This window comes from Lactuca serriola, chromosome 4 (genome assembly GCF_051521515.1).
Source record: "Lactuca serriola cultivar US96UC23 chromosome 4, Lser_US96UC23_V15, whole genome shotgun sequence".
NCBI lineage: Eukaryota > Viridiplantae > Streptophyta > Magnoliopsida > Asterales > Asteraceae > Lactuca > Lactuca serriola.
Window position 1 is genome coordinate 228767825 of NC_136411.1, and position 72089 is coordinate 228839913.

General features: G+C 40.0%; 2 pseudogenes; both read right to left on the reverse strand.

Moving 5' to 3' along the window:
- Window positions 1–19123: 19123 nt before the first annotated feature.
- LOC145096801 (fatty acid elongase 3-like pseudogene) lies at window positions 19124–20519 on the reverse strand (annotated as a pseudogene).
- A 2723-nt stretch (window positions 20520–23242) lies between these two features.
- On the reverse strand, window positions 23243–43475 carry LOC145099215 (fatty acid elongase 3-like pseudogene; annotated as a pseudogene).
- Between the last annotated feature and the right edge of the window lie 28614 nt (window positions 43476–72089).

The window sequence follows — 72089 nt, forward strand, 5'->3', positions numbered from 1 at the left end:
CGAAACCACAGAAAAGATCATCCAGATCAGAGCTCGATTAGAAGCATCGCGTGACCGACAAAAGAGCTACGCCGATAAACGGAAAAAGCCCTTAGAATTCCAGGTCGGTGATCGAGTACTGTTGAAAGTCTCACCCTGGAAAGGGGTTATACGTTTCGGAAAACGGGGAAAGCTGAACCCGCGATACATTGGACCTTTCGAAATCGTCGCTCGAATAGGTCCGGTAGCATACAGACTACAACTACCCGCGGAGCTAAACGGTGTACACCCCGTGTTTCATGTCTCTAACCTGAAGAAGTGCCTATCAGACGAAACCCTTGTCATTCCTCTTGCCGAAATCGAAATCAATGAGAATCTCCTATTCGTCGAAGAACCAATCGAAATCATGGACAGGGAGGTGAAGCGTACTAAGCAAAGTCGCATCCCGATCGTGAAGGTACGGTGGAACGCAAAGCGTGGGCCAGAATTCACGTGGGAACTCGAAGATCAAATGAAGCAAAAGTACCCTCACCTATTCTAGCATTCTCAAATCTAGCTTTCAAACAGAATTTCGGGATGAAATTCCCTCTAACGGGGGGATGATGTCACAACTGAAAATTTTGTGTCATGTAATCTATACACTCAAGCTAATGTGAATCAAAAAACTTAAGAACATGATTGACACCTACTATTATGACATCATAAACTTCAATCAAATACATCATACAAGTACTACAAATAGTCATCAAACAATTGGAGACCCTAGAAGTCCTTGTTTAAGACCATTTTGGACTAGGACTTCCTTATTGGATCCAAATGGACCAATAAGCTTCCAATTAGACTATCATGGGCTTAGAACCCTAATTGGGCTCTAATTGGACCCACACTAATTTATTTCAACATTTTGGGCCATGTTGGGCCTAGAATGGAATGAAGTAAAAGCTTTGACCCATGAATACCCTAAACTAGTCCAACAAAAATGGAAAAAAATCATACTATATTCTTTTATGTTGAAACTCACCCAAACTAACTCTAATATTGGGCTTAGGAGCAAAAAGCCCAAATTTTCCTTTTTCCTTCCATGTTTTCGGCCCAAAACAAGCCCAAGAGAAAGGTTTGACTTTCTCATGCCACCTCACTATTAACCAAAGGACTTCCATGCAAGAAACTCATATCTCCATGCAAACATCACCTCAAATATCATTTCTTCTTCCTCTCTCTCTCACTCTCGGCCACATGTAAACACACACACACCACAAAAATCTCTTCCAAACTCTCTAAGTCTAGAATAACAATCCTCCCTCCTTCTTCAAAATTTTCGTGAATCTAAGAAGCTTTCAAGAGGATCTTGCAAGTTAATCATCATCTTAGGTAAGTTTTTACTTATATCCATGATCTAGCTACTTCATTCCATCAAAAACCTCTTCTAAATCTATTCCAACTTGTGATCATGCCCCTTAGAAGTCACCAAACTCGAGATCTACCAAGGAAAGGTGCTAAGGCCGAAAAATCACTTCATTTTCTTCCATCTTTTCTTCAAAAACCGAAAGCTTCAAACAAGGTGAGCTTCATACCCCCTATTTTCTGTTTTTATGAGTTTTGTGGGGGGGGGGGGGGGAATACAAGTGAAAGTGTAGATCTATATGTGTTTGTATGCTTTGTATGATTTCCATGCTTATATGTGTGCTTTTCTGTGTTATAATGTTGGATCTAGCCATAAAACCCCTCTAAACCGAGATATACCTTATGTTAAATGATTTTAGCATCAAATATATTTCTACATACAAAGTGTTTCTAGAAAAATAGCTAAATGGCTTAGTAACAATTTCTTTGGGCTAAAAACATAATTTTTGGACCTAAAATGTGAAAAATACAAAATTAAGGGCCCAAATTGACATATCACGAATTCTGATGGATGAGGTGTGTCAAAACAGTTTCAATAAAACAATTTCTGGAAATATACTCATTTAGAGGATTAAAAACATAAATTGCAAGCTTAATGGGCTAAAAATGACATTTTCGGCCCAATGAGGCCCATTATGCGAGATTTTCTGTTTTGGAGGGCCAAAACTGTGTTTTTCTGTAAAACTGTGTTTTTCTGTAAAACAGTGGACTATAAGTGTTCCAAGTCCTTTTTAAAGGTTTAAAATGCTTTTTAAATTTAAAAAGGACCAAAGTTGCAAAAATTTTACAATTTGGGCCAAAATTGTCAAAATTGCAAAAAAGAAGGGTTATAACCGAGAAAACTGAAATTTCAGGGACTTCAACTGTTTTCTATGAAAAATATGCTGAAAAATATTAATTTCAATAATTTTTGGTGTTAAAATGTCAAGAAAATTGATTTAAGGACCAAACCGGAAAGTATTTAATTAAAGGGTTGAAAAAGTAAATTTTACAAACAATGAGGGGCTGAAAACAGAAAACTTCCAAGGCTTATTCAATACATGCAATTTGATCAAATAATGGCACCGCGACTATCGACGAAATACAATACACTACAATACCAAAAGTCGTTAAACGAATTGGTTCGGTCTCGAACAAATAAAATCTGAAACTACTAACACTACGACACTACGACACTACGACACCACGACACTACGATTCATACAAGTAACGTTTGGGAATTCAATATACATGCGAGTGTGCACAGACGTCTACGCACCATCTTTGGGCCCCAAAAGTGTAAAATCTTGTTTGTTGGGCCTAGCTAGCCCAATGACCTGATCTTAAGGCCCGAAGACCTCTATCTTACGAAGTGTTGGGTTTTACCGATCTAACACAACGTAAAAGGACTTTCAATGGCTTGTATACTACTGGTCCCCAAGGGTCCTTTGGTATTGCTAGTAAAGTCTACATTTCATGCGAGGCGGGTCTGGGACCCCTCGTACATTTTTTTTATCCCCAACCGGTTAATGGAGTCATCGAGGTCTTCGTGCCCTCTTTCTCTTCGGATGTGAGACTACACATAGTCAGGGCGGTTGGATAACGTGATTAGTACGGACGACGCCTACGGGATCGTTAGTATAGCTATAAACTGGTCGTTTGTGTAATGCGTGTTTGTAGCAATTAATCATGCTCAAAAATAATCCAACGTCGCCTGGGACTGACACTACACGCTATGCAATGATTTCAATGTAACTTCATGGAATTCAAGGAATTAGGAAAACATCGGGTTTTCCTAGGGTTTTCAATACATACGGATTCGAAATGCATACAATTTTAATGAACAATTTTTACAAGTATAGAAACAAACAAGCATACCTATGGATCTTCACTAACGTTTTCAAAAGCTTTTCTTTGCAGAAAATATCGGATTTTCTGGTGGTTTTCAAACGATACGAAACATTGTTTTTCTTCAAATGCAGCTTATGAACTCACCAACATTTCACATGTTGACGTTTTTCAAAATACTTGTATTCTCAGGGAACCAGTGAATCAAAGGAAATCATATTCAGTGATGGCTTGCAGTTTATTTATGTACGAATCGAACAATTTATTTTTGGGAATGTAATGTTTAAACAATGTATTTCATGTAAACTCTACTGGTTGTACTATATTAATGCATGGTGACGAATGTTGTTACGTTTCATATATATTCAATGTTATGGTACTCAATTGAGTCACGACAGCCCCCGAACGTTTCCGCCGCCTGGTTCGGGGGTGTGACACTCATGATCAATCCCTTGAGTTTGAGTATAACCCTTTGTAACCAACCTAGCTTTAAACATGTGCACATTCCCATCAATGATGATCTTCTTCTTGAAGATCCATTTTCACCCTACAGCTTTTATTCTACGGGTGGGATCAACCAAATTCCAGACTTCGTTATCGTACATGGACTGAATCTCGCTCTCCACGCTTTCTTTCCACTTGACAGCCTTAGGGCCTGCCATTGCTTCCTTATAGTTGGATGGCTCATCCATATTAACCAGTGTACGATCACTGATCAATATGTCTCCTTTTGTGGTCATATGAAAACCATAGAACTCAAGAGGAAGACAAACTTTATTGGATCTGTGAAGGGGAGGTAGAGATATATGATATTGTTCAACAAGTTCCTTTGCCTCGGGTTGAGGTCCCTTAATAGGTTGTTGAACCTCAAGTTAAGTGCTTGTATCCACTAAAGGTTCTTCTTTAATTGACTCTTGAAGCTCTTCAAGATCGATACAGATCCTATTATCCTCTTTAGAAATAAGATTCCTCTCTAGGAAGAATCCCCTTCGAGCAACAAACACTTTGTTCTCAGAAGACTTGTAGAAAAAGTATCCAAAAGACTTTTGTGGATAACTAATGAAGTAACACATCTCTGATATGGGCTCAAGCTTATCATTTACCTTGCGATGAACAAAAGCCTCGCGCCCCCAACTTTTATATGTTCTAGAGAAGGACGTGTCCCACTCCACATCTCAGAAGGAGTTTTAGCAACCTTATTAGTAGGTATGAGGTTTAGGATGGGACAAAATTTCATCTAACGGGGATATAATGTGACAACCTGATATTTCTATCATGTACATTCATTTGAATCAATCAAAGTCAGAATTGTTTTTGACCAGCTTTTAGCCCTGTTTAAGGTCTGTTTGAGGGGTTTAAGCCTAGTACCTTTAAAGTGAAATGAAGTAGCATAGAGTTCGGTATGCATCAAATAAGCCGGAAACTCCATACATAAGGAGTTTACGGCTGTAAACTAGAGTTCTTGGCCTTAAACACCTCTTTAACCGTAAACTCTTGGCCTTATGAATGTGATTCCTTCACTTTTCCTCATTATTCACCCTTTCAAGTCCAGAAAACCCAAATTCTCTCTCAAGTATCACAAGGATCTTCTTTTTGATCTTCAAAAATGTAAGTGTTTCATCCTTTGATTTGTTGATACACCTCCTTAACTAGTATCACCCTTTGATTTCATCCATAAACTTCATCTTTTGGGTTAGATCTTCAAGAAAACCAAGAACACACTAGTTCTTTGGGCCGAAATCAAACCTTTTTGCTTCCATATCATAAATATCCTTTCCCTATACTTGTTATCTAGTAGAAACTCTTGATTTACATCCTTGAAATCAACCAAATCCCAAGAACAATGAGATTTTACAGCTAGGAGCATCTCCCTTGGCCATAAACCCTTGTTAAGGCTACTAGTTTGGCCATAAACTCTTCTTAAGGCTAGGAATGGGTCTAGAACACTTCCTTGTTGCTAGAAAGACCTTAAAACACCCTTTTGACTCAAATGATTTTACGACCGTAAACACATAGGGCCGTAAACCCTATGGCCGAAATCACATAGGACCATAAACCCTGTGGCCGTAAACACCTAGGGCCGAAAACCATTGGCCGTAAACACCATTATGCGGACATACTCCTCTTATATGCAATCATATGTGCTTTTAACACTTCCATTCAAGTGTTTCCTAGTCCCTAAGGTGTTTCCTTTCGTGATTAAGTTGTATAAACACTAATTATATACATATATGTGTCATTATATGCTTATTAGGACCCGTTTGTGCTCAAGACTTCACTTGAGACATAGCATACTACAATCAGTTTTACAGTCAACCAATCACTATAGGTGAGTTCATACCCCTAATTAACCTTTTAAATGATTTCAAATGCTTTTATGGGGGGATACAAGTAGAAAACATTGTAGTTATTTTATCAATCATATGTGATTAATAACTGACAAACCAATAGATTTCTTATACTTCAAACTGTGTTATAAAAACAAACTATTTCAAAACCGTTTTATCAAACTCTTTTTAAATGCTAAATTCTTTATCAAACTCTTTTTAACTTATATATTGTCAAAATCATATCTATTCAAATATAGTTATATAAATAAGGTTGAAAGGACTTAGGACTGATAACTCGCTTTATTTCCTGTTCCTTGTTTGGTTGTGGGCTTAGGGCATCAATTATTTGTCTGAAGTTCGTTGGAATTTTAGATATATATTATGTATATTTGTATAGATATAAAGGTTTCTTACATCATTTCAATACCTTTGAGCATTCAAAGGTGTACACACATACTCAGTTATTCACTCTATATTACTAGTAAACTATAATAGGTATAGTTTAGGAGAATTACTATTCACTATTTGTAGAACAATGTAACATACAAGAGTTAGTTCATACATGAGTCAGTTCAAACATACTATAACGAGAAACAGATAAAACATACTATAATGAGAAACAAGGAGGAACATACTATATACTATACAAAGAGAACATACTATACACCATACAGTCAGAGCATACTTTACATATACAAGAATACTATAACATTAATGTGAGCAACCACTCTATGGCATGGCAACATTGTGTCACGTTTTGTAATCAGAGCCTCCTGGAGAGAGAGCATGAGTTTGTTTATAGATCTATACTGGATTGACCATCTACACCTTGCTACTAGCTACAGTAGGACCTGTAGGTCTATGGGTGACAAATGTCATAAGTTTTTCAATGTATTAAAGCATCGTGTTTATCATTAGTCGATCAAGTATGGTTACAACTATATCACATTATGCCTTAATTTACAATTGGTTTAAGGTAGTTAGTACAACAGTAGTTACTATATACAATACTACAATACTTTATTATTTTCCCATTGCATTCACATTGTGATCTTCTCACATAAACGGTAATGTAAAACTATATTTTGGTAATGATAGTCACATTGGAAAAACACTCACTTTTACAAAGAAACACACATTCAGAACATTCGAGCCTTGGTAGAAGGCTGCATTTTTGTAGAAAATATAGGATTTTCTAGGAGATACAAACATTTACAAACATTTATAAACATTTACAAACATTTACAACATTTGCAAACACTTTTTCAAACTTATACATCACTAACACTAAATACTTATGAACTCACCATCTTAAATGTTGATCCTCTCATTCAAAATAACTTGTATTCTTAGGTCACTAGTAGACAGGTACAGATGGCAGGTTTTGAGAAGATGGAGCACTCTCAAGCTTGTCTTTAAATTTTGATCATTCATTTTTGGTGTCTTACTATTTGTTGCACAGAACACGCTTGTATTAAAATTATATTATTAATGCAATGGATGATGTTGTTGCTTGTTTACTATTGTGTACTGTTATGATACCGTACATGACGTCCTCCGCCCCTGACTATTTTCGCCAATTCGGTTTGGGGGAGTGACAACCACCACCAAGCATGAGCTCATAGTTCCCAATCTTTGTAACAACTACCTTATGCCTATTTCCCATGATTAGGTCGAGCTCACCACGCCTCAACTTCCTACTTTATCTTAGTCCCTACATATGTGATCAAATGTGAGTACCACATACTGTATCAATAATCAAAGAGTTATAAGTAGATGTGCTATAGAGTTCTATCATAAACATACTTGGGGTGCCAGCTACCTTGACTTTTCCCTTTTTTAGGTCCTCCAGGTATTTAGGGAATCTACGCTTCCAGTGTTCCTTTGACTGGAAGTAAAAGCAAATTGCCTCATTTGGATCAGTAGAGGGAGCTATTTCAGCTTGGACCTTTCTCTTAAGACCTCAATTAGACTATCCTGGCTTGGCCTTTCCTTTTCTTTTGGCATTTAGAAACCCTTTTTCATTTAGAATCTCCATGATTAAGGGTCAATGTGGGGTTGACGCGCTGCAATACCACATAAGACAATCCCAATCGAACCCAACCATTATTCCAAGACCGCAACGCATGCATTTGTGTCTAAAATTTTTCCTAAGGACCCCCCTCAATTCTAAATACTTACAATCCTCATAAACACTCGCCCACTTCTTTTGAACAACGCTTATTTTATGCATCCCTCCGAATCCATCCCCAGAAAACTTTCTTAACCTCAAGGTATTTTTGGAAAAGCAACCCAAGCATACATAATCTAGAAATTACAACTTTTCGATACCAATATGGAGCTATTGGAATTCTTCACTTCTTTGATATTTGATCTTGATTTGTTTGAACTCACCACCTTTTTTAATTTTTGGTATCTTCAGCTATTTGAATCTTCAGAATTTTGATCTCTTGATCTTCACTTTGATTGCTCCAGAATTCTTACTACTTTTCTTGTAACTCTCTCTCTCTCTCTCTCTCTCTCTCTCTCTCTCTTTAACATGTATCTCACTTTTTTCTCACTCAAAACCTACATGCTTAATCAGGGGCGCACAACTTCAACCTTTATTGGTTAAAGATATTAGTTTTCTTGGATAAATTTCAAGTACACGATGCTAAACATATTGCGTCCCTCAAACTAAGCGAGGTTGTCTTTTTGTCCCATGATTTCACTAGAATAAAGGGGGCCACAAATGCACTATAACGTATGTAGGCTCAACTAAACATTTGGGTTTTCATAAAATCATCAAACATAATACTAGTATGATTCCTAATTGCTTTTACCAAAATTTTATAATTTAATCCTAGCAATTTTTATGCAAAAATTTCAAATTTTAACTAAAATTTCAACTAATGTAACCAACCCCCTACCCCACACTTAATTCATGCAATGTCCCCAATGCATGTTATGCATGATAAAAAAAACATAAAAGTAAAGAGATAATTGGAACAAACTCCCCTGGGATAGTAGTTGTGAGATTGATATTCTTCTTTTTAAGCTCCAACTTCAGCTGAGTTTGGCATGAGAACAGCACATCCATGCCTTAGGTGTCATTCATCTCGTGTTGTATAACTCCAAAATATCGAGTAAAAGGTCTTGGAAATTCTCTGAAATTGATCTTTAATAGTATAGCCAATTGACCTTGTCAAATGTAATCAAATCACCAACTTGAAGGTAAGATAAAGAGTAACTCATCGAGTCCAGAGTGAACTCGCCAAGTTAAGTCAATAAAAGTGGTAACAGTCAGGTTTTTCCAAATGGACTCGTCGAGTATCTGAATGGAACTCGACGAGTTTTCTTCACTGAGTGAATAAAATTAACTCCTGCTTTAGGTTTGTTTCTGGGGTTTGAGGAGATTATTATAGCAATATTCCCCCTCATTTTTCTTCAGTAAAAGCACATCCCTTCAGTTGTTTAATTACCGGAGTCATAATTAGACTCAATTCTCCCATTCTTCTCATTTTAGACTCGATCTCACATTTTATTCCACACACTTTATTCATTCATTCTATCCCCCATCCTATATTCTGAAAAGATCAAAAACAAATACCAAGTAATAAAAAACAACATAAAAAACCTAAATTATCCCTAAATACTAGAAGTTTAGAAAGAAAAATAAAAGCAAACTCTAATGATGGGTTGCCTCCCGCAAGCGCTTCTTTTTGTGCGAGTCTTGAGCTAGACTCCCAACTTAATAAATTTCCAATAAACTCAATGCTAATCCATCCATTGCATTAAATATTTTCTTTGGACCAATTTGTAAAATTTGGCTCTTTTCTTCTAAAATTAGCCAAACAAGCTTGAATACATAAAACACAAGAATTCTGACAAGGGTTGGGATTGCTTGGGTACTAATCAGAAACGTATCGCGCTTCAGAACTTTCTTCAAAGTTGGAATTTTCACCCCATGCTTCAAAACACAAACTAGAAATACAGGGGGCCATGTTGTGGTAATGGTCAAACCACAGCTTGGTTCCTGCAATTCAGCTTGTTCTTGTTCTTCATCTGACCTCTCTGCTAGCAACCTTTCTAGCTCCTCCAAATATCTTTCTGGATTAAATTCATCATCTTGGAACTTTGCCTCTTGTTACTCAGATTGCTATTGTTCGTTGGGCAAGATGTTATCTTACCATCTTCCAATTTTCTTCAAATCATCATTTGAGTCATACTCCTCATCTTCTTGCTCAATTTCCTGTACTGCTTCCTCAAGAAAAGCATCAAAAGCATCAAGATTTGAAAAATACATAATAAATAAAAATAAATCAATAAAATAAAAACAATAACAATTAGCAAATAAAATTAACTATTTGAACCGTGCCCCGGCAATGGCGCCAAAAACTTGATGTTGATGAAGCTTAATTACTTAATAACTAACAGAAAATAGTTATGGTTAATGTATAAGGTTCTTTAACAAGCTTAATAAAACAAAGTTCACCAAATTAAAGTTATCCAACCACAAAATCAAACCATAATCACAAAGTCATCTATCCTAAACAGAAGGTATGAGTTTTAGCTCGTGATTACAACAGAAACAAGCTCAAAAACAAAATCAATTGGTAAAAACATAGTTCAAACAATAGATTAGGTAAAGAGTAAACTTGACTTTTCCTTGATTCTCCTTAAAATCGAACGTAGGGTTGATTCCTTAGCTTCCCACGCACTAGCAACACCTTTAGTCGACAATTGGCCTCCAAGGGTTCATCTATATGCTATGGTATCAGGCAAGAATGCCCTTTATATAGATTTTCACAAAACAGAGGTGACTCGTTGAGTCCAGTGACCTACTTGGTGAGTCCGTCACTTCAAATCCGTGTACGGCAAGTCAGTGTCCAGAATCGCGAATGTTCTACGTGATGTGTCGAGTTGAGGCCCAACTCGTCGATTCCGTTTGGAATCAGCATTTTCTCAAAACACGAAAGTCATCCAAAATTGTGTCTAGTTTTATGAACATTTTGAATCTCATCAATCGGAATTACAGTTCATGAGATACGTCCAAAACACTGATGAGGGGTCAAGCTGTCCAGCAACATCCTTCTTTCTTCAAAATCCAGGATCCAAGCTTCCAATCGCTAGTTCCGCTTCCTTTTCCTTCCGAGCATGTCATTGTTGCTGAAAAATGAAATTATAAACTAATTAAGCACATTTTGTTCATTAAATGAGATAAAATCAACATAAAGTATTAAGATAATGCATGAATTTTGTAACTAAATATGCCCATATCACGCTGAACAATCTCTTGTATAATAGCTTCAACTACTATTAACAAATCATGAAGCTCCATGAGGTTCATATTGGGATCAACCATTTTGTGCATCAGTAACTTAATGAATGAAGTGGGAAGAGAGCACAAGATCTAATCCATGATATGCTCATTTGTAATCCCAACACCCAGTTCAATCGGTTTATCAAAGTATGCTTTCATCTTATGAAAACGCACACTTATAGATTCCCCATATTTATACTTGTAGTCTAGAAGAGATTTAGTGGTCTTAAACTTTTCAATTCTCATATTGAGAGGATTGGAGGGAATTTCAGTGTTTTGAGGTGGAGGAAGAAGACGAAGAAGGGGATTGTTGTTGTTGTTGACTAGGATCAACATCTACAAAAGATAATATTCCAATTAGTTCAATATATAAAATCCTTAATAAACAATCACCCTAAATCAAATTATTAAATTAAGTCTAGGATCTATATTTGGCTTCATGATGCGTAAATGGATGCAGCAAACACACCACAAAGTTATTTAGGTAGACAAAACTCTTTGTCAATTTCGATCACTACGAAATTCCTAGATCTTTGAGATTCATTGACTATCAATGGCATGTTAATTTCAGATAATTCTCATCTCAAATTCAATGACAGGGATGCTACAGATCATTGAACAGATGGTGAATCACCCATACAAAATTATGTGGTCCTCGGATGAAGTTACGCTTGAGATTCTTGAGTCTCACATCATTCCCTACTTATGCTGTCAAATTGATGTGTCGGTTAACCACACGAGCTCCATCAACAAGTTAAAAAGAGAATGTGTAATTTTTTGGATAACATAAGATTAACTTTTAATTAAACAAAACAGGATTTTTTTAATTTTATTTAGAATACCTTTAGATTGACTATTATCACCATCAAACCCTTTCGGTAACTCCATTCTCAAAATGCAATAGGGCGGTGAGGGTGGTAAGCGTAAAGCATATTAAAAACCAATCTCATTAGAAATCATAGAGACCTTCTTAAACCCCTACATCAGAATGATGAGCCTAGTCATGGTAAAACTGACAATGTCAATATTTAAAACATGCGAGGATACATGTTACTTTCTGATACATACAGTAAATACAATTCATATATATATATATATATATATATATATATATATATATATAGGGATAATTTTAAAACTTTTAAATTTAGTTGTATAATATTAATTCTAATTAATTACGAGGACGCAATGTAATGATTAGTAAATCATGAGGGATTAATAATCAAATTCATAAATCTCTAGTATAAACAATATTCAACATTTAAACTCACTCTTTTGAATAACAAATAAATATTCAAATTCAAATAATCATATTAAAATAATATTTATCAATTTTCTAGATTTAAAACATTTTAAATTTGGTATTTATCTATATTTAATAAATCTTCAATTCCAAACAGGAATTTACAGAAAATATGGATATAGGGTGAATGTAATCATGAACCCATGTCTCTGATACCGCTGTTAGGTTTTATACGCATCAAATACACTCTAAACTAGGCAATGGAAAAATGGAAACTACGGTATACCTAAGTGTACATGCAACCTATGGATCTATGGTTTCATACTAATTACATCTACCCTAGAAAACGAAAATACAAAGGAAGATTCACATACCTCTTTTGCAACCAAAGACCTTCGCGCTTGACTCTTCGTGCGTGTCACCTTGTTTGGATGATGAGGACCCACACCAAAATCCCTCTCTTGGTTCATACCCAATGAACTCAAAAGAGTATAATCGGAATAACTAGGAGGGGATAAGGAGGGTTCTTCCACAAGGAAGGAGAAAGAAGTGGCAAAAATTCAAGCTAAAGAATGAGCAAGGACAAATGAATCCTTAAGGCCCTATTTATAGCCTCGGATCCCTTCCAGGGTTTTATCCTCAAGCCTATGTGGGATGGACAACTCTATGAACAAAATTCCCTTTAGCCAAATGGAATTTTTGTCCACCACCCTTCTTCCCAGGTTTCTGGAATATTCATGATTAATTAACTATTGATTAATTGATATTCAACCCTTCTTATTAATTAATCTATTAACTAATTCCCAAATTGTTTTCTAATTTGTTATTAAACCATAATAATTAATAAACTAATTCTTCCTTTATTAATTCTACTTAATTTGAGTCTTGAGGCCAACCCAAGATGACTGTTATTATTAGAAATATTACTAATAGTTAATGACCTTGGACACACTATCCAACATGGTCACAATTCTTTAATGTTTTTCTTAGTCTCATGCATGAATCTAACTTTGAATAAATCAAACTTAACTGGTGTTGGACCTCCAGTCAATGAAGTCCATGATCTATCTATAATCACAGGTGGTGGTGCTACTTCCATCCCGTTTAGTTATATTGGTTTTCCGGTTGGGTCTTAGATATCTAGCATGGAAAAATGGAAAGTTAATATCCAATGGTTCAAGAAAAAAAATAGTTTGAAGTTTAGTCTTTTCTATATTGGTAGTCTATTAATTATCACTAAATTTGTGATTGGAAGTCTTGGCATTTAATTTATGTCTCTTTTCAAACTTTTGGAAGTGGTATATCGCTATCTAGAGTTTATTAGGGCCAAATTCTTTTAGGGTGTCGAGGAGGGGGTCGTAAGGTATATGGATCAAATAGGATAATGTTTTGACAGAAAAAAGGGGATTTGAATATTGGAATTTTTTCTTTTAATAAGGAGCTTCTTTAAAAGTGGTGGTGAAGATTCTATGATAAAGACAATGCTCTTTGGGTGAAAGTAACTAACGCTATTCATGGTCGTTGTAGTGGCTTAGGCTAGTTCCATGAGTACACAGTATATAATGGGGTTTGGGCTGCTATGGTTCAATCTTTTAATAAAATACACATATTATTATTCCTCGTTATATGGTAAGGAAGATTGTGGGTAATGGTAAAAATAAATTATTTTTGTCATAGGTTTGGATAGGTAACACAAAGTTTATGGACCAGTTTCCTAAATTATATGCGCTAGAGATATATAAGGACTCTTTAGTTACAAACATGTGATCCTAGTCGACTTCGAAGTGGTATTGGCGTCAAAATATTAGAGCTGGTGTAGAAATTGAACAATTGTGAGACATCCCCAATTTTCCAGAACCGAAAAAACTTTTCTTTATGCTTTCAAAACCATGTTATCTTTGTTTGTGGAAAATATTAGTATATTAAAACATTTTGAGTAAAAATGATTGTTTCAAAATAATAAAATCCAAAGGATGTCATAATCAATAGATACACAAGTTACAACGTAAAGATCTAATGGTCCTGAACACTATTACGAGTATTCTCTTTAGTCAATCAGCATCCTATTCAAGTCCTAATAGACTTATCACCGCTACCTGTGATATATATAAAATGAGTGGTCAGGCTAGAAAACCTGGTAAGATACATAGTGTTTTCAATCCCACGGTGTTATTATGATAATAATCCATAATCTATGAACCTGCAAAAACCCATTGTTACCAAACTATATATATATATATATATACACACACACACACACACACACACAAACACACACACTCCAACGAAGATATCTATAAGACAATATGCATGTACATATCTCGCCCAGTTGATTCTCATGAATCCTAATCACAATCATCTGAAAGAATCACCTTACCTGACGAATCATTTAAAGAAAATGTTTGACTACACAGTTAAGGGATTCCTTTGTCGGTGTAAGTCACAAAATGAAACCATGAGGGGTGGAGTCAGGGGCGAATCCACAATAGATCCCAGGGTATCCCGGGATGCCCCTCAAAAAAAATTCAGTATTGTAACTTTTTTAGAAATATTTCATTTTATATATAGTGTATATATACATAATATTAATACGTTTAGCGAGATAATAACATAAGTTGTAGTTGGTTCAGATGGTTAAGGCGTTAGGGAGTGTTTCTGGAGGTTGCAAGTTCAAATCTTCTTTCAAACATTTATTTTCTTTTATTTTCGCAGCTTCTTATATATAGATGTTGTGAAATTTAAACACAAGTAGTGAGTTGTTGAAGTGGTAAAGTGTTGAACTTTAACTGGTCCCTATTTTGAATTTTGGCCCTTACACAGGTGCACTTTCTTTTGTTTATCATTTTTTCAACTTGATTTTTAAAATTCTAAAATTGTCCCACATCGGCCATAACATGAAACATAGTTCCTGTATATTTGTTATATAAGCAACACCGGGAAATCGAACCCATCGATTTGAGATACCCCTTTACTTTAACTTGACTCCACCACTAATAGAGTACAACAAATAAACACACAATTTTTTTCCTCGGATAGTATGATTCATTAACACCTACATGTAATGAGCTTGCCAGTGTTTCAACAGACTGTATAGAATGGTAAGTGGTCATCATCTTACTCTAGAAGATGACTTGTACAGAACCCGCACCCGAGCTCAAGATAGTGGCATGGAAACATAACTCTCCTCTCCATTCAAATTTCACAGACACACCATAATTGAGACTACCCAATATCCAACTTATCAAATAACTCTAGTACATAACCTATACTCTAACACGCTTTAGTATCATAGAACAAAGCTCTACTCTTCGTTTCAATGTCGCATACATACCTTGTATGATTACCACCCATTTATTCAATTTACTGTGAATTCAAGATCCCTTGTAAGTCTTAGCTTATAGCTAGTCCAGACTATAATATAAATAGTCAGTTCTCAATGTAATATCATGCGACACAAGGTATAACGTAACACTTATTCAACTTGCTTCGAACTGAGCATCATTTATAAGTCTTATTTTATCACTAGACAAGACTATGATGCATGTAATTAACTTCAAAATCTTTTTCATGTTTTATGAAATACTTTTCAACACATAATTCAACCAATAAGTATTCGCTATACCTTGAATATTTTTAAGTAATAATACTTGTAATAAGATTGTCACGTGGTATAACCAAAAATAGTTTTAGCACTTATATAGTAATATCTGGCTCACACAGAGCATTATGTAGTATTATCAAATATATAGTTAACACATATTCCAAATAATAGGCATTTAATTCACATATAAAGTATACTATCAGCATAAAATACAAATAACAAACTATCAACATATATTTAATCCTTTCAGTATTCAATACTTATGTTAAATCGTGCTCATGAAAGTAACTATACACTCACTTTATTATATGTTGAAGATTCACGGGAATGTTAGCTCCTCGATCAACACTTCGGTTTTCCCTTTAAAATGACCAAATACGAATATTACTACGTTCAGTATTTGTTCGTCTTTAAGACTATAATTAACCATTTATGGATTCTTCAATAATATCAAAGAAATATTGAGCTCTATCAAATAAGGAAGAAAATGGCAAGATCACTCTGGAGGTAGGATCAGTTTAGTATGCAGAGTATACTATTTGGAAAATCCACTTTAAACACATCACGGTTCTAGCTTAGACATCACTACCGTAAGTAGATTGATCGCTAATATATTGTAATTATTGATAAATCTTATTTATATATTCATAATAACAACTATGAATATAAATATAAGTTATAATTAAAATCGTAGCAAGGGAAACTCACCTTATGGTTTTCTAGAAGAAAACTCGCAAAGTTCGCAGGAAGAACTTCGACATTGAATACTTATTTTTGTTGGGCTTTCTATTGCTGCAGCACCTCGTTGCGAATACTTCGAAACTCAAAAAGTCATAAATCTAGAGAACGAAGGGGGTTTCTAGAGAGAGAAACTCGAGAATGAAAATGTGCAAGGAAAAATGGAGAAATTGCATGCTATTTATAGGAGCCTGATGGGAGGGCACGTCGCGCCTTGGCGTAGGCAGAAAGGTTCGCTCCTAGTTGCGACACGTTATCCTCGACGTGTATTTTTTGCAATCTTTGAAAATTTATGTCTTTTGCATACAAACTCCCATTTCGACGTTCTTTATATCCCCGGTTTCGTATCGACGAGCAATACAACGTTTTAGAGCTCAACAACTAATTCACATTCCATTTTTAATTTAAAGTCAATTAGAAGTGCATTGTAAAAGACTTTGCAAAAATCATAATTCTTTCATACGAACTCCGTTCTCGATGTTCTTTATATCGAAAGATTTGTATTTTTTAAGTACATCAACTCCCTTTTACATTGTTTTGGCTAAAAATCAATCGATCCCCATTTTGCTTTTTACTACACATATTGTGGTGTTAGGTTGAAGACGAAACTATGAAAAATCGTAACTTTTTCATACAAAGTCTGATTTAAGCATTCTTTATATCCACTAGTTTGTGATCACAACTACTACAATTTTCGTCATACTATTTATCCTAAATAATCTTTTATTTTTAAACGTTTATTTAACATAATTCGTTAACTTTATAATAAGGATTTATCCAAATATTATAAGCCCATAATATTTGTTCATAAAACATGTATGCAATATATATATATATATATATATATATATATATATATATATATATATATATATATATATATATATATATATATATATATATATCATTTATATAATCACGTATCGCGTACGAATGATTTTTATTTATTTACGATTATCATATTCGAGAATTTAATTATTCGATAAGATAAATATTTATAACTTATAATCTTTAAAACGTTTAGCCTAAATTCGCTGATGTTATAAAAGCATCCGCAATGGTGAGTTTAATAGGAGAGTTGAATGAGGTGACAAGTCCATGTGTCATTTAATGGATGAAACTCAACAATTGTGAGAAACCACCTTGGAATTCAATGGATTTTGAGTTCAATGGTCATTGAACTCTCCAATAGGAAAAAAAAAGTTTTAATCCTTAAATTTTTACTATAAATTACATTTTGTAACATTCTATTAAACTTTATAGAGTTCATTGCATTGTAGAGAAAACAATAATAGAGTTGTATGGATTTTAAAATGATGATGTGGCAATCCATTAAACTCTATGAAGTTCAATGCATTGTGGATGTCCTAAGTTGTCAAGATTACTTTATTTTTATGGTAATGTTCGATTGAGTCTAGAGTCAGATTGTTGGGAATGGGATCTAGCAGTGAATGGTATGTTCTCAATTGGAGCCACCATATGTCATATTTATGCTTTTGTTCCAATTAAGATTAATGTTTTGATGTGGAGGATCCTTTTGGATGGTATTTCGATCCGTGTTAATTTAGTGAATAAAGGAATTGATCTTTCTACTTCATTGTGTCCTTTGTGTGATTAAACTTAGGAGGATATAAATCATGTTTTCATTTTTTGTGAGGTGGCAACGCAAGTTTGATGGGCGATTGAAAAAGGTAAGTCGATCTTCTTTTTCCGACTCAAATAAACGTTACAAAGCACTTGACTTGGGTGGATACAATGCCTCTTACCATCATGAGAAGAAGAGTGTTGGAGGTTATTATTTTGACTGTCATATGGATGTTGTGGCTTTACAAAAACTATGTCCATTTCCAACACATCAAGTTCCCAAAGAGTAGCATTGTAGAGAAGATTAATTTGACGGCTTTTGAGTGGTTGGCTAATAGGAACAAGAGGATTAAGGTTTCATGGTTAATTACTTTGGCTACAAACCCTTTATGTTTATTTCTATGTAATTTGTTTTTTTTTTTGTTCTAGCTCTTTGCTAGTGTGTTTAATAAAATCATTAAGCTATTAAAAAAACACTTTCAAATCTTTTTTCGTCCATCTCTTCCATATATAATTTTTTTGATCGAAACTTTATTTTTATACTTTTGTAGTCCGTTTGATATAATATAATTGTGATCGTCATATATGTAGACTGTTGACATTTGTAATCACATTAAATATACGAATTGCAAAAGGGTTGCTCCGCATATTAAAGTTGCGTTTTGGTCATTTATATTTATATTTTTATAGTTTTCATTTTTATTAATTTCAAACGAGATGAGTTAAATAGTAGTTATTGTTAAATTATAATCTAATTTTATATCGTTCTATGTAGTTATGTCAAACTTTTTGCTAAATATTTAACCATTCGATTTTTATTTTTTGTGCCAAGGTTTTCAAATTTTGTAACTCTTTAACTGTTTACTGATTCGAGAATCCATCATGCATGATTAAATATAACGATGGAATCGGATGAAATACATACTTAACATAGAAAAGAAATACAAAAGAATAAACGTAACAATATCGAAATGCCATGTATATAATGGAATAAAATTTTATAAACCCACCAAGTGTTCAATGGAAAAACAATTAACAAAAGATAATACATGTACTGTTTTTAAAAGAGTTAGAATCAATTATAGAAATTAAATAAGAAAGTTGTATGCCATAATTATTGTTACAAAATAATATTAGTAAATCAACATTGTCATGCTCTTAGTTTGACGTAAAAAAAGATGCAAACAATAAATTAAGTTCCTACCTGTCAACTATACAAATTACAAAAGATTAATTTTTCCACATGTGTCATCATATAATAATCTATACATTAATAAATCATACAAATGTTAGATCATACGGGTCGAATTAAACCGCGATAATTAACAATCGGGTCAACTGGATCAGCTCCAATCTCAAGAAACCGACGCTTGAATTGAAGCCATTTGATCGTAGTTAATTACTTTATTCAAGTTTACCATTAGTGGCCGATGATTCCATAGCTTTCCTACGAATCCAACGCATTTTGACGAAGGAATTCAAGAACATGAATAGGAATGCACCATTGAGGATGGAATTGAAAACCCACGCCCCAATTCCATTGCACCCACCTTTCCATACTTGCAAGAACAAAACCCCACAATGGCAAATCAAATTCAAACCCAACAAGATTATCTGAATGTTGGCCACTAGCGGAAACGACGCCGTTGGTAATCCTAATTCCGTCCATAATCTGTACCCGTAAACTATGGAATACGTGAATGTGGTGAACACGATTTCCAGTACTTGAAACGATTGCGAGAATTCCAACCATAGGAACGACATAACCATTGGAATGGAATTAGTGAAGAGTTGGAATAACGAGAGTCTACGACGTCGTAAGATGGTGAAGAACGTCCGGATCACGTGAAGGTAACGTGACAGGTAGAAGACGTATGACCAGAAGAATACGCGCCCTGATGGGCGCGTGCCGAGTGGGAAGCAAAGAAGCCATTGGAGTGGGGTTTTTGAGCGGCCCCAGAACCACCGCGTGTCTCGGATCTCGGCTGCGGCGGAGGTCAATGTACCGGCGAGTATGGTAGCGGAGATGATTGACATGACGAGGCTGTGGAGAGCAGGGATGGGACCGAGGGGTACTGGGCGGGTGCGGTGGCGGAAGAGGAGGAGGAGGAGGTGGAGGACGACTGAGACTGCGAAGTAGACGGCGATGGAGGAGAAGAGGAAGACCCATGTGGCTCCCCAAGATTGGGCGTGGCTCCATCGGAATCCGACAACCGTGGGGTGCTCCGATAGAAGGTATAACAAGAAGGATGATGTTGATGGGTTAGATTGCATTTTTACGATGGAGAATTTGAGGAAGATGAAAATGGAGAAATGAGAATTTTATATACAGGTGGGTAATCGCATTGAAGTTGATTGGGTCTTGGTAATCGTGGAAAAGGGTGTTTGACTTTTTGAATATGAATTCATAGGGTGAATATGAATTGAATCAGCCATGGCATGCTGATGTTTAAGCTTACTTCATTATGGAATGTTCTTCTGTATTTCTTCTTCTTTTAGCAGCCCTTTCACGAAATTTGATTCTGTTAAATAGTAATGTTTCTCTTTTAAAAGTAAATTATAGGATTCCGAACTAGTAATTATAGTTTGGTTAAATCATTCTTGTGATATGATTTTGTTGTCTTTTGTGTCTATGATATATATTGTCCTCACCTAGGTGTTTGTTTTTTGACCTAATAACAGATAATGTCTGATTGGGTCGGATTTTTTGCAAAAACTTATAAACCTTAATATTTTTTGGTTAATGACCTAGAAAGGTAACGAACTTTTGTCTTTGTTCATATTTAGGTAATCATGTTTTTTTCGTTCATATTTGACTATTGAACTTGTTTGATCTGTTCAAAATAGGGTAATATGACCGGTAATTACGGTAATATTACCCTATTATAAACAGGTCAAACAAATTTATTAGTCAAATGTGTACCAAAAAAACATGGATACATAAATATTGACAAAAATCAAAGTTTCTTACCCGTTTTGGTAATACTGGACAAGAACCGTCTTAGGAACTGTATGCCTTAGGATCAGGCCCCGACAGTCAATGAACAATTAGGTTAGGCTTGGTCTAACCCAATTTAGTCCCGGCTAGTCATGTGCTAAGTTGTGTTGCTTGGTCTTTAAAACACATACAACCTAGCCCCTTAAGCATATTCAACCTAACCCCTAACTAGTTGGGCCTATATTAGGTTGGCCCTAGACTTAACCATCTCCTCATACACAAGACCGGACAACCCAATTTCATTTCACATCAATGGATCTTATGACTACTTGCACTTAACATAAAGAACCCAATATTACCAAAATAGGTAAGGAACTTTGGTTTTTGTTCAAATTTAGGTAACCATGTTTTTTTCGTACACATTTGACCAGTAAACTTGTTTGACTTGTTCATAATAGGGTAATGTTACCGCTAATTACCGGTCATATTACCCTATTTTGAATAGGCCAAACAAGTTCAATGGTCAAATGTGAACGAAAAAAACATAGTTACCTAAATGTAGACAAAGACCAAAGTTCGTTATCTTTTTAGGTCATTAACCCAAATTTTTTTGATGAATAAGCAATTTGTAAAGTAACAATTTCACGTCCAATGATAATATTTATTTAAGAAAAATATCATCAAATACAACCTTCATTAAGGTAATGATGTTAATATTTAATTATATAGTATAAGTACTCTTAATAGCTACTGAATTTTCGGATTAAAAAAAGTAAGTAACGGATTCAACCTTCATTATGAATTGGAATAATTCATAATTAACCTAGGACTATTTGCCCCTTTGTGACCTCAAGTCTCTTCTTACTTTACATCTCCGGCTTCCAACGCCCCTATCCACTTCTGTCTCTAGTCGATCCAGCCACTCGAGCTTCATCCACCTAACGTTGATGTCTAACAATTCGCTGATTTCCATTGTCGACATCCGACGACTTCCATTGCCACCATAGGTAGCAGCACCGTCAGATAAGGTTCGCCGACCACAGTAGTGTTGTTGATCATCAACTTCTTCTGCCATTCCTCTGCTATCGCCGACCACCTGCTTCCTGCCACTCAATCTCTCACGATGTACTCAAGCACTATTTCTTCTCTTAAAAAAACAAAACAAGCAAACAGAATGAAATATGAATGTTGAAATCTTTTCTACTTGTCACATATTTTTCTGCTATGTTGCTTAAATTAGATAGATATACAAATACATAAAGTAGAAACTGAAACTAGATACATATATAATCTTGATTTTTTTTTCTGATTTCTCTAATAGCATGATTGTTTCTTTTTTTATATCTGGTAGATAATACCTGAGTTTATGAACTTTGTATGTTACTATGAACTTATATGTTGAATTTTGTTTTATTTTTTGAAATTGTAGGGGATTATGTTAGAAATAATGTTCACAACAATTCTTAATAATATTAATAATGGTAAGGTCCTTTTGGGTTACACACAATGACAAAATTAATCAATTAATGACACAAAAGAATTATAAAGTTCTAGTTTGTTAATTAATTAAATATATAATTAGTTAATGAAAACTCGTATATTATCAGAGGCTTAAGTTTAACGATTTGAAAGTCAAATCTTTCAATTAATTGCCTTATAGATAATTACTAGATAATAAAGTTATTATCTAATAAGGAACACAAATCCCACCCTATCATTCCAAGTGGAAAAAACCCTCTAGAAATCTACATCCCTAGTCTCTCTCTAAATCTTGAAGAAGCCCAAAGAGCACAACACAACTCAAGAACATATCCGTTTTTGTTTGTTGGTTTGATTCCAAAAGTGTCGGATTGCTATTCTGATTTCCTTGGTATTGGATCTATATGCTAAAGAACATTTTTAGAATGATATTGTTTATAACATATGATCCTATAGAATCACACATTTATCAAGTAGTCACTTATTGAATATTAATTATAATTTGATTATTAATAAATATTATTAGTTCTTGTAGTTAATTGGGGATTATTATTTTATGAAAATAATATTTGAAGAGATAATAAATAAGTATTAACTCAAATGGTGTGATTTAATAAGTTATGTACATTATTTTGGACCTTTACATGTTCACTACATAAATACATGTTAATATAAGTAAATAAGATTCTCTCATATCTCCTATGCGGCCTAACCCATCAAGACATGGGTTGTGGTTGCTTATTTGGCTATCTCTTACACATATCAGGCATCTTTGATGTCATGCCTTTGACTTTTGTGAAGCTATAACCCTTAGATCTTATGTGTAGCCGTAAACAATAGAATACGTGAATGTGGTGAACACAATTTCCAATACTTGAAGCGATTGTGAGAATTCCAGCAATAGAAATGATATAACCATTGGAATGCATTAGTAAAGAGTTGGTATAATGAGAGTCTAGGACGTCGTAAGATAGCGAAGAACGTCCGGATCACGGAAGGTAACGCGACAGGTAGAAGATGTATAACCAGAAGAATATGCGCCCTGATGGGCACGTGTCGAGTGGAAAACAAAAATGCCATTGGGGTGGGGTTTTTGAGCGACCCTAAAACCACCTTGTGTCTCGAATCTTGGTGGTGGCGGAGGTCAATGTACTGACGAGTATGGTAGCGGCGATGATTGACATGGTGAGGCTGTAGAGAGCAGGGATGGGGTTGAGGGGTACTGGGCGGATGTGGTGGCAGAAGAGGAGGATGAGGAGGTGGAAGACGACGGAGACTGCGAAGTAGAAGACGATGGAGGAGATGAGGAAACCCATGTAGCTCCCCAAGATTGGGTGTGGCTCCAACGAAATCAGACAACCATGGGGTGCTCCAATAGAAGGTATAACAAGAAGGGTGATGTTTATGGGTTAGATTGCACTTTTAAGATGGAGAATTTGGGGAAGATGAAAATGGAGAAATGACAATTTTATATATAGGTGGGTAATCGCATTGCATTTGATTGGGTCTTGGTAATCGTGGAAAAGGGTGTTTGACTTTATGAATATGAATTCATAGGGTCAATATGAATTGAATCAATGATGGCATGTTGATGTTTAAGCTTACTACATTATGGAATGTTCTTATTGATGGGTTTTAGCCATAAGAACTTTCCTATGTGCGCATGCAAAACCCTACTGCTCGGATCTAGGCTTTCTAATAAACATGCTTTGAATCCAAGACTTCTAATTACTAATTAGGTTAAATAACAACATTGAAACAGATCTAGAATCATACCTTTGAATTCCTTGTTGACCTTGTTGTCTTGGAGCTTCTAGAGTCACAAATGTCACTCCTCTAATGGCTTACAAACACCAATAGCAAGGAAGATGATTTAGGAGAGAGGAGAGGGGAGGAATTCGACCAAAGGTTCCTTTCTTTAGGTCAAGTGTCGAATTCCATCAGCCATAGGGTCTATTTATACTTGTAGACTCCTTAAGGATTACAGATAAGTCCCTATCAGATAATCTTCTCTTAAGGCTATCCAAATCCATTCCTAAGATAATCATATGGACGATTTTAGCTCTCCTAAATCTTTTAGAATTCGTCCATACCATATCCAAATGGATTTACAGTCCAAAGTTTAACTATCAAACAATTGACAGTTTATACCCCTTTATTTAATTAATCTCTTTAAGTCACCAAATTAATTCTAATTAATTCTATGACTTATATTAATCAAATAACAATATATTATTCATTATATTATTCCCATAATATATTAATAATATTTATTCTCTCTTATTAAATCATCCTATCAAGTTGCTATGGTGAAGGCAACCCAAAAGGACTATGCACAACCGGATCAAATACTTGACTAATATAGTTACAGCCTTAGACACTATTCCAACAGTCTCCCACTTGGATAAGTCTAGTAACTATACAAGTACAATTCGGTTTGCAATCGTAGCTCTCAAAGACGCTGTCAAACTCTGATCTAATCAATCTTGTCCTTTAGATAAGGGAACGTACAGTCCTCTGTTAGATATCATGCTGACAATCCTATGGAATGGTTAGTCAAGCATTTAGGTTTCTCGATCTCTGATTTATTTGACATAGAACTTAATCGAACACATCAATTCAGTTCTGACCGGGCCCGGCACATAAGTCAAATCAAATCATCGAGCGGCCGAGATATCGCTTTTACCTTCTTAGATAAAAGTTACAGATAAACTTCGACTTATATGCATTTACTTATTCATTAACCAACTATACACAACAATGCGTTTTATAACACCGAGTTACTGATGCGTTTTCGCATTATCAATGTACAACCAATTAACAAATAACAAACCATATATCTAGGTTTTAAGACTATATGATATTATCGTCTTGCGATCACCCTTTTATATCTTATTCCATAAGGTGATTCCAGCAAGCGCGGGTTTGTTCCAATGCTCAAAACTAGTTCATAAGCACTCATGAACGTTGCAGCAACCCTTTGCTATGTCTAACACCATTTAGACAATCTACACACCAATGCATGACAATCTTCTTTCATATCTATTTCCAACATATGAACGACTGTGGACAATTTGAACAATTCTATTATTCCTAATAATTTCAATTATTCTGGAAGTCAAAACATGCAAAGTGAAACAATAGTTAAACAATTAACATAAGACAGTAACATTACTTATAAATAAAACTCCTTTATTTAATCATCAAATGTTAATTACATTTATCTATTACACGTTTCTAATACTATCTAATCTATGCTAATATCATCCTTCAGCCCAATACTCCTAGCATGCTGTAAGTGCTTAACCCTACTCAGTCCCTTCGTAAGCGGATCTACTGGGTTATCTTCTGATGATATCCTCTTCACTACGAGTTGTCCTTCTTCTACACGATGTCTGATGAAGTGATATTTTCTGTCGATATGTCTTGATCTACCATGATCCCTCGGTTCCTTGGTTAAGGCAACCGCACCTTCGTTATCACAGAAAATCTCCATTGGCTCCTTTATGGCAGGTACGACTCCAAGATCACCGATGAAGTTCTTTAGCCATATCGCCTCCTTCGACGCTTCGCTCGCTGCAATGTACTCTGATTCGCACGTTGAGTCAGCTACGGTTTCCTGCTTGGAACTCTTCCATGTCACTGCTCCTCCATTTAGGGTAAAGACCCAGCCCGACTGCGAACGGTAGTTGTCCCTGTCGGTCTGAAAATTGGCGTCACTATACCCTCGCACCTTCAAGTCATCACTCCCTCCGAGGACTAAGAACCATTCCTTCGTCCTCCGAAGGTACTTAAGGATATTCTTCACCGCAATCCAATGTGCTTTGCCAGGATTCCCTTTATATCTGCTAACCATGCTCAAAGTGAAGGCTACATCAGGGCGAGTACAAGTCATAGCGTACATGATTGATCCAACTGCGGAAGCGTATGGTACTCGGCTCATTTCTGCTATCTCAGCTTCGGTACTCGGACTTTGAGTCTTACTCAACTTGGCATTGCTTTGTATCGGTAATTCTCCCTTCTTTGAGTTTTCCATACTAAAACGTTTTAGTACCTTCTCTAAGTAAGTGTTCTGACTAAGTCCAATTAGTCTCTTACTTCTTTCTCTCACTATCCTTATTCCCAAAATGTAAGAAGCTTCTCCGAGGTCTTTCATAGCGAAGCACTTCCCGAGCCAGGACTTAACTTCCTGCAGAATCGGGATGTCGTTTCCTATGAGTAATATGTCATCGACATATAGAACGAGGAAGCTTACTATACTCCCACTGGCTTTGACATATACAAAAGACTCGTCTTCGCTTCGTACAAATCCAAACTCTTTGACTTTCTCATCGAAGCAAAGATTCCATCTGCGAGATGCTTGCTTAAGTCCATAAATGGACTTCTCAAGCTTACACACTCTATTCGGATGCTTCGGATCCACAAACCCCTCGGGTTGAGCCATGTAAACATCCTCAGCCAACTTCCCGTTAAGGAAAGCGGTCTTGACATCCATTTGCCAAATCTCATAATCATGAAATGCGGCAATAGCTAGCATCACTCTAATAGATTTAATCTTCGCAACTGGTGAGAAGGTCTCATCATAGTCAACTCCAGGAGTTTGAGTAAAGCCCTTCGCAACCAATCGCGCTTTATATGTGTGCATGTTTCCATCCACGTCGGTCTTCTTCTTGAAGATCCATTTGCACCCAACGGTCTTACGTCCGGGCACATAATCAACCAAATTCCAAACTTGGTTATCATACATGGATTGGATCTCGCTATCCATTGCCTCTTTCCATTTTGCAGACTCCGGGCCTGCCATGGCTTCCTTATAGCTATTAGGTTCATTAAGATTTATTAGTGTACCATCACTAATATACGTGTCCCCTTCGGTAGTAATATGAAAACCATAAAACTGGGGTAGAACTCTAACTCTATCGGAACGTCTAAGAGGTAAGGATTTGTCAATCGGTTCAACCGGAGTTTCCTCCTCGGGTTGAGTGCCAGCGGTAGAGGTTCCTTCATCTATCGACTCTTGAATCTCTTCAAGCTCGATTTGCCTCCCACTGTCTCCTTGGCTTATGAGTTCTCGCTCTCGGAAAACTCCTCTCCTCGCAATGAAGACCACATTGTCCTTCGGTCTATAGAAGAGATATCCAAAGGATGTCTGCGGGTAGCCGATGAAAATACATCGCTCACTTCGAGGTTCAAGCTTGTCGTGAGTATCTCGTCTTACGAAAGCCTCGCAACCCCAAACCTTGATATGTGCCAACGAGGGAACTTTCCCTGTCCACATCTCGTGAGGTGTTTTGGCAACCTTCTTGGTAGGGACTCGGTTAAGGATATGGGCGGCAGTCTCTAAGGCATACCCCCAAAAAGAGATAGGTAGTGAAGCACGACTCATCATAGAGCGAACCATATCCAATAAGGTTCGATTACGCCTTTCTGCCACACCATTCAACTGTGGTGTCCTAGGAGGCGTCAATTGCGAAACTATTCCACACTCCTTGAGATAATCGTGGAATTCAAGACTTAGGTACTCTCCTCCTCGATCGGATTGAAGCATCTTGATTTTCCTGCCCAATTGATTCTCCACTTCATTCTTGAACTCTTTGAACTTTTCAAAGGTTTCTGACTTTTGCTTGATTAAGTAGATATACCCATATCTACTATAGTCATCGGTAAAAGTCACGTAGAAGCGGTTCCCATCCTTCGTGGTTGATCTAAACGGTCCACATACATCGGTATGTATTAGGTCCAATAGACCTTCGCCCCTTTCACATGTACTCGTGAAGGGTGATTTGGTCATCTTCCCAAGTAAACAAGACTCGCATGTGTCATCTTCCCTAAGGTCGAATGATTCCAACACTCCATCCTTTTGGAGTTTGGCTATGCATTTCTTGTTGACATGTCCAAGACGACAATGCCACAAGGATGCTTTATCCATACTAGTGGAAGAATCAATATTCAAAACATCATTTCCTAAGTTATCAACAATCATAACAGTTTCATATATTCCATTACATGGTATAGCTTCAAAGTAAAAGACACCATTTAGATAAGCCAAAATAGAACCATTCTCATTATTAAAAGAAAATCTAAATCCTTGTCTATATAAACCATGAAATGAAATGATGTTTCTTGCCATTTCTGGCGAATAGCAACAATTGTTCAAATCTAAAACCAAACTATTCCTAAGCACTAAAGAATACACTCCAATCTTGGTTACAGGCGACGATCTTCTGTTCCCCATGATTAGATTGATCCTTCCTTGCTCCACATCCCTACTTCTTCTTAGTCCCTGCACATTAGAACAAATGTGATAACCACAACCGGTATCAAGGACCCAAGAAATAGCATGATTAGAATCGTTAGATTTAATTGCGTATATACCTGCGAAAGATGGCTTGATCTTTCCTTCTTTGATTGCTTGCAGGTACTCTGGGCAGCTTCTCTTCCAATGTCCTATCTTGTGGCAGTGGTGGCACTCTGCCTCCTTCGGGTTAGGACAGGGCTTAGCGGGATCAACTTTGGTCCCACTAGAAGAGGCACCATCTCGGGCCTTCACCTTGCGATGGTTCTTCGATGAAGCTTTCCACTTCTTTCCCTTTCCTTGACCAATAGCCAAGACAGGAGCAGCGGGCGGATTGGGAGTAGGTGCAACAGACTTGTCCTTGAAGTTGCTCTCAGCGACTCTCAAGAGCCTTGGAGTTTGCTTAGGGTGACCTCCTCTTTGTTCATGTGGTAGGTCATCCTGAACTGGTTGTACATCGGAGGCAAAGAGTGAAGCACCATGTCGATCGCCAAGTCTTCCCCGAAGTCAACATTTAACTTGCGAAGGCGGTCGACATACCTTTGCATCTTTTGCAAGTGCACGGTAAGAGATTCTCCATGACCCATCTTTGCGGAAATCATGTTAGTGAAAATCTCATACCGCTCTTGTCTCGCGTTTTGGTGGTACCTCTCCAATAAGTCTTGGTGCATCTCGTACGGGTACATGTCCTCGTAGGACTTTTGGAATTCGGAGTTCATGGTAGCAATCATGATGCAATGTACCTTCGTTGCATCTCGCTCATGAGTTTCAAAGGCGGTGATTTCGGCTGGAGTAGCAATTTCGGTGTTGATTTTCTCGAGCTTCTCATCAAGGACATACTCCTTGTCCTCATAGCGAGCAATGGTGCGAATGTATCTTATCCATTCGCTAAAGTTCGTTCCATCGAAAGTGACCTTTTGGCAAAGGCTCATCAACGTGAAAGAACTAGCAGCAGCGTTGTTAGCGTTCGACATCTATAATTAGAAAAGGACAAAGATAGATTAGAATATAAATCCCTAATTATCACCCAATAAGAAAAATTAGGGCTAGGATCCAACAATGACATTTACATATTAGAAAAGGGATGCCGTAATCTAACATGCAAATCAATTGAAGGTAAGTGAATGACGATTCACTAATTCTCCATCACAAAAACCTAAACTATTAGCCCTAAGTGTTTTTGAGAATTCCTAGGTTCGGATGAGATTCATTGAAACTATTCAATGGCATGTTTAAATCTCGATATGCCCCTCTTGTTTGTGACTGGGATACCGAGGATCACAAAGCGGGTGTGAATAACCATGCAAATTCACATGGTGCCTTCATTGTAACGATCACCTATTCGATGTGCCGGTAAACCACACACGCTCCATCGAACTATGATATACAATGAATCACCCTTTGCCACCTTCGCTTAGAACCAATTAGTGTGCCGGTAAACCACACACGCTCCACTAACTTCTTAGCAAGGTGCAAAGTGTAATTTCATGGGATTGCATCAATTCACTTTTCCTAAAGTAACTAAGATTGGGAAATTTTAAAATATGTGTAGTTACTTTATATTTCTTATTATACTTTTAATGAGAGGATGAGGTTGCCCTATCCTACCCGTTCGGCTAACGACCCTCCACCAATCAAGCAAGCGGTGGGTGTGAGTGTACACCCATTAAGCGCCATTTTATAGGCCGCAACCTTATACCCACCTTATAGATCGGCTTCGTGAATGAGGCCTACTAACGGTAAGACTAGCATTTAGTTATACATATATATATTATACTAGTAATATCATATTAGTATAGGGTTGTATTTTAAACCTTTTAAAATCTAGGGTTTTGAAATTTAAGTTGTCTAAATTAAAACTTTTAATCATAAATATAAATTTCAAAACTTGAGGGCAAGTTTTAAACATTTAAAACATGGAGGATCAAATAACAAATAATTCCAATTAACAATTAATATCCTAATTATCTATATTTGATTTATTCAAGATTTCTTTTAAGATAATTATCAAAATAATCAAAATAATTAATTAATTATCATATAAGGAAATCAAATATTTTATTATATGATAAATATCTTTAATTAGATCAAGATTGCAGTTATATTTATCAGAAAAACGAATTAACATTGATCTAATTAGTTTATGGAAAGTTTAGATAAGATAATTACAAAGAAATCCCGAATCTGGCCATTCCTGACGCCTGGACTCGCCGAGTGCACAAGGGGACTCGCCGAGTCAGGCCTACTCGCCGAGTCCACCTTGGAACTCGCCGAGTCCATGACTCAGAAACCTAAAAATCGAATTTTGCAGGTTTGTTTCAGTTAATCAAGCAACAATTTAAAGAAAACCAAGCTAGGCTCTTATACCACTGATGGGTTTTAGTCATAAGAACTTTCCTATGTGCGCATGCAAAACCCTACTGCTCGGATCTAGGCTTTCAAATAAACATGCTTTGAATCCAAGACTTCTAATTACTAATTAGGTTAAATAACAGCATTGAAACAGATCTAGAATCATACCTTTGAATTCCTTGTTGACCTTGTTGTCTTGGAGCTTCTAGAGTCACAAATGTCACTCCTCTAATGGCTTACAAACACCAATAGCAAGGAAGATGATTTAGGAGAGAGGAGAGGGGAGGAATTCGACCAGAGGTTCCTTTCTTTAGGTCAAGTGTCGAATTCCATCAGCCATAGGGTCTATTTATACTTGTAGACTCCTTAAGGATTACAGATAAGTCCTTATCAGATAATCTTCTCTTAAGGATATCCAAATCCATTCCTAAGATAATCATATGGACGATTTTAGCTATCCTAAATCTTTTAGAATTCGTCCATACCATATCCAAATGGATTTACAGTCCAAAGTTTAACTATCAAACAATTGACAGTTTATACCCCTTTATTTAATTAATCTCTTTAAGTCACCAAATTAATTCTAATTAATTCTATGACTTATATTAATCAAATAACAATATATTATTCATTATATTATTCCCATAATATATTAATAATATTTATTCTCTCTTATTAAATCATCCTATCAAGTTGCTATGGTGAAGGCAACCCAAAAGGACTATGCACAACCGGATCAAATACTTGACTAATATAGTTACAGCCTTAGACACTATTCCAACAGTCTCCCACTTGGATAAGTCTAGTAACTATACAAGTACAATTCGGTTTGCAATCGTAGCTCTCAAAGACGCTGTCAAACTCTGATCTAATCAATCTTGTCCTTTAGATAAGGGAACGTACAGTCCTCTGTTAGATATCATGCTGACAATCCTATGGAATGGTTAGTCAAGCATTTAGGTTTCTCGATCTCTGATTTATTTGACATAGAACTTAATCGAACACATCAATTCAGTTCTGACCGGGCCCGGCACATAAGTCAAATCAAACCAATTCAGTAATAATCAATCAATCAATAAATCAATCAACATGCATACAAGGCCATCGGCCTGGATGGACCGCTGTATTGGGCCTACAGTCTATCTGGGTCTATCCCGAGCCTTCGGCATGACTGGTCCACCACGTGGGCCTACAGTCTCCCTAGACTGCTCATAAGGTATGTTGGCCTTCAACACAAAGCATGACCGCCTCAACCCAACCAACAAGCAAATAACCATGTGCGCATAACTATCATGTACTGGCATATACAGACATCAAACATATCTATTTCACTGATCATCAATCATAGAATTCTCTTGTAACTAGAGCACTGACCTAGCATGCCACTAACATACCAATCCCTACGGATCATAAAAGCATAACATACTATCTACTCTAATTCCAATCAAGCAGATCATAATCACATGTAGCATATCATAACAATAACAACTAAAGGGTCGGCCTTGGTGTCGAAGACCCTGTTGATATAGTGAGGATAACTCACCTTGCAGATGTCGACTCGACAGATAAACTCCAACTCTCGAATCACTCGACACAGGCTCCACCACCTATGATCATAGTTCAAAATACTCATAATTCCTCAACTTTATAAGGTACTACATGACCCACTAGTTCACCCCTGAACAGGGTCAAAGCCCTCAGTCAAGGTCAACAGTCCATGTTGACCTCAACTCACCGAGTTCACTCGGCTACTCGCCGAGTTCCTCAAAGCACATTCCAACTCGCCGAGTCCTCGGGGTGACTCGTCGAGTTCCTTCGAATCCCGATCAAACCTTAAGGCCACCCGTCGAGTTTCCTCCTTGCAACTCGACGGATTTACACGCAAACATGTCCTTGGCTAAAATTCATCTGACTCGCCGAGTTGTTCTTCAACTCGTTGAGTTTTATGACCATCTTCATCCAACTCGTCGAGTTGCTCATCCAACTCGTCGAGTTCACGACTTTCTTCATCTGACTCGCCGAGTTGTTCATCCAACTCGTCGAGTCCATCCAGTCCTTTTTCCATACAGGCCTATTTTGATCCATGCAGCGGCTCACATTCACAGATCTAGGCTCCTAGGGCATACTTATCACATAAATTTTCAAACTTTACGTACATGCATTGTCTTAAAAGCTCTTAATATTGCCAAATCCAAGCTCTTAATGGGTATTCATGCACTAAGGGAACCTTAATCTCGACGAAAGATGGAACTTTATGCTTCTATAATCCAAAGAGGGTCCAGATCTGAAGTTACAACTTCAGATCTAGCCCATAGCTTGTCATACCAACTTGATATTCTTATAAAAACCCTAAAAACTCACTAAAAAGGGAGGTCTAGACTGAATAAATGAGGGTAATAGCTTAATACCTTCCCAAGAGATGTCCACAGAAGTAGATTCGGGTTTCCTCCCAGCTTCTTGCCTCAATCACTTGCTCCCCAAACTCTCCACACCAAAATCTTCTCTCCAAGTTTCAACACACAATGGGCACATACACACACGAGTTAGAGATGCAAAGGGAGCTGCAAAGGGACTGAAAGAGGCCTGAGCTTCTTTAAATAGGGGTGCAAACCCCGAAAATTAGGGTTTCACTTTCCAGCTCCTACTCGCCGAGTCCCACAAAGGACACGCTGAGTAGATCACTTAATTCGCGATCCAACCCGCTGCTACTCGACGAGTAGGGCAACCAACTCGTCGAGTAGGGCCAAAACCAAGAACATTTTATTTAAAATATTACCTGAGAATTGGGGCGTTACAACTCTCCCCCACTTGAACTAGACTTCGACCTTGAAGTCCGCTGGGATAAACAATGTCGGGTAATGCTCGCGCATTTCCGCCTCCGGCTCCCACATCTACTCGGATCCCTTCCGATGTTCCCACTGTACCTTCACCAAAGGTATTTCCTTATTCCGCAAAATCTTCTTCTTTCTTTCCAAAATCGTCACAGGCCTTTCCACATAGTTCAAGCGCTCATCGACCTGAATGTCCTACAACGATACCACTACCTCCTGATCCATAACACATTTCCACAATTGCGAACCATGAAACGTGTTGTGGATCCGGCTGAGCTCCTCCGGAAGCTCTAGCCTATAAGCCACCCTGCCAACCCTGGCAACAATCCGGAATGGTCCAATGTAACGGGGACCTAATTTTCCCTCTTCCTGAAGCGGATCACACCCTTCCAGGGTGAGACCTTCAGGAGAACCATGTCACCAACCTGAAATTCCAGCTCAGATCGGCGTCGGTCCGCGTAACTTTTCTGTCGGATCTGAGCAGTTCATAGTCGCTGCCTAATCTGCTGTATTATCTCGCTAGTTTGCAGAACTACCTCTGTCCGACCCATCACCCTGTGCCCAACCTCGCCCCAACAGACTGGGGTCCTACACTTCCGCCCATACAACAGCTCGAAAGGTGGGGCGCCAATACCGGAATGATAGCTGTTGTTGTAGGCGAACTCTACAAGCGGTAGGTGGGAATCCCAACTCCCACCAAAATCAATGACGCATGCCCTCAACATATCCTCGAGGGTCTGGATGGTCCTCTCACTCTGCCCATCAGTCTGCGGGTGAAACGCCGTACTAAAATGTAACCTCGTACCCAGTTCCTCGTGGAACTTCTACCAAAATCGTGAAGTAAATCTGACATCCCGATCAGAAAAAATGGAAACCGGGACCCCGTGGCGAGAGACAATCTCGCGGACGTACAGGTCGGCCAACTTCTCTACCAACGAACTCTCCCGTATGGCTAAGAAATGGGCACTCTTGGTCAATCAATCCACGATGACCCATATGGCATCGAACCCCTTTGTCGTCTTTGGCAACTTTGTGATGAAATCCATCGCGATCTGTTCCCATTTCCACATGAGAATCTCCAGAGGCTGCAACTTACCATGCGGTCTCTGGTGCTCGGCCTTGACCATCCTATAGGTCAAGCACCTCTCCACAAACCAAGCGATATCGTGCTTCATACCAGGCCACCAATAACTCAAACTCAAATCACGGTACATCTTGGTGGCTTCCTGGTGAATAGAAAAACGAGACTTATGAGCCTCCTCCATCACTATCTGCCGGACCCCTCCGGTCATCGGAACCTAAACCCGACCGTAACGGGTCAACAACCTGCGGCTATCATGAACAAATCGGGCGCTCTCGCCCTTAATCCTTTCCATCCTCCAGTTTTCCGATCTCATACCCTCGATCTGAGTATCCCTGACTAAACCCACCAGCGAGGAATCCACGGCTATCCTCATGCACCAGGCTGGGGTAGAGGACCCAGCTGACTTGCGGCTCAGAGCATCCGCAACCACGTTCGCTTTACCCGGATGGTAAAGGATCTCACAATCATAGTCCTTGACCACATCCAGCCACCTATGCTGCCTCATGTTCAGGTTCGGCTGGTCCATGATGTGTCTCAAGCTCTTGTGATCCGTGTATATGGTACAACGGACCCTGTACAGATAGTGCCTCCAAATCTTGAGAGCGAAGACCACCACTCCCAACTCAAGATCGTGTGTGGGGTATCTCGTTTCATGCGGCTTCAACTGCCTTGATGCATAAGCTATCACTCGTCCCCTCTGCACGAGGACTGCCCCCAACCCTGTGATGGACGCATCACAAAATACCACAAAACCTTCAACTCCCTCAGGGAATGTCAACACTGGCGCCTCGCATAAATAATACCGTAGGGTCTCAAACGCCCTCTCCTGCTCTGGGCCCCACCGGAAATCCACCCCCTTCCTCGTTAGACAAGTGAGGGGTACGATAATCTTGGAGAAATCACGAATGAACCTACGATAATACCCTGCTAAACACAAGAAACTTCTGATGTCTGAGGGAGTTTTCGGAGTCTCCCATTGCATAACCGCCTCCACCATGGTCGGATCGACCAAGATCCCCTCTTGGTTAACAAGATGTCCGAGGAACTGGACCTCTCGTAACCAAAACTCGCATTTCGAGACCTTGGCATACAACCGTTCTCGCCTCAAAACCTCCAGAAGCTCCCTGAGATGCTCTGCATGCTGCTCTTTGGTCTTGGAATACACCAAGGTATCATCTATGAACACAATGACCGAGCGATCGAGCATCGGTCTGCAGATCCGGTTCATCAAATCCATGAACACTGCCAGCGCATTGGTGAGCCCAAACAGCATCACCACGAACTCGTAATGACCGTAACGAGTCCGGAACACGGTCTTTGTCACACCCTAAAACCACGAACGGCGTAAACGTTCAGGGGTGGAGGACGTCATGTACAGTATCACAACAGTGTAATATAATAAACAAGCAACAACATCATCCATTCCATTATAAGTAAAATTTAATACATGTGTGTTCTTTCATTGTAATAAGACACCAAAAATATACAATCAAAATAAAAGACGAAACTTGTCTGCTCCATCTTCTCAAAACCTGGCCTCCGTACGTGTCTACTGATGACCTGAGAATACAAGTTATTTTGAAAGCGAGTATCAGCTTTAAAACTAGTGAATTCATAAGTATATAAGTGTCATTGCCTTTGTTTTGTGAAAATCTATTATGAAAGCCATGTAAACCTTTAAATGAAAATGTTGAGGTAAGTATGAAATCCCTAGAAAAACCCTTATTTTCTATAAGTATGAAATGTAGTCTTCTACCAAGACCCGAATGTTCTATTTGTAAAATGATAGTTTTTCCTGTGTAATGACTAGTACTAAAAGTGCTTAGTCTAACTCATCGTTTATGTGAATGTATCACAAAATAAAGTAAATAGGAAAATATAACCATGAAAGTATTACTCTTGGGTTACCCGGGGGTAACACAACGTTGCCGACGCGACAGATATAACCTAATGAACATCCGAAGATTGTTCAATTTAACCTCTGTGGCGAACAGTAGATTCCAGGAATGGTTAGTCCCGTAACTGACTTTACATCGATGTAGTCGATGTAAATAACCTAATGAACATCCGAAGATTGTTCAATTAACCTCTGTAGCGAACTGTAGGTTCCAGGAATGGTTAGTCCCGTAACTGTCTCCTAATATATGTAATGACAACCCAATGATGTAACAACGCAAATTTTCAAACAAATTTTTCATTTTAAAATAAAGTATTTCCATTCAAAACAAGGCATAAATAATTTAGGTGTCATGTCAAATACAAATTGTCTAAATCCCAAGATCATAAAAACATCCTTCAGTGTGTATCGATCACGCCGGCGCCTTCCCACGGTCCTCGCTAGTGCCTGAAACACATACATAACAACTGTAAGCATAAATGCTTAGTGAGTTCCCCAATATACTACTTACGCACATACGCCTTTCCAGGCCCTGACCTTCCGGTCCATGTGTCTCAGGGGACTTCCGTCCCTGCTGGGTAAACCTTCCGGTCCTACCCACGCCGACCTTCCGGTCCATCACACAACATATCGCCTTCCGGCCCATAACATATTGCCTTCCGGCCCATAATATAATCGCCTTCCGGCCCATGACATACATAGCACACATATAACAAATAACTTACCACATATAGCATACATATCACATATCATATCCGACCTTCCGGTCACACAGTCAAACCCTTCCGGGTACAGTATAGTGAGAAGACTCACCTCGCGAATGCTGAAAGCTAGCAAATCCTGAAATCACTCGTGCACAATCCGACGAGCCACAACCTCCCTATAACATCACATATCCCTCATTAACACTTATATCTTCTAAGTGTGACTATCCCTAAGAAGTCAGACTTAGGTCAACTCTGGTCAACGGTCAACGGTCAACGGTCAACGGTCAACTCGACCGGACTCGGCGAGTGCCATGGCGACTCGGCGAGTCTAGACGTCCTCCCCAACTTCCCTTGATGTTCCCTTTCTACTCGTCGAGTATCCCTCTTGGCTCGACGAGATCCTTGTGGAAGAATCGCGGGGCCACCCCGACTCCACTCGTCGAGTCTGAAGAACAGCTCGACGAGTTCCAGTCAATCTCCAAGCTACTCGCCGAGTCTGTTCATCGGACTCGGCGAGTCCATGCCATGCAGTCGATCAAAATGCTTCCTGAGATAAGTTTTGTCCCGAATACACAAGCATGGGATCTTCTGGACCTCTAAAGGTCCTAATACAAGGTTATAGTCGTTTGGGTAATAAGGCAATAATCCATCTAATCACCAAATTGGTTCCATAAACCCTAGATCCATACACACATCAATATAACAGAAATGATCCGAAATATTACCTGAATAACGCACTCTCTGTGTCCCCAAACCTCAGAACTCGAATCCCTTGCAGTTCCTTTAGCCAAGACTCTCCTCCTCCTTGCACCACAATTTCTCCAAATCACCAATGGCCTTCAATCTTGCTCTAGATGCCCACAGCCGCTTAGGGTTCTTCTCAGTAGGCTAAAAGACGGACAATGACGGCATATAGTGCCTTATATACGATCCAAAACCAAACGGCTAGGGTTTCCGCTGAACAGCGTCGACTCGCCGAGTCCATATCTGGACTCGTCGAGTCCAGTCGCGATCCCGCGACCAAGTCTGCGATCCTACTCGGCGAGTCTAGGCTCCAACTCGCTGAGTCCCCTCTTAAATCACCCCAAAAACATAATTTAATAATACCTGAGATTCCGGGCTGTTACAAATGAACATCTTAAGATTGTCCAATTAACCTCTGTGGCGAACAGTAGGTTCCAGGAATGGTTAGTCCCGTAACTGACTCTACCTTGCTATAAGCGAAATAGATAACCTAATGAACATCCGAAGATTGTCCAATTAACCTCTATAGCGAACAATAGGTTCCAGGAATGGTTAGTCCCGTAACTGACTCCCGTTGAACTAGGATAGGCAGGACGATTTACTGAAGGTACTAATAATTCGTCCTAATGAACCGAGGTTCAGATATTCATGTAAGTATACACAGGTCGATGTATCTACGTAAAGGTATTCATGTACTGTTTTCATGTAAGCGTGTTCATGTATCATGTAAGCATATGTAAAGGTACTCATGTATCAGGTAATGTACTAATAATGACTCATGAATGAACTGACTCTTGTGTGATTCCTTGTAATAGAAGTAATGTTTAATATCTTCAAATTATCCCTATGATAACTTACTGTAATATAACTGGTTGATCATGTAGGTTTATACACTCTTACTACTCAAGGGTGTGGGAAACTAAATGAAAGATGTAAACTATAACATCAATACATATATAAGAATATAAGCGTATATGCATAGTTTAGTTCAAGAATGAAAAATGGTTTTGTAAGACATCTTATGGGTTTTGAAAAATAATTAACAATGACTTGATGTCATTTTAATAAACATTTCAAAGGTAAAACATTTGGTTAACAATGTGCTTTTAAGATGTAAAACCATTTCATGCATCACATTTTGTAGCATGTGAAATCTATTAAATGACAAACACAGTTATAAAATACATATCAATGATTTAATAACATGTTTGTTTCTACTTGTATTCCCCCCCCCATTAAAGCATTTAAAATCATTTAAAATATTGATTAGGGGTATTAACTCACTTGAAAGTTTGAAGATAGCGAGATGGGAAACTGGGCAGAGTTTCGTCTTGAGAAACGAATTTTTCTCGGGATTCTCGGGAATCTCGGGAGTAAAATCGACCCTCGGGACTTGAGCAAAAAGACCAGAGCTTCGGGTTTGAACCGGCACGGAAATCGAGGCAAGATCGTGAGAGAAAGGAGAGAAATGAGCAATTTTTCCGGAAACCCTCGCATTCTATTTATAGGGGGTCTGAGAAGCCTCGGTACGTGGGGCGTACGCTCGTACGCAGCGCGTACGCGTACGTCATGCATGACCGAGTCCTCGACTGCCTCGGCTTCGGATGAGACGGATCAGGTCGGATGGGATGGGTCGGTAGTTTCGCATAGGGGCGACATGCACGGACCGAGACCAAGGCCCTCGGGTACGCGGGGCGTACGAGGTTACGCAGCGCGTAACTCGGATGAGGACGCTGACTCTTCCTTCGGATATTACCGGATTTTTGATTTAAATATATATATATATATATATATATATATATATATATATATATATATATATATATATATATATAAGTTATTTAATAAACTTCAAAAAATCATATCTCCTTCATACAAACTCTGTTTTCGATGGTCTTTATATCCACGCGAAGGTGAGACTACGCTCTACAACTTTCGTTTAGACTCCGTTGGCAAATTCCGAAATTATTTTTATTATTTAATTATAAAAATGACGTGATTAAGGAATTTCTTTAAAAATTCATAACTTCTTTATCTGACGTCGGTTTTTGCCAGACTTTTCACCGCTGAAATACCATTGTCGAGACCTTCGATTCTCGTTTAGGTCATTCCGGCCAAAAGTCGCTTGATCTCCGATTCGAGTTTTTAGCTGTCTGTTGCTAAGCCGAACTTGGAAAAATCTTAACTTCAATATACGAAGTCGGATTTGGGCGTTCTTTTTACGTACGATCCCGGTTTAATGACATTTAAAAATAGAGGGAATTTAAATAGAACTTTTTGGACATTTTATTATCAAAGTTAATTTTATTAATTCAAAAGTGGTTACAATACTTGACTTTTTAGGTCATTACAAAGATTTGAAATATCGGGTTGTCACAGTCTTCTCCACGTCTTCCTCCCTCATCCTTACCTGGTGATATCCTGATCTCAAATCAATCTTGGAAAACCAAGATGCAACCTGCAGCTGATTGAACAGATCGTCTATCCTCGAGAGTGGATAACGGTTCTTCACCGTTAACTTGTTCAGCTCCCTATAGTCAATGCACATCCTGTGCAAACCGTCCTTCTTCCTGACGAAAAGGATCGGTGCTCCCCAGGGTGAGCTACTCGGATGAATAAACTGCTTACCCAGCAGCTCCTGCAACTGAAACGATAGCTCTTGCATCTCAGGCAGTGCGAAACGGTATGACGCCTTAGCGATAGGGGCCGCACCTGGCACTAGATCAATCCTGAACTCAACGTGCGTCTCCGGAGGCACTCCGGGTAACTCCTCCGGGATCACTTCAGCAAACTCTCTAACCACATGGACTTCTGAAACCGAGAGCTACTCCCTAACTTACGTATCTACCACATACGCCAAATAACCGGCACACTCGTGCTGAATATACTGTCGAGCTCTGGCCGCTGAACAGAACCCTGATCCCAACCTGGTGCCCTCACCGTATACTACAAGTTCTCCCCCACTTGGGGTTCGAACCACCACCTGCTGTCCCTCACAGTCGATCATGGTGCCAAAACGGCTAAGCCAATCCATCCCTACGATCACGCATACATCCCCCATGGGAATAGGAATCAAATCTATCGGGAATGGCAGCTCGGAAATCTCCAACTCGCACCCCCGGGTCAAATAAAACCAAAGCAGGCAAATAATTTACTAAAAACATACCTAGTCATAGGTACAATTGGTAAGCATAATACAAATACAATAACTGAGATAGAGAATAGAAACATACCAGCAACCACATCCGGTGCTGCCTTGGCCTCCTCGGCCGTGAGCTGGAAGGCACGACCTTGAGCCTTCGGAGGCTCCATCTTGACTGGCCTCCCATCTCCAATCCTCACAGTAGCTGGCGCGGAACCCTGCGCCGGCTTGGCGGCGAGCTGCGGACAGTTGGTCTTCACATGACCAACCTGATGACAATGGTAACAAATCCTGATATCTGCTGGAGGGGCGGACTGACAGCAGTCCCTAGCATAGTGCCCCTCCTTGCCATATTTGTGGCATCCACCTCCTTCTCTACAAATTCCCGAATGAACCCTACCACACTTTCCACAAGTGCGGCTCTGCTGGCCCCCAGACCGTGTATCAGTGGTCTTAGACCGCATAGGCGCCGGCTGAAACTGTACCGGTGCCTTTCGCTGCTCCTTTAGCTGCAGCTCTATCTCCAATTCACGCCGCCTCACGGCTTCCTGAAGGTCCAGGAGAGTATCACATCGCTAGTTAGACACAAACTGTCGAATATCAGTCTTGAGCATACTCAGATAACGAGTCATCTGAGACTGCTCCGAAGCAAACTCCGGGCGAAACATAGCCCTCTCCGTGAACATACGGGTAATATCCATCACAGACTCCCCATCCTGCCTCAATGTCAAAAACTCTTGCACAAGCCGCTCCCGCTCAACACGTGGAACGTAGCGGGTGCGGAACATATCTCTGAACTGCTCCCATGTAACAGCAGTCCGCTGATCATCAGAATACAACCCAGTCGTCAGCCTCCACCAGTCCTTTGCCCCAAGCCTCAGCAGGTTTAGGGAACACCTGACCTTCTAGTCAGCAGGACATAAACACGTGAAGAAACAACCCTCCACGTCAGATAACCACCTCATAGCTCTAATCGCATCCAGTGTACCATCAAACGTCGGGGGCTTCGTATTATCGAATTCTCGGTACTGGAAAGCCCTGCTGGCTCCTCCTCCCACCCCTGCCACAGTTACAACCGAAGTGGCTGCAGCGGCAGCTGTCTCCGTTAGGGATGCATATCGCTCATCAAAATACTCAGCCATCGTGGTCTTAATCGACTCGAACATCTCTGGCAGCTGCTCTCGGAATGCAGCAACAATCTTGTCGTGTATGATCTCCCGAATCCTGGCATCCAGCTCATCGGTCCCAATCTGAACGACGGGCTCAGGTGCTATCGGCACCTCTGACCATCCGTCTCCCGTCCCCGATCCTGACCCAGATCCTGACCCGGATCCATCAGCAAAGCGTCTCGTTACCACCATACTGCAAACACACTCAATATATCAAATAACCAATATAATGCCGGGAAACCAATACCCTCAATCCCTAAGGGTTGTGACTTCCTTGCTACGCGTATGGGTCTTGTGCTTTCAGTAGTACGGGCCCATACTACCTTCCACACCTACCCATATTCGTCTCAAGTATCATCACAACGCCCTAATACTATACTCAACATACTATGCGCTCAACCCTCACTAATAGGGGACATCGCCTATCTCACAACTGATCTTGTAGTTCCGCACCACTCACACATCCATGAAACTTCCATCAGCCCCTGCAGCGCTAGTGTACACTGGCTGCACATAACGCTGGACCCGATAGACTTTCAAATATCTGATCCTACACTAAGGTTAAATCAGACATTCTCAGGCTATAAGATCTTGACTACACACAGCCGTGGTGCATACACTAAACATCTACGGTCATGATGTCAATTCCATATAAAAGAACCCTAGGCTAATAGGCATCATATAATCAGGCAAATCTATCATGCGATTCTTGAAGATCCCTAGCCTAGCACTAGCATGCTGATCTAACATATCAAAATATCAAATAACTGTATGATATTTTGGGGCTTACTTACAGGCTCTGGCTGATTGTAGCCCCTGCGTCCTCCATCCTTGATTTTTAAAAAAATCATTTTAAAATTTTTACTTTCCGAAAATTTCCTTGATTTGAGACTGGATTCACACAAGTGTTTCTCCAATTCACTCAAACCAAGGCTCTGATACCAACTTGTAACATCCATAAAAATTCACGCCAAATTTAAACTTTTAATATAAACAAAAGGGATCAAATAGTAATTGTCTACAAAACATTTTCAAATCAATTATCATCAGAGTGTCCCAAAACAGATCATAAGGATGAGGAGCAGTACGGTCATGCCTTCGCCTTCCCACGGTCTCCTGAAGTACCTGAAACAACAAGCTGAAAACTATAAGCCCGAGGGCTTAATGAGCTACACCCAAAATACCAATACCACACTGATAAAAACCAATTCAGGAATAATCAATCAATCAATCAATAAACATGCATACTGGGCCATCAGCCTGACTGGACCGCCCTACTGGGCCTACAGTCTATCTCGGTCTATCCCGAGCCTTCGGCATGACTGGTCCGCCACGTGGGCCTACAGTCTCCCCGGACCGCTCATAAGGTATGTTGGCCTTCAGCACAAAGCAGGACCACCTCAACCCAACCAACAAGCAAATAACCATGTGCGCATAACTATCATGTACTGGCATATACAGACATCAAACATATCTATCTCACTGATCATCAATCATAGAATTCTCTCATAACTAGAGCACTGACCTAGCATCCCACTAACATACCAATCCCTACGGATCATAAAAGCATAACATTATGTCTACTCTGATTCCAATCAAGCAGATCATAATCACATGTAGCATATAGTGAGGATAACTCACCATGCAGATGTCGACTCGGCAGATAAATTCCAACTCTCGGAGCACTCGACATAGGCTCCACCACCTATGATCATAGTTCAAAATACTCATAAGTCCTCAACTTTATAATGTACTACATGACCCACTAGTTCACCCCTGACCAAGGTCAGAGCCCTCAGTCAAGGTCAACAGTCCATGTTGACCTCAACTTGCCGAGTTCCTCGAAGCACATTCCAACTTGCCGAGTCCTCAGGGTGACTCGTCGAGTTCCTTCGAATCCCGATCAAACCTTAAGGCCACCCGTCGAGTTTCCTCCTTGCAACTCGACGGATTTACACGCAAACATGTCCTTGGCTAAAACTCATCCGACTCGCCGAGTTGTTCTTCAACTCGTCGAGTTTTATGACCATCTTCATCCAACTCGCTGAGTTGCTCATCCAACTCGTCGAGTTCACGACTTTCTTCATCTGACTTGCCGAGTCCATCCAGTCCTTTTTCCATACAGGCCTATTTTGAGCCATGCAGCAGCTCACATTCACAGATCCAGGCTCCTAGGGCATACTTATCACGTAAAGTTTCAAACTTTACGTACATGCATTGTCTTAAAAGCTCTTAATATTGCCAAATCCAAGCTCTTAATGGGTCTTCATGCACTAAGGGAACCTTAATCTTGACGAAAGCTGGAACTTTATGCTTCTTTAATCCAAAGAGGGTCCAGATCTGAAGTTACTACTTCATATCTAGCCCATAGCTTGTCATACCAACTTGATATTCTTATAAAAACCCTAAAAACTCACTAAAAAGGGAGGTCTAGACTGAATAAACGAGGGTAATAGCTTAATACCTTCCCAAGAGATGTCCACAGAAGTAGATTCGGGTTTCCTCCCAGCTTCTTGCCTCAATCACTTGCTCCCCAAACTCTCCACACCAAAATCTTCTCTCCAAGCTTCAACACTCAATGGGCACACACACATGTGTTAGAGATGCAAAGGGAGCTGCAAAGGGACTGAAAGAGGCCTGAGCTTCTTTAAGTAGGGGTGCAAACCCTGGAAATTAGGGTTTCACTTTCCAGCTCCTACTCGCCGAGTCCCACAAAGGACTTGCCGAGTAGATCACTTAATTCGCGATCCAACCCGCTGTTACTTGACGAGTAGGGCAACCAACTCGTCGAGTAGCGCCAAAACCAAGAATATTTTATTTAAAATATTACCTGAGAATTGGGGCGTTATAGTAGGATTCCGATCTGAGTTGGTATTATGGTTTGTGGTGGGATGTCAAGTCCACCAAGAAAATTACACCATTTCTTTGCAAATAAAACGTAATATAATGGTAAAAAGGGGTATCGATCCTCGGGAAAATGGTTGTATTCAATCACCAATGCAATCCAATAGAACTAGTGTAATAAAACTAACTAACTACAATTAACCTAAAAGGGGTTGGGGGGGGGGGTGTGATTGCTTGAAAACTAAAAGACTTGAATAACTAAAAAACTTGCAATTAAGCAAGATGGTGAGATGGTCAAATATTGGATATAATTAGTCAGCTAAGGAATTTCAACACGATGAACATTTTTGTGTTTATCATTAGGATTCAATATGCAGCTTATCATTCATCCTAAATTGGTTATAGCAATCATGAAACATATATGCCAAGATTAATCATAGGTAGTATGGAGGTTGGGGAAGCCCACAACACACCTTCTTAATCAAAATCAAGGATTCAATTAAAGCAATTAAACTCAATAAAGTTGATTAGCCTTAAGAATGAAGGAATCCTGAATTCCTAGAGGATGCCAATGCTTACACATCCATAAATGAGTCACGATTCATAAGCTAGAGATGATTTTTACCATCTTAAAGCCCTTGTTCTAAGTAAATTGAATGGTTCAATGCAAAACCAAAGAAATAAACCAACAATTGCCCATTCAAGTACCAAGCTCATGATAAAAGTATTAAACAAGCATAAGAAATATGAACTAGAATCATAAACATAAGATAAATGACGATTAAGCATGAATCCTTCAATACCCACAAATATCCAAGGGTTTTAGCCAAATTTAAACAAAATAAAGAAACTAGCCACTCATGGCAACAAAATAACAATCACAAAAGTGTTTTTGCATCATGAAACTAACAATTACTTAGAAAAATGAGAATAGTGTGCAGTTGCACCAGTACCCTCGCAAGTGTTGAGCGACTGAGACTCCAACCTCGCAAATGATGTTGGAATGTTATTGGCTCTTTTTCTCCATTACACCACCCCATTTCTCAAGATTCACTTGGTCCCATCTACACCTCACATGATTCAAATTTGGCCAATCATCTTCAAGCTTCAAAATATGGACAGTCCAAGCCCAAAATAAGAATCCAAGACCTATCTTTATAAGCCCACTTCATCCAATTTTTCAACGTTTTAAGCCCAAATCTTCTTTAATGGATCCAGAAAGCCCAAGAATGCATCAAAAGACCACAAATCTCGTCTCTAAGCTAATCCATAACCGCAACAAGCTCCAAAACCCTGCAAAATTCCTCATGCCAAATAGAAAGTAGCCGATACGATCCAACATAGAGAATAAAAAGAAAATGCAATGAAATAATTAACAAAAAGGACTAAAAATGCTAAAATAAACTATATAAAAGAAAGAAATAAAACCAGTACCCTCGCAAGTGTTGAGCGACTGAGACTCCAACCTCGCAAATGATGTTGGAATGTTATTGGCTCTTTTTCTCCATTACACCACCCTATTTCTCAAGATTCACTTGGTCCCATCTACACCTCACATGATTCAAATTTGGCCAATCATCTTCAAGCTTCAAAATATGGACAGTCCAAGCCCAAAATAAGAATCCAAGACCTATCTTTATAAGCCCACTTCATCCAATTTTTCAACGTTTTAAGCCCAAATCTTCTTTAATGGATCCAGAAAGCCCAAGAATGCATCAAAAGACCACAAATATCGTCTCTAAGCTAATCCATAACCGCAACAAGCTCCAAAACCCTGCAAAATTCCTCATGCCAAATAGAAAGTAGCCGATACGATCCAACATAGAGAATAAAAAGAAAATGCAATGAAATAATTAACAAAAAGGACTAAAAATGCTAAAATAAACTATATAAAAGAAAGAAATAAAACAAACTATCAAATCACCCCAAGTTGTCCTCAAGTTAGAACAAGAATAAAATGAGCTAGGGATGAGCTAAACTAAAAAGCAAAAAGAAAGATACCATAGAACTTAGTCAAATTCAGTCAACATAGTCAGAATCAGTCTTGCATGGACCCTGTGCATCTTCAAAATGTTCCCCGCTTTAGATCGATAAAACACATCCTCGAACCACTTGAAGGGCAAATAGATCACGGTTGGATGTGGCAGTGGTGTGCAAGACAAAGGAAGCAGAGGATGAGCCCAGTGGGGGGACTTTAAATCACCAATGCAGACCATAATTCATGAAGGAAAGACGCCTCTTCACACATGATGATTCCTACATTTGTCAGGCTAAAGTGTATATTAATGAAATAGGGTTTTGCAGCACGGGCTCCGGGCAAACATCCGACTCTAGGGCTTCTCCCTTGTACTGTACTTTACAGTCTACCATCTCATCTTCATTGCCTTTTCTCACCAAAATCAAAAATAAAATAAAATAAGAAAAATCCACTCAACCTAAATCTAAACCTAACACCTTAAATCTTAAATCTTGAATTTCTGTTATTGGTCTTCATTCTCCTTGCTGCTCGATCTTATGTCTTCTTATTTCTCCTTTTTTTTTTCTCTTTTTTTTTTCCTTTTTTTCCATCTTTTTTTTGAAGAGAAGTCTTGAACTTGGATTTTTTTTCTTCTTTTTGTGTTGATTCTTTTTCTTCATTGTATTTGTTGCTTTTCTTGAATCTTCTTTTATCGTCTCTTATTCTCTTCGTTTTTCCAATTTCTTCATTTTTTGTGTTTTCTTCTTTTCTTTCTTCTTGAAAGGTCTAAGGAATTTCACAATATAACATAGGACTCCAATAGTATGAAAATTGAGTAATATATAAAGGCTAACATGAACACCTAATGATATTTGACAATGTGTCAAGATCTACTAAAAAGGGTGAGGAATGACTTAAAAATGGGTGTTACCGAAAAAACTTGGTTCCAAAAATGTGAATTGGGGGACCGGCTTCAAAGTTCATCAAACACCTCAATGTAAGGCGTGATAAACAAAATCTATCTAACTATCTACTCTAGACCCCTAGAAAATGATGACCTATCTTGAAAAGGAGGTGAGAATCTAAATAAGTAAGGCACGGACGAGACTCGGGAATACTAAGGGGTATTCCCCCCAAAACCAAGATGCGAGTCCTCAATGTCTTCAAAATACCTTACCGGGATAATCTTTGCTCGTACACATCGGTCTGACCAAACGCATCCCTCCGCACCTAGACCCAATCAAGCTACAGGCATCTGACCCCCACACAAGTGGTCTCAAAGTGGTTTGTAAGGATCATAGTGTGTCCCATTTATCCAATACAAAGAATTCCATATCAAGACCCAGGACCAATCTATGATTGAATACTTATGACTCGGCGTTATGGTACCTGTAGGGATGAGAAGACAAGAGATAACAAAAATTCATGAACTTAAACTAGAATGCATCTTGTAACACCCAAGATCAGAAATGCCAAGAAAGGAAAGAAAACCTAAGTCAAAGGGTCAACTCGTCGAGTCCAAGGAGGAACTCGACGAGTCGGAGCGGGTTTGGGACACAGATTAAGTGACCAACTCGCCGAGTCGGAAGCTGGACTCGACGAGTTGGTGCTGAAGAGGAAAAACCCTAATCCCATAGGTTGTGCCCTATATAAAGAACATTATATTCTTCCCTCAGCCTCTTTACTCCCCTATTGAGTTCCAGAAGCCCTAGAAACGAGTGAGCCTTCATCATTTGAGAGAAAAGAACTTTGGAGGAGGGAATCTTTGATAGGAATTTGAAGATCAAGAGGCTTGCTTCGAAGGAGAGGTGTAGATCCGAGATCGACTTCAGTTGGAGCTTCATTTGAAGGTAATAAGTCGTTACCTTCACTCTTTTGCATCTAGATCTACCTTAATATGAGATTTGGGGCTTTTATGGCATGATTAAGAGCCAATTAGAGTTAGAAGTCCAGATCTGAAGTTGCTACTTCAAATCTAGGTGTGTCTTGGCCTAGAGAACCATAAAGTAGCAGTCTTTGGTGTGTTGGTGAACCATGGTTGCCATAAACCCTAGTTTTGAGTATTTTGTGCCTAGATCTCCTTAGCTACACATAAAGTTTGCAACTTTACGTGAGGAATAGGCTTGGGAAGAGTGGATCTACAGTTTAGAGCCCCAACATGGGTCGAAAAGCCACTGTATGGATTAAGAACTGAAGCGACTCGGCGAGTCGTTCGAGTGGACTCGGCGAGTAGTATGAAGATGGAGATGAAATAGACGAGTTGGATGAACAAATCAGCGAGTCTGTTGAAGATTGCCTTGGACTCGGCGAGTCAAGGCGCGAAACCCCCAAACCCTTCGAGTCAACACTCAGATTAGTGAGTTTAGTGGGGACTCAGTGAGTTGGACAGGACAGGACTCGGAAATCGGTAGACTTGGCGAGTCAGGAGCTAACTCGGCGAGTCGAGTCACGAATGAAAGGATTCTGAGCGTATGAACTCGGTGAGTCAGTAGGCAGACTCGGTGAGTAGGGTTGACCTGGAAGGTTGACTTTGACCAGTACTTTGACTTTGACTAGAGTGGACTTAGTTGACTTCCGGAGGGCAGTTAGACTAAGTGTTATATTGATTTTGGTAGCTCAGGGAGCTAGTGGAGAAGTGGTTCAAATTTATCGGATAGCAGCCAGAGGACTATTAGCAAGTTCAGCAGTGCAGGCGAGTCTCCTCACTGTTTGTATGGGTCTACGGCCACAATGTCGGCCCATGTAGTTATGTATGATAGGAAGACCCGGGGGTTAGCCCTACGCATTATGCATGAAAGACCGGGAGGCGGCTCCTGGCACACAGTATTTTATGTATGATAGGAAGACCCAGGGGTTAGCCTTAGGCATTATGCATGAAAGACCGGGAGGCGGCTCCTGGCACACAGTATGTTATGTATGATAGGAAGACCCGAGGGTCAGCCCTAGACATTATGCATGAAAGACTAGGAGGCGGCTCCTGGCACACAATATGTTATGTATGATAGGAAGACCCGGGGTTAGCCCTAGGCATTATGTAAGGAAGACCAGGAGGTGGCTTCTGGCGTACTGTATGCTATTGTGTATGAAAGACCAGGAGGTGGCTCCTGGCACACTATATGCGGAGTAGCCTAGTAAAGTAGTACGTATAGTTGTCTTTGTGATACTTGCATGAAAGACCAGGGGTGGCCCTTGGCACTTGTCTGTAAGACCCAGGGAGTGGCCCCAGGCTTGACCAGGAAGACCACGTGCGGCCCGTGGCATAACCACAAGACTATGTTTGGCACATAGCACCTTGGCAAGACTATGTTTGGCACATAGCACCTTACTTGATTATGGATATGTTGGTTATGTATGGCTCTTGGCTATGTATGGCATGTATGGATCAGATGGTTTGTATGGTATGTGGTATCTGGGGAACTCACTAAGCTTCGTCCTTACGGTTTTCAGTTTTGGTTTCAGGTATTTCTGGTAGCAGAGGGAAGAGCTCGGGGTGATCGCATGGCACACACCATAGATTAGACAGGCTGGGAATGTTTTACTCTGATAATGGAAATATGTTTTGGAATTAATACTCTGATTATGTTATGGATTGCTAAATGTGTTTTAAGTAATGTTTTATAAAAATGAAATTTTTAGTCTTGAAAATTGGGACGTTACACATCTAAAAAGTATAAAAACTAGAAAAGAAAGAAACAAAATATGCAATATTTTTGAATTTTTTTATGCAATTTTTATGAATGGCTTAAATGACTTACTATAAATGCAACTATATACAACCAAAATGCAATCAAAAATAAAATATAAGAATACCTCACCCCAACCTTAAAATTAAGCATTGTCCTCAATGCTTAAGATGAGAGTAAAGAAGGATCATACCGGGATCAAGGTGGAGGAGGCCCGCGAGGACGGTATGGAAGCAACACATGGGTCGCACAATGATGTGTGGGTAGAGTTCTTGGCCGCCTAAATACACACGGGTGAAATTTTGGTCGTGAAAAGAAATTAGATGCAATGGCTCAAATTTTTCTTATTAAGTGGTAGATTTGCGAGGGTACCCTCGCTGATCTCTGCGCGGGTGAGGGGGTAGTCTCATAAATCATTACGCGGGCGGGAGGTCAGTCTCGCAAAATGTGTGCGGGTAATGTCTGGGTCGCACAAATAAAGAATTAGCATCATTGGTATTGCAATGAAGGGGAAGGATTTGTTCTTGTCCATGCAACAATTTATGGGGGTGGAAGGCAGGTCGCGCAAGTAGGTTGTGAGGGTGGTAGTCGGCCGCTTAAACGTCTGTGTGGGTAGGGGTTCAGCTGTGCACGCAGATCAAAATGCACCTCGTGTTGGAGTAATTTTTAGCTCGGAGTTGTGTGGGTAAGGCCTAGGTCGTGCAACTTTTGCGCGGGCAAGCAGTCAAGCTTCGCAAATTGTAGATTTTCGACACTTTTTTCAATTTTTCGCTCCACAAGCACCGTTTTTATTCCAATCTTCACCAAAATCAATGATAAACCTCAATATGATTTATTTTGATCACCTTCAAGCCTAGAATCATCAAAACTTCAAGCGGAGACTATTGATTCACAATACATTTATTTAACATCTTTGCCAAGACATAGTCCTACTTCCTTTAATCCTCATAAATAGGAGTTTCCAATGCTATGTTGTCGAATTCTACTGTGTCAAATCCTTCATAAAATGGTTTCAACTGGTGCACATTCACTTTGAAGATTTGATTAGTTTCCAAACTCCTGATTTCAACCACACCATGATCAAACACTTTTATAACAATGAAAGGTCTGTGCCATCGAGATTTCAATTTTCGTGGGGATAGCTTTAAACATGAATGATAAATAAGAACTTTTTGATCCGCAACAAAGTGTTTTTGGGTTATGTTCTTGTCATGAAACGCCTTTGTCTTCTCTTTGCACCTTTTGAACCTTTTAATTACTTTCTTCATGATCAGTTCCATCAATGGAAGAATCAATATTCTTTGAGCATCTCTCCTAGTTTCGCAATCATCTTCTTTGAGAACCTTGTGTGTGCATACATTAGGGATTATCCTTTTTATGCCCGTTATTGTCCACCCATGGGCCCTTTGTGATCTTTCAAACCATTAACTAATTGGTCTTCTTCAAAATCTTTCAATTGAGAGGTGATAATCACCAGAAGAGTCTCGTCTTTACCTAGGTAAGCATACTTCAAGTGGCTAGGTAAGACTTCTAGTTCAAGTGTGGGTAGGTGGATAATGGAAGGGGACATATTTTTGGGAGAATGAGACAAGGAAGCTTGAGAGACGTCTTTCTTTGTTGATTTGATTACTTCTAAAGTATTCACAATCTTTTCAACTTCAGAGTCCAATGTATACATTTCCAATGTTTTCATCAAACTCTCACAATCAAGGTTCATGTTGAGTATCATCTCCAAAATATCCCCATGAGACAAATCAAACACTTCTTGGGTTATTGGCTTAATTACATCAACCTGGTATAATGGAGAAATGTTGCTAGGGTACCTCATTGCTTCAAAGATGTTGAAGTGAATGGTCTCTCCATCAAACTCCACAGTAATTTTCCCTTTATGTACATCAATGATCATGCGAACAGTATTCATGAAAGGTCTTCCAAGGAGGATCATAGATTATTTGGAAGGAGTCTTCTCTTTAAGATCAATGACATAAAAATTCGTCGGAAAAACAAGTTGATTAACTTGTATTAACACATCCTCCAACATTCCTCTTGGATACACACTTGACTTGTCCGCTTATTGAATGATTACTTCGGTTTCTTTCAGAGGTCCAACATTGAGAGATTGAAAAACCGAATATGGCATCACATTGATCCAGGCTACAAGATCTAACATGGCACTTTCGACATGAAAATAATCAATGTTACAAGGGAATAGCAAATATTCCTGGATCCTTTCATTTGAGAGGTAACTTCTTTTGGATAACTACAGACACGTTTGCATTGACTTGAATCTTTTCATTTTCCTTGAATTTCCTCTTCTTGTGCACAAATCCTTGAGGAATTTTGAATAACTTGGAATTGGCTTAATTGAATTCAATAGTGGAATGTTGATTTGGATCTTGCGGAAAGTTTCAAAGAATTCATTTTGTTCCTCATTTTTCTTCGAAACGACTAACCGAGAAGGGAAGGGTGGTTGTATGACCAATGCCTTGATTGTCTTGTTGGAAGACTTGGTTTGCTCAATGTTCATCACAACTGGTTCCTTTGGAGGAACTAACACCTTTGTAGGCTCAACAATAATAACCTTTTCTTCTTCTCTTGAAAATCTTTTGGGGTTGCTTTCTCCAAGTGTTTTCCTACTTTTCAAGGTGATTGCAATCATATTGGGATTCTTCTTGGTTTGAGATGAAAGTTTACTCCTTTTTTCCATCTTGTTGAGAGTGGTGGCCAAGTCTCTAATTTGTGCTTGAATGTTGGAGAAGGTGTTCTTGGTCTCTTGTTGAAATTGGGTTTGGGTTTGAGCAAGAGAAGTAACGAGTTCTTGAAGACTCATTTGATGGTTACCACTTGATTGGCCTTGTTTTTGAGGTTATTGGTAATTTGGAGGAGGATGAGATGTTTGTGGATATGGAGGTTTTTGGGAAGGATATTGTGGATATTGGGGTCTCATCATAATGATGGGTGGTTTTTGCTTTGGTGGGTATGTGTTGTTTGGGTTATTCCTCCATTTTGGGTTGTATATGTTTTGAAATCCCATGGTTATTTGTTGACCTTGATATCCTCCCATGGCATTAACATCCTCTGGTTCACTTCCAAGTGTGGGACACTTATCCGTATAATGTCCCGTCATTGCACAAATACCACAAACCATCAATTGTTGACCACTTCCCACCACCATTTGACTCAACACACTAGTCAAATCCAAGAGCTTTGATTCTAATTGTTGGATGTTTCTAACTTCACCAACAACTTGTGGGGAATTTCTCTTCATTTCATTTCGAGGCCCAAAGTTTCTTTGATTTTGAGAAATGGTACCAAACAGTGAGTGTATCTCGTGAGGTGTCTTGTTGAATATGTCACCACCACTTGAAGCATCAATCATCCTTTGATATTTTTCATTCAAACCATCATAAAATTGTTGAAGAAGTAGTTGTTAGGGTATGTTATGTTGAGGACAACTTGTACACAAGTTGTTGAATCGCTCCCAAAATTCATGAAAAGTATCATTCTCCCCTTGAAGAATCCCCAAAATGTCACTCCTTTGACTTGATATTCGGGAAGTGGGATAATTGCTATTGAAGGCATTGAGTAACTCCTCCCATGTGTGAATAGATCTAGGTGGTAAGTTGAATAACCACTCTCTAGCTTTATCTTCCAAGGTGAGAGGGAAAGCGGTTAGCTTGAAATCATTGAAGGTCACATGTTCAGGGAACATAGTAACACATATCATATGAAAGGACTTTAAATGCCTTTGAGGATCTTCTCTATCCAAACCATGGAAGTTGGCCAGTTGATGTATGAAACTTGACTTCAATTCAAACCCTCGACGGTTTGCGGGATAAACAATACCAAGAGGTGTGTGAGTAACATCCTGTCACAACTAGCAAGTTAGGGTTAGATTTTGATCCATGTATATGACAATTCCTTTATGTAAGCTTATAATAACCCATTTAGTGAAATTCAAACTACAATGCTATTCAAGTTCATACTTTCATACATTGTGATTCGAGTCGAAAGAACCTCGTATAAGCCCAAAACTCGATCCAATGAGCCAATTCCAATCAATTTTGGACCTTAGCCCAATAATTCTTGGCCCAAATCCCTCATTAGAGCAAGGCTTCTTTATTCGATCCTATTGGGCCGATAACCTTTTCAATTGGTCTTTTTGGGTCGAAAGCCCATATTTGGACCCTAAAGGGGCGATAACTTCTATTGGGCAATAAAACTTTTATGGAGCATTGTTAGGCCGATAACCACTAATAGGCTTTCCATTAAGCCGAAAACCACTATGGGCCTCCCATTGGGCCAAAAGTTTTAATGAGTTTCTATAGGGCCAAAACCTCATACTTGGGCCCTATTTGGGCCGAAAACCTCTTAAATGGACCGAGAACTCCCCTTACTAAGCACTAATGTAATGCCCCATTCCTAGTACGCAATTTCTTATTTAATCAAGTATTTATTTTGAGCTACTCGACGAGTTGGTAGCCCTAACTCATCGAGTAGATACCATAGAGGACGCGGAGTTTAAAGGGTCTACTCGGCGAGTCCAAGCATGGACTCGACGAGTAGGTCTGCTAGGAGGAAACCCTATTTTTTTGGAGGGGGGGGGGGGTTCAAGCTATTTGAGCCACTTAATCTCCCTTTGGGCCTCCCTTACCAGTTTCCCTTTCCTCTAGAAACCCTAATCTGATTGAGAGCTTCACCTTTGAGATTTTGAGTGTGTTTTTGTGTTATAGAAGATAGTTGGAAGAGCTTGGAGCTATCAAGCTTGTGGAAGAGGATCAAGATCCAGGATTACATTCATCTTTGGCAGCCTTATGAGGTAAAAAACTCTTAGCTTGACAACCCATAGCTTAGATCTCCTTTAATGTTGATTTGTGGGTCTTTTTAACCCTTTTGAGTAGGATAAGTTGCTTCTCATGGGTTGTATGCCAAGCGATCCCTCTTTCCTATGATACTTAGCCTCTAGAGTCATAAAAGGAGTCTTAAACCCATTTCCATCCAAGCCATGGTCATGTTCATAGAGGTATGTTGCTATAACTTGAGTTTGGGTCCATTTGAGGTGTGTAAAGCCATCAAGTCTCCAACTTTATAGAAATGGACAATGCAAACGACCTAGATCTGTATTTTGGAGCTGTAGAAGGATGAATCTAGTTAACTAGGTTAGATCTGCAAGGGAATCAACGAGTTCATAAGGGGACTCGACGGGTCCGATGAAGAAAACTCAATGATGTTCATAGGATTCGTCAAGTTAATAAGGAAATCGGAGAGTTGGATGATCTTGTCCCTTCTCTGATTATGCCAGGGCTCGGTGAGTCTGAGGATGACTCGACGAGTCAGTTCGGCCAATCGCGATGACAAGTTTCTTGGGAACTCGATGAGTCATGGGGTGACTCGGCGAGCCAAGTAGCAATTCTAGGGTTCTGAGTTATAGGACTCGGTGAGTCACAAGGCTGACTCGGCGAGTTTGGTCAACTTGGAAAGTTGACCTTGACCAGGATGTTGACTTTGACCAGGGGTAAAATGGTCATTTTACCCTAAGAATAGTTATCGGTTTTTGACTAAGTATTATTATGGAATTTATAGTCGGAGAGTCGTCGGAGCAGCAGACAGGGATTCCTCACCCATATTTTCAGCATTCATTCATTCGAGGTGAGTTTCCTTTCAATAGGGACGGGTCGAAGGTACCAAGGCTGGCCCGTCTATATGATATGTTAGTAGTCAAGTGTGGGCAGGGCCCAAATCTCGTAGCAGTTTAGTGTGGGCGGGGCCCGATTCTCTTAGTATTACTTAAGCATAGATAGGTGATTATTTGGTAGATATACTTGTTATCTGTGTGATACTTGTATGCATATTAGTAGCGGAGTGTGGGCGAGGCCCGAATCTCCTAGACAGCGGAATGTGGGCGGGGCCCGAATCTCCTAGACAACGGAGTGTGGGCGGGGCCCGAATCTCCTAGACAGCGGAGTGTGGGCGGGGCCCGGATCTCCTAGACAATGGAGTGTGGGCGGGGTCCGAATCTCCTAGACAGTGGAGTGTGGGCGGGGCCCATATATCCTAGATAACGCAGTGTGTGTGGGGCCCGAATCTCCATGAGAGTGGGTGGGGCCCGTGTCTCCTAGTTGTATGATATTTGTATGACATGTGGTAGTTTGGGGAGACTCACTAAGCTTCATGCTTACAATTTCAGTTTTGGTTTTAGGTACTTCCTGTAGCAAGGGGAAGGGCTCGGGGTGATCGCATGGCACACACCACACCATTTAGCCTAGGAAATTTTGAGACTCTGATATTTTATCATATGTTTTGCCACATTATTCGATATGTTGTTTTGAGATACATGATGTATGGTTTAATTTATGATTATGGGTGATTTATGGTTTTATAATAATTTTTAAAACAAATTTTTGGACCATGTTTTTGGGATGCTTCAAATTGCTATCATAGCCTTGGTTTGAGGGATTCGGCCACACTTTCGGGTGTGTCTGGACTCAAACTAAGGAAGTGGTATAAAATTTTCAAAAGAAAATGATTTTTTCAAAAAAAAAAAAAAAGAAACAGGATTTTGAAAATAGAAAGGAATTTTGAAAAGAGAAAAAGGGTGTGGTGCATGCAATCAGCCGAGCTCAAGTAAGTACTCCCAAATTACCCATACAAGTTTATGTTATGATATGTTTTTCAGCTTTATGAGAACAACATGCTAGATTAGGACTAAGGATCTAAGAAGGATGCCTTATGTGCTTGTTTTATGTGTATCAGCTTTATGAACTGCATGCTACTACCGATTAGATAGCTGAGTAGTATATACTTGATTATGTGTACTCAATCTTTGGATGCTGCTTGCTCTGTGCTTTTAGGAGTTCTAGTTGTCTTTCACCAACTAGTAAATGAATATGTTACATTACATATTGCAAGGACTAAATAATTTCAGAAGGTTAGGTCTAACTCTATTTCGTAGCTCTTATTTGAGTCTAACTGTTATAGGGTAGGATCTCTCATTCGAAGAATTATCTAGTCTGAGTAATATGTAATAGTATTTGCGAGCTACTTGGGGGAAGATAGCAGGGACTTCTTCTATAGCTGATGGCGGAGAGTGGGATGGTGATTACCCTAAGGCAAACCTAGGAAGAGAGTAGCACATGAAGCAGTGTTAATAGAAGGGACTTAGTGAAGTCAAGGCAGTTCTTGAGGAAAGTACGGATAAATATGGAAGGTAGTATGGGCCCATGCTACTAAAAGCAGAGGATCCATACTTGAATCAAGGAAGTCTGAGATAAAGCCATGGAACTTGTAGTGTTTGAGATCCCTCCAGTTATGTTCATTATTCTGATGTTTGTTATGATGTGTTTTTCAGAATGGTGGTTTTACAACCTAGACCAGCAGTCGGCAGTTCAGGTGTCGGTGAGGGATCAGGCTCAAGCTCTGGAGTTGAGCAGCTAGACGAGCAGACCAGGGAGTGCATCTCCTCAGAGATCACGTGCAACATACTAGACCAGACTCCTGTGATCTTTGGCACGATCAAGGAGGGCATTCTTGAGGTTTTGGATGAGAGGTTGAGTGCTTTTCACACTGAGGTGGAGGCTATGATAGGGTCGCACACATTGACTTTCAGGGAGTTCACAACTTGTGGAGCTCCCGACAATCATGGGGCTCGAGACCCCATTGTGAGTACCAGATGGTTGGCAGATGTCGCCAACGCATTCCGCACCAATAGATGTCCAGAGGGGGACATGGTTAGGCTTTCGTCCTGTCTTCTGAAGGACGGGGAATGTGATTGGTGGGAGGAGGTTAGAAGAGGCATTGGTGATGATACAATATTGGATGCAATGACCTGGAGTGATTTCACGACAAGGTTCAGGGATGAGTTCGCACATATATTTGAGGTGTAGCAGCTTGCTAGGGAGTTCCAGGATCTCCAGCAGATGATAGAGACAGTGGCGGAGATTACCTCCAAGTTTAGGGAGAGGGCCCTTCTCGTTCCACAGTATGTGGTGGACGAGGAGATGAAAAAGGATCGATATCATGAGATGTTGAGGAGTGATATCAGACAGTTTGTGAGCCGGTCCAGTTGCAAGATGCTGGAGGATATGATAGCGAGGGCTCATGAGAGGGAGATTGATTTAGAGATGGAGAGGAAGAGGAAGCCAGAGGCAGTGTCTGGCACGAAGGGCTTGGGAAAGAAGCCCAAGGTAGATTCCCAAGGGAAGGGCCAGTAGGGCCGAGGCCGCTATGGCAAGTACGCCAGGGGGAATGAGGGACCATGTTGGGCGGGTAGTTCGGGCTGCTTCAAGTGCGGCTGAACTGGACATGTCAGCAGAGATTGTACTGCTACTACCACCACCACTACAACATATGATCTGATTTGCTTTCAGTGCAATCAGAGGGGACACAAGAAGTCCCAATGTCCGAGTCTAGAATTAGTAGGACAGGTGATGGCACCCACTCCTACCACTTTGAGGATTGCAGACGGCCGTCAGGGTCGGGCTGAGGCGCCAGTGGCGAAGAACAGAGCCTTCCAGTTGACAGCAGAGGAGGCTCGTGCAGCCCATGATGTGGTTACTGGTATTTATCTTCTTGATTGTCTCTTTATTATTTTTGATTATTACTCATGTTTTGTTTGTTTGTTTGTAGGATCCTTCTAAGTGAACGGCATATCAACTATGGTATTGTTTGATTCGGGGGCTACGCGATCTTTTGTTTTGCTCGCACTTAGCAAGCGATTTATTAGAGCTCTGGGGGAGCTGGATTGTCCACTTGATGTAGAGATAGCAGATGATAGGACCGTTAGGGTTGTGAGGGTTCAAAGAGGTTCTACACTGCGGTTATTTGGCGAGCAGCTTTCAGTGGATTTGGTTCTTATTCCCCTGCGAGGGAATAAGGTTATTGTTGGTATGGACTGGTTGAGCCCCAATAGGGCAGTGATCGACTGCGAGTAGCAGCTAGTGAGGGTTCACACTCCTAGTGGGGGAGAGTTAGTGATTCAGAGCGAGATTCCACAACGCGGACCGATTCTCTGTTCAACGGCAAGGGCGAGGTGCAACTTTCATCAAGGTTACGCAGGATACGTTGCATATGTCATGGATACCCAGGATAAGGGTAAGGCGACAGTTGATGACTTACCAGTGGTGCGAGAGTACCCGGATGTATTCCCAAAGGATTTACGTAGGATACCTCTGGAAAGGTAGGTTGAGTTCCAGATTGACCTGGTCCCCGGTGCAGCTCCGATAGCCAAGGCACCATATCGATTGGCTCCTTATGAGATGCAGGAGTTGTCTACGCACGTGCAAGAGCTGCTAGACAAGGGTTTTATCAGGCCGAGCAGTTCACCATGGGGAGCCCCTATCCTGTTTGTGAAGAAGAAGGACGGGTCGCATCATATGTTCATAGATTACCGCGAGCTGAAAAAGGTGACGATGAAGAACCATTACCAACTCCCGAGGATAGATGATTTGTTTGACTAGCTTCAGGGAGCGTCTTGGTTCTCCAAGATTGATCTGCGGTCCGGATATTGCCAGATGCGGGTCAGAGACGATGATGTGCAGAAGACCGCTTTTAGGACCCGCTATGGTCACTATGAGTTTGTGGTGATGCTGTTTGGGCTCATCAATGCTCCATCCGCGTTCATGGACCTTATAAACCACATGTGCAGACCGATGTTGGATCGGTTTGTAATAGTATTCATTGATAACATCTTGGTTTACTCCAACACTCAGGAGCAACATGAGGAGCACCTGAGAGAGGTTCTGGAGACACTGAGAAGGGAAAGACTTTTTGCAAAGTTCTCCAAGTGTGACTTCTGGTTGTGTGAAGTGCAGTTCCTTGGGCACCTTGTCAACCAGAAGGATATTTTGGTAGATCTGACCAAAATAGAGGCCGTGATGCAGTGGGAGACTCTGAAGTCTCCAACTGAGATTCGGAGCTTCCTGGGTCTGGCAGGATATTACATGAGATTTATCCAGGACTTCTCCAAGATAGTAGTTCCATTGATCCGACTGACCAAGAAGTTGGTGGTTTTTCGCTGGGGTCCTGAGCAGCAAACAACCCTTGAGACACTTAGGCAGCGATTGTGTGAGGCACCGATTCTCACCCTGCCAGAGGGAGTAGATGACTTCGTAGTCTACTGTGACGCTTTGATCACATGTATGGGAGCAGTGTTTATGCAGCGAGGTCAGGTGATAGCTTTTGCTTCGAGGTAGCTGAAGCCTCACGAGGCTAACTATCTGACGCATGATTTAGAGTTGAGGGTTGTGGTGTTTTCCCTCAAGATATGGCAGTATTACCTCTACGGGGTCCGGTGTACCATTTACACGGACCACAAGAGTTTGAGGTACCTCATTGATCAGTCGAATCTGAACATGAGGCAGCGTCAGCGGTTAGACATGGTGAAGGACTACGATTGTGAGATCCTTTACCACCCGGGAAAAGCCAACGTAGTGGCCGATGCCCTGAGCTGCAAGGTGACAGCAGCCTCGATACGAGATATCTGTCTGAGGATGACAATGATTACTCCACTGTTGGAGCAGATCAGAGAGGCACAGGTCGAGGTCCTGAAGGAAGAGCGCCGGAAGTGCGAGAAGATTACAAGCCAGGTGGCCTCTTTCGATTATGAAAGCAGGGGGCTATTGACCCTTCATGGGAGAGTCTGGGTGACATATTGGGGCGGAGTATGATAGGTATTGATGGATGAGGCCCACAAGTTCAGGTTCTACATCCATCCGGGAGCGACGAAGATGTACAGAGATCTTCGCCAAGACTACTAGTGGCCCTGCATGAAGCATTAATGTAACGCTCTTACTAATCATTAAACCTCATACTTGGGCCCCATTTGGGCCGAAAACCTCTTAAATGGACTTAGAACTCCCCTTACTAAGAATTAATGTAACACCCCATTCCTGGTATGCAATTTCTTTTTTAATCAAGTATTTATTTTGAGCTACTTGACGAGTTGGAAGACCTAACTCATCGAGTAGATGCCAGAGAGGACGCGAAGTTTAAAGGATCTACTCGGCGAGTCCAAGCATGGACTTGACGAGTAGGTATGCCAGGAGGAAACCCTATTTTTGGGGGGGTTTTTCACGTTATTTAAGCCACTTAATCTCCCTTTGGGCCTCCCTTACCAACCTCCCTGTCCTCCAGAAACCCTAATCTTATTGAGAGCTTCACCTTTGAGATTTTGAGTGTGTTTTTGTGTTGTAGAAGATAGTTGGAAGAGCTTGGAGCTATCAAGCTTGTGGAAGAGGATCAAGATCCAAGATTAGATTCATCTTTGGTGCCTTCTGAGGTAAAAATCTCTTAGCTTGATAACCCATAGCTTAAATCTCCTTTAATGTTTATTTTTGGGTCTTTTTGTCCCTTTTGAGTAGGATAAGTTGCTTCTCATGGGTTGTATGCCAAGCAATCCCTCTTTCTTGTGATATTTAGCCTCTAGAGTCATAAAAGGAGTCCTAAACCCGTTTCCATCCAAGCCATGGTTATGTTTATGGAAGTAGGTTGCTATAACTTGATTTTGGGTCCATTTGAGGTGTCCTAAGCCATAAAGTCTCCAACTTTATAGAAATGGACCATGGAAACGACCTAGATCTGTATTTTGGAGTTGTAGAAGGGTGAATCTAGTTAACTAGGTTAGATCTGCAAGGGGCTCAACGAGTTCATAAGGGGACTCGACGAGTCCGATGAAGAAACCTTGATGATGTTCATAGGACTCGGCAAGTTGATTAAGGAACTCGGCGAGTTGGTTGATCTTGTCCCTTTTCTGATTATGCCTGGGCGCGGCGAGTCTAAGGACGACTTGACAAGTCAGTTTGGCCAATCGCGATGACAAGTAGCTTGGGAACTTGACAAGTCATGGGGTGACTCGGCGAGCCGAGTAACGATTCTAGGGTTCTGAGTTATAGGACTCGGTGAGTCACAAGGCTGACTCGACAAGTTTGGTTAACTTGGAAAGTTGACCTTGACCAGGATGTTGACTTTGACCAGGGGTAAAATGGTCATTTTACCCTAAGAATAGTTATCGGTTTTTGACTAAGTGTTATTATGGAATTTATAGCCAGAGAGTCGCCGGAGCAGCAGACAGGGATTCCTCACCCAGATTTTCAGCATTCATTCATTCGAGGTGAGTTTCCTTTCAGTAGGGACGGGTCGAAGGCACCAAGGCCGACCCGTTTATAAGATATGTTAGTAGCTAGGTGTAGGCAGGACTCGAATCTCATAACAGTCTAGTGTGGGCGGGGCCCAATTCTCTTAGTATTACTTGAGCATAGATAGGTGATTATTTGGTAGATATACTTGTTGTCTGTGTGATACTTGTATGCATGCTAGTAGCGGAGTGTGGGCGGGGCCCACATCTCCCAGACAATAGAGTGTGGGCGAAGCCTGAATCTCCAAGACAGTGGAGTGCGGGTGGGGTTTGAATCTCCTAGACAGCGGAGTGTTGGCGGGACGCGAATCTCCATGAGAGTGGGCGGGGCCCGTGTCTCCTGGTTGTATGATATTTGGATGGTATGTGGTAGTTTGGAGATTCTTACAAAGCTTTGTGCTTATAGATTTTATTTTCGGTTTCAGGTACTTCTGGTAGCAATGGGAAGGGCTCGGGGTGGTCGCATGGCACACACCACAGTATTCAGCCTGAGATTGTTATGAGACTTTGATATTTTATCATATGTTTTATCACAGTATTCGATACGACGTTTTGAGATACATGATGTACAGTTTTCTTTATGATTATGGGTCATTTATGGTTTAATAATAATTTGCAAAAAGAAATTTTTTGACTGCGTTTTTAGGATATTTCAATTAAAGGACCAAAAATATTATTTGGGCCAAGTCAAACCGAAGCCCACCATTCTCGACAATCATGTGGGCTGAGAACCCTTCCTAATCGGTTGGTTTTCAAAAAAAAGAGAAGGATTAAAGGGTGGGTAATGTGCATGCCACCTCACAAATATTCACCATACAACAAAGTTTTGACCACCAAATAACTAGACACTTCCCCATCATCCTTAGCTAGGGTCAACTCCTACTTCTCCCCTCTCCTTCTCTACATCCCGACCAACCTTCCCCCTCCTCACCACTCTCACCTCAAACTTTTCATTCAACTCATTTTCTCTCTTTACTATCAAGAACATCATCTATTTTTCTCTCAAAAACTCAAGTTCCTCTCATCTTCTTTCCTCCCTAAAGATTTTGTGGGTGTGTGTCTATGTGTTAGCTTCAAGGAGTCTTCTTCAAGCTTCATAAACTTGGTATGTTCTTAGTTTAAACCCCATTGTTTTGTTTCAAGTTTATACTAAGATCTTTCCTCTTACACTCTCATTTTCGTGAATATTAACCATAGAGCACCACCATTTAAAGAATCTTATCAAGAGAAAAAGTTAGGCTCGAAAATCCTTCTCCTCCTTCCTTTACATCTCGAAAATCCTCAAGGTGAGCTTCGTACCCCACTCTTTTCAAGTTTTCATCCTTTTTTTGGTGGGGGTGAGGGGGAATATAGGTCAAGTCTTGTTTGAAATCCTTGGATATTTGCATGAACTTATATGTTTATATGTCAATGTGTGTTGAAATGTTATTATTTCATGTTAACACTCCTTAAACTCGAGATTTTCACAAAGTCTCAAGTTGTTGGAACGAAGTTATCTTTGTGTACTTTCACATATTTTGGTGTCATGTTGAAAATGAAACATGTTGCTAAGTAAAAATGGTTTCTTTGAAATGTGTGTTAAAAATCACAAATACTGTCAAAGAAATGTTAAAGCAATTATGGTTATCAAAGTTTTAAAAATGGTAAATATGAGAGTTTACACTCAAAAATGGTAAATTTTTGGTTATGTAAACTTTTACCATTAACACTTGTAAAATCGTGGGAACATAATAAATTTGAAGGTGTTATGTAATTTTGTGTAAAGTGGGACAAGTTCTAGTCACAACAAAAATAGAGTATTTTTGGTGCTAGAAAACACTCATACGAACTTTTGGTGTGTTAAAAACTCACCATAATACTTGAATATTTTACTAAAACATGGTTTTTATTAGTAAAATAATCATAAAAGGTTTTATTTTTTCAAAGGTTAAAACCTAGAGTATTTTGTTACTTTTACAACACACATTGTAGGTTAACAAGCTATTAGTAATTATTTATAAATATCGTTAGAAATAATTTAATATAACCGGTAAGTAAAACAGAGTTTTACGACAGGAATATTCGTGTGTCATAATCTGATCATCATAAAGCTTTTAATAATTCAAGTGTTAAGTTGTATGTCATAAAGCTGTAAAACGCGTGTCATAAAACCGCAGTTATAAATTTGCCCTAAGAACGTCGTATGCATTATTCGATAAATCTCCGTAAATTTTTGTTGAGGCTCTGGTGAGACACTCCTTCACTGTACGTACCTAGCGTACACCATAAGCCCTATAGTTATAACCAGATTCTCATGGAGGGAGAGCGATGTAATTGTGTATAGATCTGTATGGGGTTGACACACTCACACCCGAGTTGTTCGCTACAGCTAGATGGGCCAGTCTAGGGTGACAAATATCTTTTAGAAACCGACGCCTAAAGAACGTCAAGACAGGGGTGTTAGTCATATTAGCATGGGTGTAACGACTCATATAGAGAATAACAATATTATTTGAATTTACGATGTATATACACTCTACTAGTTTTATAAAATACACAACTATGTTTCGTCTATTTTGTAAACTAATTTCACCACTCCGGACTTAGGGTTTTAAGACCACAAATCTTTTATATACATAAAATATAGGAGTTTTTGGGAACACACTATTTTCAAATATAAAAAAGGAAAATAAACAACATGCATGCAATTATACACGATTTTGGAACGAGACTCACAAACTAGTTTTATAAAAAATATTGGATTTTTTTTTGAGTTTTACAACTTATTATAAACAAAGACGTTACAAAGTTTTCTAACAAATATGTTTATGAACTCACCAACATTCTATGTTGACGCTTTTCAAAACGACTTGTATTCTCAGTGAATCAGTGAATAGGTACTCGATCCTTGGATCTGGATATTTTGCTATCGTTTTGAGACATCATACTTATTGTTATTTTTGTATAATCGAAGAACAAGTACAATTTGTAAATAATGAATGCTGGTATATTGTAATGTATTATTTTTGGTTGCTATGTATCATTTATATTCAACTGCTATGATATTACACAATGACGTCATCCGCCCCCAGACGTTTCCGCCATCCTGGTTCGGGAGTGTGACAGATTCATATCAGAGCATTTTTAATTGCGAACTAGAATATCTAACCAAACAAGATATACAACTATAAATACAATAGGACTAAAATACTCTGACAAAAAGTATATTTTAAAAATATAAAGGTGTACATACCTACCTGCATGTTAGAGAACAATAAAAAGAGTTGGACACCGTGACTAAACTTAGATGGTTATGTAATCATATCTAGGGTAAATATAGCATGATCAACTATATTTACTCGAGATACGACTAACCTGTGTCTAGGAGTGGTCAAGTTGGATAAAAAATCTAAACCTCATCCACTGTAATCAAAAAGGGTATAAGAACAAAAGAACTAAAAGACATAAAAATACTATAGAAGTATTTTAACATGCTATCTATTTTCTTATACTTATAATATCGTGCAAACACTATCGCTGGCTTTCACCTTCCCGAAGACCCCTACTTCCCCAATCAGGGGAATGGGGAATGGCTGGAGGTAGAGTCGGAGGAGGATCCCAAGGAGCCTATGGAGGACCCCGAGGAGCCTGCAGTAGAGTTTGAAGAGGAGGACCTTGATGATGATGACGAGGAGGATGAGGTAACAGAAATGGGACGGGAAGTTCCAACCACGGGGATTACCAAGGGCACCAAAGAAAATGCACCTACAAAGACTTCACCAACGGAAAACCGAATTCATTCAATGGAAGTGGGTGTGTAATATCTCTCACCCAGTGGTTCGAAAAGGCCGAGTCTATTTTCGAAATCTGCGGGTGTCCAGATGAAAGCAAAGTAAGATTTGCAGCTTGTACGTTTGCTGAAAAGGGTCTTTCATAGTGGAACAGCCATGTCAAGGCCCTAACTCTCCTAGTCACAAATTCTATGTCATGGGAAGACCTCAAAACTATGATGTTGAACGAGTATTGTCCCCGAGGTGAAGTGCAAAAGCTTGAACAAGAACTGTGGAATCTTACCATACAGAACTCCAACATTGAAGCATACATTTTCAGGTTCATTGAGCTGACACTCTTGTGCCCAGGAATGATAAATTCTAAGGGCAACAAGGTTGAACGCTTTATTTGGGGGTTAAATCCTCCAATTCAGGGAAATGTGATGGCTGCGAACCCCTCAACGTTCAATAGTGCTAAGCGCCTGGCGCAAAAGTTGTACGACCATGGGGATAAAAAGGACATGAAGACTTCTGGTGCTGAAACAAAGAAGGGGGATAACAACAAGAAAAATTGGGGAAACAAAAGAAAAGGGCGATAGACTCAAGAATCATCTAAAAAGCAACAAACCGTCGTAGTTCACGGTGCTACCATTTAGACCACACCAACACCAGCTGCACCAACATCAACCACACCGACACCAGCAAGGCTATATGTAGGCACTCAACCAAATTGTGATAAATGCAACTTCCACCACAGCGGCACATGTCGAGACTTACAGTAAACCAACTGCAATCGAAAAGGGCACACTGCCTGGTATTGCAGCTCACAACCACAAAAAAACAACCAACCCAACAATGCAGGGGCAAGTCAAGCATGTTACGTGTGCGAAGGGACCGGTCATTATAAAAGGAACTGTCCCAAGGCAAACAACTGAAATGCAGGAGAAACAAATAGAGTCCTAGCCATGGGACAAGGGGAGGTTGTGCAGGATCCGGCCGTAGTCACTGGTACGTTTCCCCTCAACACCATCTATGCAGGCATTTTATTTGACAGTGGGGCGGAACGGAGTTTCGTGAGTCATAAATTAAAACGCTTACCAAATTAAAGTCCCCAAAAGTTAAACGAAACCTTCACGGTGGAAATGGCTAATGGGAAAACTGAAACAACAAACGACATTTTTCATAGGGTGCACGTTAACATTAAATAATCACTCGTTTCAAATCAATTTGATGCCGGTTAATATCAGAAGCTTTGATGTGATCATCGGTATGAATTGGTTAAGCCCCCACCATGCTGATATTATGTGCCAGGAGAAGGCCGTTCCGCTTCACTTACCCAACGACAAAACCCTAATTATCTACGGCGATAAACCTGATACAAACCTCCATCTTATCTCGTGCATCAAGGCACAAAAGTGCTTGCATAAAAAGAATCACGCCTTTCTAGCCCACGTAGTGGGACAAACAAAAAGAGGAAAAGAACATCAAGGACATTCCGGAAGTGCGCGATTTTCCAGACGTATTTCCAGAAGACCACCCGGGAATACCCCTGAGCTACAGGTCGAATTTCGAATTGACCTAGTATCCGAAGCCACGCCAATTGCCAAATCACTGTATAGACTAGCTCCTGAGCGACAGGTCGAATTTCGAATTGACCTAGTATCCGATGTTTTTTGTCAAAAAGAAGGATGGATCTTTCCGAATGTGCATCGATTATCGGGAGGTAAACAAGCTCACTATCAAGAACCGATACCCTCTTCCTTGGATCGATGATCTATTTGACCAGTTACAAGGAGCCAATTACTTCTCCAAGATAGATCTAAGGTCTGAATACCACCAACCGCGGGTCTGACAAGAAGATGTACCCAAGACTGCTTTCTGAACTCGTTACGGGCAATATAAATTCGTGGTAATGCCTTTCGGTTTGATGAATGCACCCGCATCATTTATGGACCTAATGAACCGAGTTTGTCGACCGTTCTTTGACAAGTTCGTGATAGTCTTTATCGATTATATACTGGTTTATTCTTGGAGTAAGGAGGAAGAGAACCAACAGCTACGGCAGGTTCTGGAGACCCTAAGGGTGGAAAAGCTATACGCGAAACTTTCCAAGTGCGAGTTGTGGATTCGCAGAGTGAACTTTCTGGGACACGTGGTCAGTAAAGAGGGAATACACAAGGACCCATCTAATATCAAAGCAATTGAGGGCTGGGCAACCCGGAGAACACCAACGGAGATCACACAGTTCTTGGGCCTTGGTGGTTATTACATGAGGGTCATTCATAATTTCTCCAAGATCGCCAAGCCACTTACTGCTCTAACCCAAAATGGTGTGCCTTTCACCTGGAGTGCGAAACAAGAAGCTGCTTTTGAAACCCTAAAACAAGCCCTCTACAGTGCTCCAATATTTTCTTTTCCAGAGGGAACAGAAGACTTCGTGGTGTATTGCGACACATCGAATCAAGGGCTAGGATGTGTGCTTATGCAGTGCGGGAAGGTGATAGCTTATGCATCCAGAGAACTGAAGACCCATGAAGTAAACTATACCACCCACGATATCGAGTTGGGAGTTGTGGTCTTCGCCTTAAAGATTTGGAGGCACTACCTCTACGGGACGAAGTGCCCTTGGTAATCCCCGTGGTTGGATACGGAGTCCGAAGTCATCAATCCATCCTACATGGAGAGGGAGCTGGAACACTAGATGGGCTACAATGGCCCAACGCCCCCTAGGCACTCGACATAGAGAGGTGGAGCCGACACCAGGGCCAACGCCCACCCTTCGGCATGGAGCGGGGATCCTACGACCTCCAGCATGGAGGCCCGACAGATCGAGCCCTTCCTGTGATGGTTCAAAGGACCAAGGACATTGGTGACCAAGCACAAGTGACGGCCAACCAGATGATCCAGATGAGGCACAGGTGATGGACAATTTCAATTATAAGTACAATCGAACCACCGTAACCGCTAAAAATCAGGGGTTTCAATAAACTCATCGTCATTCCTACTTCGTAGCAAGAAATACCCAGAAACAATATCCGTAAAAACACTACAGAAGCACCACCACCACCGCTACCTCCACCGGAGATGAATTATGCTACATTCCAGGCGGCAGTCTCAGTTGCAGTTATGACATCGTTAGCACACATCAACCAGGGCTTAAATGGAGGAGGTAACGGAAATGGGACGGGAAGTTCCAACCACGGGGATTACCAAGGGCACCAAAGAAAATGCACCTACAAAGACTTCACCAACGGAAAACCGAATTCATTCAATGGAAGTGGGTGTGTAATAGCTCTCACCCGGTGGTTCGAAAAGGCCGAGTCTGTTTTCGAAATCTGCGGGTGTCCAGATGAAAGCAAAGTAAGATTTGCAGCTTGTACGTTTGCTGAAAAGGGTCTTTCATAGTGCAACAGCCATGCCAAGGCCCTAACTCTCCCAGTCACAAATTCTATGTCATGGGAAGTCCTCAAAACTATGATGTTGAACGAGTACTGTCCCCGAGGTGAAGTGCAAAAGCTTGAACAAGAGCTGTGGAATCTTACCGTACAGAACTCCGACATTGAAGCATACATTTCCAGGTTCAGTGAGCTGACACTCTTGTGCCCAGGAATGATAACTTCTAAGGGCAACAAGGTTGAACGCTTTATTTGGGGGGTTAAATCCTCCAATTTAGGGAAATGTGATGGCTGCAAACCCCTCAACGTTCAATAGTGCTAAGCGCCTGGCGCAAAAGTTGTACGACCATGGAGATAAAAAGGGCATGAAGACTTCTGGCGCTGAAACAAAGAAGGGGGATAACAACAAGAAAACTTGGGGAAACAAAAGAAAAGGGCGATATACTCAAGAATCATCTAAAAAGCAACAAACTCTCGTAGTTCACGCTGCTACCATTTAGACCACACCAACACCAGCTGCACCAACATCAACCACACCGATACCAGCAAGGCTATATGTAGGCACTCAACCAAATTGTGATAAATGCAGCTTCCACCACAGCGGCACATGTCGAGACTTACAGTGCACCAACTGCAATCGAAAAGGGCACACTGGCCGGTATTGCAGCTCACAACCACAAAAAAACAACCAACCCAACAATGCAGGGGCAAGTCAAGCATGTTACGTATGCGGAGAGACCGGTCATTATAAAAGGAACTGTCCCAAGGCAAACAACTGAAATGCAGGAGAAACAAATAGAGTCCTAGCCATGGGACAAGGGGAGGTTGTGCAGGATCCGGCCGTAGTCACTGGTACGTTTCCCCTCAACACCATATATGCAGGCATTTTATTTGACAGTGGGGCGGAACGGAGTTTCGTGAGTCATAAATTAAAACACTTACCAAATTAAAGTCCCCAAAAGTTAAACGAAACCTTCACGGTGGAAATGGCTAATGGGAAAACTGAAACAACAAACGACATTTTTCATAGGGTGCATCTTAACATTAAATAATCACTCGTTTCAAATCAACTTGATGCCGGTTAATATCAGAAGCTTTGATGTGATCATCGGTATGAATTGGTTAAGCCCCCACCATGCTGATATTATGTGCCAGGAGAAGGCCGTTCCGCTTCACTTACCCAACGACAAAACCCTAATTATCTATGGCGATAAACCTGATACAAACCTCCATGTTATCTCGTGCATCAAGGCACAAAAGTGCTTGCATAAAAAGAATCACGCCTTTCTAGCCCACGTAGTGGGACAAATAAAAAGAGGAAAAGAACATTAAGGACATTCCGCAAGTGCACGATTTTCCAGACGTATTTCCAGAAGACCACCCGGGAATACCCCCTGAGCTACAGGTCGAATTTCGAATTGACCTAGTATCTGAAGCCATGCCAATTGCCAAATCACTGTATAGACTAGCTCCTGAGCGACAGGTCGAATTTCGAATTGACCTAGTATCCGGTGTTTTTTGTCAAAAAGAAGGATGGATCTTTCCGAATGTGCATCGATTATCGGGAGGTAAACAAGCTCACTATCAAGAACCGATACCCTCTTCCTTGGATCGATGATCTATTTGACCAGTTACAAGGAGCCAATTACTTCTCCAAGATAGATCTAAGGTCTGAATACCACCAA